This window comes from Eretmochelys imbricata, chromosome 3, assembly GCF_965152235.1.
Source record: "Eretmochelys imbricata isolate rEreImb1 chromosome 3, rEreImb1.hap1, whole genome shotgun sequence".
Lineage (NCBI taxonomy): Eukaryota > Metazoa > Chordata > Testudines > Cheloniidae > Eretmochelys > Eretmochelys imbricata.
Genome location: NC_135574.1, coordinates 4,453,855 through 4,522,654, shown reverse-complemented (window position 1 = coordinate 4,522,654; position 68,800 = coordinate 4,453,855). Strand labels below are relative to the sequence as shown.

The 68,800-nt window shown below is 54.9% G+C and overlaps 3 protein-coding genes across 3 annotated transcripts; 1 reads left to right on the top strand and 2 right to left on the bottom strand.

Annotated features, from left to right (window-relative positions):
* The first annotated feature begins 13,545 nt into the window (after positions 1-13,545).
* Positions 13,546-34,657, top strand: CLU (clusterin). The gene is made up of 9 exons (XM_077812305.1): positions 13,546-13,610; positions 18,913-19,037; positions 20,391-20,539; positions 20,901-21,071; positions 21,606-22,059; positions 31,146-31,259; positions 32,161-32,387; positions 33,320-33,501; positions 34,438-34,657. Exons 2-9 carry the CDS (start codon positions 18,953-18,955, stop codon positions 34,442-34,444), a joined length of 1,389 nt encoding a protein of 462 aa, XP_077668431.1. The 5' UTR covers positions 13,546-13,610; positions 18,913-18,952; the 3' UTR covers positions 34,445-34,657.
* A 5-nt stretch (positions 34,658-34,662) lies between these two features.
* Positions 34,663-42,677, bottom strand: LOC144261877 (uncharacterized). The gene is made up of 5 exons (XM_077811449.1): positions 42,150-42,677; positions 39,601-39,684; positions 37,972-38,209; positions 36,956-37,162; positions 34,663-36,241 (listed from the first exon to the last, which is right to left on the bottom strand). Exons 1-5 carry the CDS (start codon positions 42,675-42,677, stop codon positions 36,024-36,026), a joined length of 1,275 nt encoding a protein of 424 aa, XP_077667575.1. The 3' UTR covers positions 34,663-36,023.
* Positions 42,678-43,936: 1,259 nt separating this feature from the next.
* SLC35F6 (solute carrier family 35 member F6) lies at positions 43,937-65,194 on the bottom strand. Its single transcript, XM_077812304.1, has 6 exons — positions 65,089-65,194; positions 53,200-53,272; positions 52,510-52,681; positions 50,555-50,767; positions 50,210-50,320; positions 43,937-49,441 (listed from the first exon to the last, which is right to left on the bottom strand). The coding sequence occupies exons 1-6, from the start codon at positions 65,163-65,165 to the stop codon at positions 48,960-48,962; spliced, it is 1,128 nt and encodes a 375-aa protein (XP_077668430.1). The 5' UTR covers positions 65,166-65,194; the 3' UTR covers positions 43,937-48,959.
* Between the last annotated feature and the right edge of the window lie 3,606 nt (positions 65,195-68,800).

The window sequence follows — 68,800 nt, the reverse complement described above, 5'->3', positions numbered from 1 at the left end:
GAGAAGGCGGGTGGTGGTGGTCGGGGACTCTCTCCTCCGGGGGACTGAGTCATCTATCTGCCGCCCTGACCGGGAAAACCGAGAAGTCTGCTGCTTGCCGGGGGCTAAGATTCGCGATGTGACGGAGAGACTACCGAGACTCATCAAGCCCTCGGATCGCTACCCCTTCCTGCTTCTCCACGTGGGCACCAATGATACTGCCAAGAATGACCTTGAGCGGATCACTGCGGACTACGTGGCTCTGGGAAGAAGGATAAAGGAGTTTGAGGCGCAAGTGGTGTTCTCGTCCATCCTCCCTGTGGAAGGAAAAGGCCTGGGTAGGGACCGTCGAATCGTGGAAGTCAACGAATGGCTACGCAGGTGGTGTCGGAGAGAAGGCTTTGGATTCTTTGACCATGGGATGGTGTTCCATGAAGGAGGAGTGCTGGGCAGAGACGGGCTCCATCTTACGAAGAGAGGGAAGAGCATCTTTGCCAGCAGGCTGGCTAACCTAGTGAGGAGGGCTTTAAACTAGGTTCACCGGGGGAAGGAGACCAAAGCCCTGAGGTAAGTGGGAAAGCGGGATACCGGGAGGAAGCACAGGCAGAAATGTCTGTGAGGGGAGGGCTCCTGCCTCATACTGGGAATGAGGGGCGATCAACAGGTTATCTCAAGTGCTTATATACGAATGCACAAAGCCTTGGAAACAAGCAGGGAGAACTGGAGGTCCTGGTGATGTCAAGGAACTATGACGTGATTGGAATCACAGAGACTTGGTGGGATAACTCACATGACTGGAGTACTGTCATGGATGGTTATAAACTGTTCAGGAAGTACAGGCAGGGCAGAAAAGGTGGGGGAGTAGCACTGTATGTAAGGGAGCAGTATGACTGCTCAGAGCTCCGGTACGAAACTGTAGAAAAACCTGAGTGTCTCTGGATTAAGTTTAGAAGTGTGTGCAACAAGAGTGAGGTAGTGGTGGGAGTCTGCTATAGACCACCGGACCAGGGGGATGAGGTAGATGAGGCTTTCTTCCGGCAGCTCACGGAAGCTACTAGATCGCATGCCCTGATTCTCATGGGTGACTTTAATTTTCCTGATATCTGCTGGGAGAGCAATACTGTGGTGCATAGACAATCCAGGAAGTTTTTGGAAGGCGTAGGGGACAATTTCCTGGCGCAAGTGCTAGAGGAGCCAACTAGGGGGGGCGCTTTTCTTGACCTGCTGCTCACAAACCGGGTAGAATTAGTGGGGGAAGCAAAAGTGGATGGGAATCTGGGAGGCAGTGACCATGAGTTGGTTGAGTTCAGGATCCTGATGCAGGGAAGAAAGGTAAGCAGCAGGATACGGACCCTGGACTTCAGGAAAGCAGACTTCGACTCCCTCAGGGAACGGATGGCCAGGATCCCCTGGGGGACTAACTTGAAGGGGAAAGGAGTCCAGGAGAGCTGGCTGTATTTCAAGGAATCCCTGTTGAGATTACAGGGGCAAACCATCCCAATGAGTCGAAAGAATAGTAAATATGGCAGGCGACCAGCTTGGCTTAACGGTGAAATCCTAGCGGATCTTAAACATAAAAAAGAAGCTTACAAGAAGTGGAAGGTTGGACATATGACCAGGGAAGAGTATAAAAATATTGCTCGGGCATGTAGGAATGAAATCAGGAGGGCCAAATCGCACCTGGAGCTGCAGCTAGCGAGAGATGTCAAGAGTAACAAGAAGGGTTTCTTCAGGTATGTTGGCAACAAGAAGAAAGCCAAGGAAAGTGTGGGCCCCTTACTGAATGAGGGAGGCAACCTAGTGACAGAGGATGTGGAAAAAGCTAATGTACTCAATGCTTTTTTTGCCTCTGTTTTCACTAACAAGGTCAGCTCCCAGACTGCTGCGCTGGGCATCACAAAATGGGGAAGAGATGGCCAGCCCTCTGTGGAGATAGAGGTGGTTAGGGACTATTTAGAAAAGCTGGACGTGCACAAGTCCATGGGGCCGGACGAGTTGCATCCGAGAGTGCTGAAGGAATTGGCGGCTGTGATTGCAGAGCCATTGGCCATTATCTTTGAAAACTCGTGGCGAACGGGGGAAGTCCCGGATGACTGGAAAAAGGCTAATGTAGTGCCAATCTTTAAAAAAGGGAAGAAGGAGGATCCTGGGAACTACAGGCCAGTCAGCCTCACCTCAGTCCCTGGAAAAATCATGGAGCAGGTCCTCAAAGAATCAATCTTGAAGTACTTGCATGAGAGGAAAGTGATCAGGAACAGCCAGCATGGATTCACCAAGGGAAGGTCATGCCTGACTAATCTAATCGCCTTTTATCATGAGATTACTGGTTCTGTGGATGAAGGGAAAGCAGTGGATGTATTGTTTCTTGACTTTAGCAAAGCTTTTGACACGGTCTCCCACAGTATTCTTGTCAGCAAGTTAAGGAAGTATGGGCTGGATGAATGTACTATAGGGTGGGTAGAAAGCCGGCTAGATTGTCGGGCTCAACGGGTAGTGATCAATGGCTCCATGTCTAGTTGGCAGCCGGTGTCAAGTGGAGTGCCCCAGGGGTCAGTCCTGGGGCCGGTTTTGTTCAATATCTTCATAAATGATCTGGAGGATGGTGTGGATTGCACTCTCAGCAAATTTGCGGACGATACTAAACTGGGAGGAGTGGTAGATACGCTGGAGGGGAGGGATAGGATACAGAAGGACCTAGACAAATTGGAGGATTGGGCCAAAAGAAATCTGATGAGGTTCAATAAGGATAAGTGCAGGGTCCTGCACTTAGGACAGAAGAATCCAATGCACCGCTACAGACTAGGGACCGAATGGCTAGGCAGCAGTTCTGCGGAAAAGGACCTAGGGGTGACAGTGGACGAGAAGCTGGATATGAGTCAGCAGTGTGCCCTTGTTGCCAAGAAGGCCAATGGCATTTTGGGGTGTATAAGTAGGGGCATAGCGAGCAGATCGAGGGACGTGATCGTCCCCCTCTATTCGACATTGGTGAGGCCTCATCTGGAGTACTGTGTCCAGTTTTGGGCCCCACACTACAAGAAGGATGTGGATAAATTGGAGAGAGTCCAGCGAAGGGCAACAAAAATGATTAGGGGTCTAGAACACATGACTTATGAGGAGAGGCTGAGGGAACTGGGATTGTTTAGCCTGCAGAAGAGAAGAATGAGGGGGGATTTGATAGCTGCTTTCAACTACCTGAAAGGGGGTTCCAAAGAGGATGGCTCTAGACTGTTCTCAATGGTAGCAGATGACAGAACGAGGAGTAATGGTCTCAAGTTGCAGTGGGGGAGGTTTAGATTGGATATTAGGAAAAACTTTTTCACTAAGAGGGTGGTGAAACACTGGAATGCGTTGCCTAGGGAGGTGGTGGAATCTCCTTCCTTGGAAGTTTTTAAGGTCAGGCTTGACAAAGCCCTGGCTGGGATGATTTAACTGGGAATTGGTCCTGCTTCGAGCAGGGGGTTGGACTAGATGACCTTCAGGGGTCCCTTCCAACCCTGATATTCTATGATTCTATGATCAGAACTCAGATTACAGGCCCCTGCCTGGGACTGATGCCCTTGGGCTTCAGATTTGTCCATCCGTCTGTCCCCCCTCAACTTGGGGCTCAGGCTGGCTCAGGCTTCGGTTCCCCCCTCCCGGGGCGATGTCATAATTTTTATTGTCAAAAGGGGGTCAAGATGCAATGAAGTTTGAGAACCTCTGGTCTAGATAATACTTAGTCCTGCCTCAGGCAGAGCACTGGACTAGATGACCTCCCGAGGTCCTTTCCAGTCCCAAATTTCTATGATTCTGTGAATGCACTACCAACCCTTGGTAAATCGTTCCAAAGGTTAATTATCCTTAAATTCGCTTTAACTTCGACCCCTAGTCATTAGACTTTGTTCTGCCTTTGCCAGTAGCTTGAAGGGCCCCCTAATATCAAAGATCTTCTCCCTGAGTAGGAACATACAGACCCTGACTCGGTCACCTCTGAGCCTTCCCTTCCATGAACTAAACAGAGCAAGCTCCTGAATCCTTTCATTGTAAGGCAGGTTTTCCAGACCTGTGCTCCTGATTCCTAGTTAATGCTTGCAGTGTTCTGAGCAAATGCTCTCGAGCGCTAAATTAACCCAGGTTTCCATGTGTGACTCCACAGACTTTGCAAACAGATATTCAACGGGGCTTGAATTTCAGCCTCTGACAGGGTTGCATTTAGCACCAGTTTAAAAAACTCCCTCTCCTTTACACAGGGGCTGTCGGAGCCCGGCCATGCGTGTCATTTGCCAAGGCAGGAAAGCTGCCCTCTGACTCGCCATCACACACGCACCATTGTGGCGAGCGGCTCAAATATTTGCCATCTGATGGAGTGCACCGGGCAGCAAGTTTACAGTTTAGCTGGAACTCTCAGCCCTCGGATGGTTATTTCTGGGCGGCCAGTTTGGAACGTGCCCATGCTGCCCCCCAGCACCTGGGGCACGGCATTTCTCCGTGGCCGGCATTATAGTTGCAGGGTGGTGGGGGAATGGCTGGACCCGCTCCGATGAGAATCAGCCACCGTCATCATCCTAAACTCTGCCTTTGACCCTAGCGAGCTTTACACATTGTATGCAGGCAGTGCAGCCCGCTCTGGGGTGGAGGGATCGTGCTGCATGGAACTCAGTTTATCTGCCTTGAAAAGACAAAAGGCGGAGCCAACCCTCCCATGTGGCTGTCGGGTCCTTACCCGGCCCCCATTATCACGGCATCCGAGCATGTTACCATCGCAAACCCTTTCTCCTGTATTAACCTTCCTGGGCAGGGAAACTGCGGCTTTAGGACCTTGCAAACCCGCCACCTAGCCCCCTAAGCACCCCCCCCCCCCGGGGTCGCAATGCTCTCCAGTGTCTCTGAGCAGGGGCGAAGATACTGCAGTGCCATCAGAGGATACAAGGCGGCAGGGGGCTGCCAGGCGGGCACTCAGAAATCCCTGTGAGCTAAGATGCAATCGGAGAAGCTTCCATCCTCCCAGGCCCGGAACAAACTCACTCCCAAGCCCCGTCCCGGAGCTGGCAGCCTGCCATATGCTCTCCTGCGCACCAGGAAGGATGAATCCCTCTAGGCAGCGTGGATGGTGTGCAGTACCAGAGCACAGCATCCTTGCTCACCACTGCTCGGTGGCACACAGGCAGGGCTGGCAGGGGTGGGGAGGGCAGCGGCTGGCCCTGGGGGAAGGGAAGGCAGCTCCTCGCATGGCTGATCTTGCACCAGTCCCCATGGACACACACAGCACTGAAGGGATGACGTCCTTGGCACAGGGATGGGGGACGTCCTTGGCACAGGGATCCTCCCTCTTCAGGATCCTGCCACAGGCAGATGGAGCAGGGGGGTTGGGACAGTGAGGGGCTGGTCGAAGGGGATTTCTCAGCTCCTGACCCCAGTGTCTCAGCCCCTTCCCCACCTTATACCACAAAACTATCCCTTGTCCCCTCCCCTCTCTGCTCCCAAACGCTCTCTCCCCGACCCCTGTCTGCCCCCCTTGCTGTCCCCAATTCTGTATCTGAATTCAATGCAATGTCTATACCGAGGAAGGTTCTCTGGCCTGTGTTAGACAGGGAGGCTCAGAGCAGGGGGTCCCTTCCGGCCTTGGGATCTGTGAATCTGTTTCTCCTCAGCCACCCCACTTTCAGCACCCCCAATTCACTGGGTCCATTCCCGGTCAGCTGCCTGCCCGGTCCCCTTAACCCTGGGCTGGATACTCCCACCTCGCCCGGGGCAGCCAGGAGACAAAAGGGCACCTTGTGCCTTGCAGGAGCTGCTGTACCCGGGCGCAGAACTCACCTTTCATGGTCCTCTCGTCAGGGGCACGGAGGGGCCGGGAGCTGCTGCTCCGTCCAAGCAAGCGGGTTCTGGGGAGAGAAACGCCCAGGAAGGGAGGCTGGTCAGCCCCTGTATGGGAAAGGCCCCACAGCCGCCTCCCTGCCGACACGTACCCCCCTTAGTGCTCTGAGCCGGGGTCGCCTCTCCTCGTGGGCATCCCCATCTGGCCTGCTTGGCTTCAACGAGCCGAGTGCATGATCCTGGCTCCTCCTGGCTCCCCCTTTCCTCTCTCTCTCGCTCTTGCTCCTTGGTCAGCAGCCCAGATCAACTTCCTCGCTATTTCAAAACCACCCCGAGCAGCGGGTCCGTGCCCCGCCGTCTCCCCCGGCAGCCTCCACTCCTCCCATGGCCGCGGCCTGGGGGGCTGGCTGGGGCGAGCCAGCGTCGGAGTTCTCTCCGCCCGAGCTCGCCCACCGGAATACGACACACAAAGTATGTGCTGGAGAAGACAGGCTGCTCCCCGCTCCCTCCCGCCAGTCCTAATTGCTAACAAATGTCCAGGCTCCAGCAAAGAGCGGGGACTCTGCTGTGTGGGAGGAACGGGGCGGGGGCAGCTGGGGTGGGGACTGGGGTGGGGAACGGGCCTCCCCAGAGCTGGGGTTTAGCTAGCTGCAAAGTTCGGTCGGCTCTGAGCCTCTACAAAACTGCAGGAGCGTTTGGAGCCAGGGGGTTGGGTCTGCCCGTTTACAGAAATCGGGGACAGCTGGGATCCAGTTCAGACCCAAACTCAGGGGGGAGGGAGCTGGTCAGTGATGCTGGTCCTGCCAACCCTAGGGGCCAGATCCTAAACGGAGCCGGCACCTGGCTCGGGGAGGGCACGCTTCCCGATCTGGGGTCCTGCGTCAGTCCATTTAGAGAAATAGGGGCCAACGGGGCATTTGGGGGAACGACGTTCAGCTCTGGGGTGCTGGGTCTGTCGGTCGCAGAGACGGGGAAAGTGGAGCCGCATTAACCCTTTCGCGGCTGCTGCCATGTTGGGTTAGCAAGTGAGCGGAGGGGCTGGTACGCAGAGAACGGGCAGCTTCAGTTCCTCACCTGAGGAGCAGCTCCCACATCTGCTGCTCTCGAGGGTGTAGCACGGTCACCAACGTTTAGCAACGGCTTTTCGGGAACGGGCAGCTTGCACCCAAACCAGTTTGGAAGTGAGTCCCAGCGTCTTGTAGACAACAAATCCTGCATCTCGGCAGGGGGGTTGACTACATGACCCTTGCGGTCCCTTCTAACCCTGTGGTTTCAGGTTTCTAGGATTCCCTGCTCTGAGCAGTCCCCCGCCTGGAGTGTCTCACCAAGGCCCTGCCAATACTTGCTGGGGGTGGCGACGGAATCCAAGGGTGCGTCTAAAAACAGGCCCTTCTGGTTGGGAAGGGACCCCCCAGGAATTAGAGTCTCTGGGTCTGTAGCAAGTCATGGCAAGTGCACAAGCACAGGAAGAAGAACGCAGGGCAATGGCGTTATTTCCTGGGGGTCTAAGTTAAGTCCCAGTGCACTTCACGAGGCAGAGCCGGTCTGACCCCTCCGTCGATGACAGCTCGGGCCAGCGAGTGCACCGGGGACACGGGAAACGGTCGGATTTGGAGGCACTCTGGCGGGGACTTTGACCCCAGATGGCCCACCCACCAAGGCTCCTGGTGTATTGCAGCAACACCAAGGGCTCCTGGGCAGGGGCCCACAGAATTCTGAACAATGGGGTCCTGGGCAGCTTGGGGGACGTGGTGGGACCAGGCTGAGAACTCCGGGTGGTGTTGCAGATAGCAGCCCCCATGGCGGTGAAGAGCTGGGGCTGGGCTGTAATGACTCTACCAGGGGTGCAGGGCACAGGGAGACTTGGTGACTCTCTCCGACTCATGATTCGTGCTGCCTGGTGTCACCACGCAGGGTCTTTCTAAGCCCTGGCCTGGGCTCCACATTCAGGGAATCCTAAACTTCCTATTTGGGGTGCTGGTGTCTCTGAGCCGGCACCTTGGGCACAGCAAGCCCTCCTTGCTCTGGGCAGGGTCCCAGTGGATGCCTGACCCCATTTGCAAGTGAGGAACGCCACAGTAGCGGGGTCGATGGGAGCCAGGCAAAGAGGCCGATGCTGCCTCTGCATGCTTCTCTCTAGCCTTGGAGCCAGACCTGAGAAGGGCTGCGTGACCCCTTGCTGCCCTCTGCTGCGGGAAAGGGAAGCGAGAGCACAGAACGCAGCCTTTCAAATCCAGCGCTCGCTTGATGGCCCTACAGGCTGAAGGCCCCTGACACAGCATGGGCAGCACGGGCTTCCCCACCGGAGGAACCCTGCTCTAGGGCTGAGCATGCTCCATGCCTGCGATGGTGCAAGGGGCTGGGCAGTTCCACTCTGATCTTCAACGGTATTTAGGCACTTAACGTCCATTGATTTAGATAATGGCATAGAGAGAACACTTATAAAGTTTGTAGACGATGCCAAGCTGGGCAGGGTTGCAAGTGCTTTAGAGGACAGGATTAAAATTCAAAGTGATCTGGACAAACTGGAGAAATGGTGTTAAGTAAATAGGATGAAATTCAATAAGAACAAATGCAAAATACTCCACTTAGGAAGAAACAATCAGTTGCACACATACAAAATGTCTAGGAAGGAGAACTGTGGAAAGGGATCTGGGGGTCACAGTGGACCACGAGCTAAATATGGGTCAACAGTGTAACACTGTTGAAAAAAAAGTGAACATCATTCTGGGATGTATTAGCAGGAGTGTTGTAAGCAAGACAGGAGAAGTAATTCTGCTGCTCTACTCAGCGCTGATTAGGCCTCAGCTGGAGTATCGTGTTTAGTTCTGGGCCCCACATTTCAGGAAGAATGTGGACAAATTGGAGAAAGGCCAGAGAAGAGCAACAAAAATGATGAAAGGTCTAGAAAACATGACCTGTGAGGGAAGATTAAAAAAAACTGGGTTTGTTTAGTCTGGAGAAGAGAAGACTGAGAGGGGACATGAGAGCAGTTTTCAAGTACATAAAAGGTTGTTACAAGGAGGAGAGAGAAAAATTGGTCTTCTTAACCTCTGAGGAGAGGACAAGAAGCAATGGGCTTAAACTGCAGCAAGGCAGGGTTAGGTTGGATTTTAGGAAAAACTTCCTAACTGTCAGGGTGGTTAAGCACTGGAATAAATTACCTAGGCGGGTTGTGGAATCTCCATCACTGGAAATTTTTAAGAGCTGGTTGGACAAACACCTGTCAGGGATGGTCTAATACTTAGTCCTGTCATGAGTGCAGGGGACTGGACTAGATGATCTCTCGAGGTCCCTTCTAATCCCAAGACTCAGGCACCTAAATCTGCTGAAGTTATAGGCCTCAGACACCTCTCTCCTTGGGCCTAAACAAGACTCCACTAATTTTGCCTGATCAGTAGCTGCTGCATGATGCCAAAGCTGGGTTAGATTTGAACCCATGACTTAGGGGCATGCTACCCCTAACAGCCCAGGGAGCCATCTCCCAAGAGATGCACGCTTAGCCAACCCCATGACCGAGATCCAGATGCAGCCCAAGCTCCCGCAGGAGCCAGGGGAGGAGAGCTGCACTGGGGGAATCAATCCAGTTCTAGGTCATTATAGACCAAAGCCTGAGCTGGGGAGTTTACCGGCAGAGTCTCATCCAAGTGTTCCCAGATCCCTGCAGTGTTTGGCCAGAATGTGCTGACTTGATCCCGTACCGTAAAGCACCATTATACACCACAAGCCTATACACAGGTACCATCAGGCCCCACTCACATGTGGTATTTATGCTTATTAAGGATGGCATTAGGCCCTATATATTCCCTTGGCTCAGTCGCTTCACTGCCAGGTTATAACCCAGTTCAGCTAGCCCCAGGGCCAGGGCAATTTATAGGCCCCCTAATGCCACACTCTAGTTAAAATAAACCTATATGTGGGTTACATTATGAAATTTACCAACAGCCTCAACCACACCTAGCCCTCCCGGTCTGGGAAACTGCCGGAAGCAGGCTGGGCAAAGGGTGGGGCAGGAGAAAGGGCAGCAAGACTGGAAAAATAAGTTGTGCAGCAGAGAGATGGGAAGGGTTAAAAAGCCACGTGTAGCCTCCGAACACCTGCCAAGCGTCCCCTGTCCGCAGTCCTGCCCGGAGTGACAGAAGGGACAGTTTCCTGCAATCTGCTTGGAAAACCTTATTGAATGATGTTTAAATCTCTTTGGAGTCCATTGTGCTAAATACAAAGGGTTTGTTTTATTGTGGGCGAGGATCGTGGGTAACCTTTCTGCAGGGGATCAATGGGACATGAACTCTGGGAAGTGTTCTGAACTTCAAAGGATTCGACAGTGACAAGAGGGACTTTGGAGACAAAGAGTATGAAGTGCCTGGGGAAAGTCTAGCGGGAGGCGAATGGAAATGCAAATTCCCAACTCCAGTTACGCAAAAACTCAGGCTTTGAAGCTACCCCCTGATGAGGGCGATTGTCTGCGGATTACCTGTTCCTAAATATCAACGGTCCAGGTGATATAAAGAAACAGGCCAAGTGGCCCAACTAATCTGAGTTGAGGCTGTTGCAAACTTGCAGCCACAGCAAAACCCTGTGGTGGGGCTGGAAGGACTGACTCTTCCCAGAGCCCTTGTTGGAATCGGGGTGATCTTTGGTAAGCCCGTTAGCACTTGTGTAGGTTCTTTGAGTCTTTTTACTATGTTCTCTTGGTAATGCTTTCACCTTAAGAATAAAGGCACTTGCTTAGAAAGGGCGGGGTGGTCACTTCTAACTGGGGGCAATTATGCTCTTTATGGCCTCCGAAGAGAGAGTAAAGTGTAGACACTGGGCTGTTTAGGCAGTCTGGCTTGCTGGGGATATCACAGTGTAGGCAGGGAACTGTGCAGCCTGGAAATACCCCGGTCAGGAGGGAGAGAGATGTGGGTCTCCACCAATGTTCCCTCTAATTTTTGACAGGCCGTGCGAGCAAAAAATTTCTTCTGTGCAAATTTTTGATGGGCCGTGTGCGCAAAAATTTTCTTCTGTGCAAATTTTTGTGCTTCTGTGCAAATGTTTGTGTGCGCGGTGTTTCGCCGTGTGCACAGGCTTTAGGATCTGTGAGCACGCACATACACACAGCTTAACGGGAACAGTGGTCTCCGCCCAAGAGAGGTGCTGGCTAGGAATCAGAAGCCCAACAGTGGGTGCCTATAAGTGTGAAGTACAGATGCAGTTACCCTGAACTGTGACTCAGATTCAAATGTTAAGGCCAGAAGGGACCATCATGATCATCTGGTCTGACCTCCTGCACATGGCAGGCCAGAAAACCTCACCCACCCCCTCCTACAATAGACCCACAAACTCTGGCTGAGTCACTGAAGTCCTCAAATCGTGATGTCAAGACTTCAAGTTACAGAGAATCCAACATTTACATTAATTTAAACCTGCAAGTGAGCCCACATGCAGAGGAAAGAAAAAACAAACAATCTCTGCCAACCTGACTCCAAATACAGTGATCAGTTAAAAGAAAAGGAGTACTTGTGGCACCTTAGAGACTAACCAATTTATTTGAGCATGAGCTTTCGTGAGCTACAGCTCACTTCATCAGATGCATACCGTGGAAACTGCAGCAGACTTTATATATACACAGAGAATATGAAACAATACCTCCTCCCACCCCACTGTCCTGCTGGTAATAGCTTATCTAAAAGCCATTTCCAGCACAAATCCAGGTTTTCTCACCCTCCACCCCCCCACACAAATTCACTCTCCTGCTGGTGATAGCCCATCCAAAGTGACAACTCTTTACACACATGTAAAGAGAAAAGGAGTACTTGTGGCACCTTAGAGACTAACCAATTTATTTGAGCATGAGCTTTCGTGAGCTACAGCTCACTTCATCAGAAGTGAGCTGTAGCTCACGAAAGCTCATGCTCAAATAAATTGGTTAGTCTCTAAGGTGCCACAAGTACTCCTTTTCTTTTTGCGAATACAGACTAACACGGCTGTTACTCTGACACATGTAAAGAGTTGTCACTTTGGATGGGCTATCACCAGCAGGAGAGTGAATTTGTGTGGGGGGGTGGAGGGTGAGAAAACCTGGATTTGTGCTGGAAATGGCTTTTAGATAAGCTATTACCAGCAGGACAGTGGCGTGGGAGGAGGTATTGTTTCATATTCTCTGTGTATATATAAAGTCTGCTGCAGTTTCCACGGTATGCATCTGATGAAGTGAGCTGTAGCTCACGAAAGCTCATGCTCAAATAAATTGGTTAGTCTCTAAGGTGCCACAAGTACTCCTTTTCTTTTTGCGAATACAGACTAACACGGCTGTTACTCTGAAAAGTGATCAGTTAGACCCTGGGCATGTCTGCAAGCCCCACCAGCCAGATACCTAGGAAAGAATTCTCTGTAGTAACTAAGAGCCCTCCACATACAGTGACCTATCTCTGGCCACTGGGGATATTTGCTACTAGCTGTCGCTGACGGGCCACATGCCGTTGTAGGCCATCTCATCATCCCATCCCCTCCATCAGCTTATCAAGCTGAGTCTTGAAGCCAGTTAGGCTTTTGCCCCCATTGCTCACCTTGGAAGGCTGTTCCAGGACTTCATTCACCTGGGAATGAGCCACCCACCTCCTAAGGGCTGCTGTGCCATTCCGCCCCCAACCTCCCCGCCCCCCATTGTGCCTCTCATTACAGAAGGGCAGGCAGCTGGGAAGGAGGAGCACAACTTATCTGCTAGCCCCCAACGGAGCCAGGATCTGGCTGGACAAGCTGTGAGGAGGGAGACAGGCCTCGGGAGGTGATGCACACAGCAAAGAGACTGGTGGGGGTCCCATTGGGGACATTATGTGGAGACGGCTGGTGGCCATGGGAGGGTGGAGGAGAAGGGAGGAGGCTGTGGGTAGAGAAAGAAGGGAGGAGGAGGGAGAAGAGAAGATGTAGTTGGTAGAGAGAGGCCTGAATGGGTTTGCGGTTAATGGGGGGAGGGGGAGGGCAGGACTCCTGGGTTCTATTTCCAGCCCTACCACTAACTCTGGGCCTTAGTTTTCCCCTTCCCAAAGGGGGACGCTCTTCCGGGGGGAAAAGGGGGCAGGAAGAAGGAGCACAGCGTAGCATCATCCCTGGTAACATATCCCTAGATGGCCAGACAGGCCGACTCACTGCCTGAGGCCCCAGAGCTAGCCGGAGACAGGGAAGGGGCAGGCAAACCTGAGCTCTGCAGCTCTCACCAGCTTCACCCCCTGCAGGGGGGCAGGATAGGACCCTTTAATCTCTCCTAAGGCACCTGCGGCAGAAGGGGGCAACCTGGGCTCCTAGCGAGGGGCAGGGGGGAAAGGAAAGGGGCAGTGAAGTGCCTGGTGTTTCCCAAACCAGGGTATGGGGCGGGGCTGCAAACAGACCCAGCACCGGTCACCGTCGGGGCCTTGAGCCCCCCATGGTCGCTGCTGGCCTGAGTGACCCCCAGGGGGCTGGGCAGGGCTGACTGAATGGGGCAGGGCCTCAGGGGCACCCAGTAGCTGGAGCAGCCCAAGGCACCAGCCTGGACCGGGGGGACCCAGGCAGGAGCGCATTTACGGCCCTGCCAGAGAGCGGGGCGGCCGGGCGCCCCTCACCGCAGCCTCGCTCCAGCGGCCCCCTTCAGCCGGGGAGCCCGCGGCTGGGCAGGGAGGCGGCCGCCCGGCCGTGCGCGGTGCGAGGGCGCCCACTGGCGGCCGCCGCGGCGGGAGGCGGGGGCCGGCGGGGCCCCCTTCCAGGCCGTTCTGCGGGCGTGACTCAGAGCGCGGCGGCGGGGGAGCCGGGGCTATAAATACGGTGCCCAGCGCCGCAGTCCCCGCTTGCGCAGCGCAGGACGCGGAGCCGCAGAGGTGAGCCCCGCAGGGCCGCGGGGGGCGAGCTCGCGGGGGGCGGGCTGGCTGGCTGGGGGATTGTTTGACCCCCGCCGCCTTCGTCGCGCAAACTCCGCGGACCGCCGGCAGCTGCCCGTGCGCCCTGCCGGGGTGAGGGTCTGCGGCCAGGCGTGTGCTCGCCACAGGCTCCGCAGGGGGCGGCCCTCGCCGCTGGGCAAAGCTGCCGCAGGGCACGAAGCTGGCGCTGGGCGCAAGGGCTGGAGCTGGAGGCTGCGGGGAAGGGGCGCTCTCCGCTTCCCCAGCGTCCGGGGCTGTGCGCGCCCTGGGGAGGGCAGAGAGACGGGTGGGGGGGGCTCCTGATCCGTCCTGGGTGGGAGGGGGATGGATCCATGCAGCGATCTCTAGGGAAAGAGGGAGCTGGGTTAGGTTGGCTAGTGGCCCTAGCTCACCCTGCCTGTCTGGGGAAAGGACCTGCACACCCCTTTTGCACCTCAGAGAAGGGATGGGCTTGCAAGGGCTTTCTCTGACAGATTGGTGGGTGTAACTAAGGGCTGTGCACTGCTTGGCCCAATGGGGTGGGGGCATTTAACTGTCTGTCCCCCCGCCAGCTCTCAGCAGCATCCCCCGTGTTTCCACCTTCCCTGCAGGTATGTAACCCAGGAGAATTCTTTAATGGTTCTGAATCCTCATGCTTCAAGGCTCCCCTCCTGGCGTCAGGAGGGAATTCCTACATCTTGGCCAGTTCTGGGGCCTCGAGTGGGAATGGGCTGCTCTTGGACATGTCATACTGGGCTACAGGCCCTATGATTTGCCATGTCATGGCCATTTCTAGCTTTTCGCTGGCATGTCTTGCTTACGGTGACATGAAAGTGGGGTGCTAATAATAATCAATGTATGAGAGAGAAGGCCTGAGTGTGAAAGAGTGATACGGTTAGTGGATCTTGGCATTCACGGTTGGTTCTCGTGATCAGACCATTGGCCTGGCAAACCTGGGAACTTGGCCTCTAGGATTTCCCAGTGCCAGACGCTTCAAAGGAAGGAGAAATTCGCCTGGTGCAATGCAGTGAGCAACAGTGTTGCTGCCAGGGACTATTTTATTGCAGGTCTTGTGATAGTTGCTGTTTTCTTTCAAAACCCCAGGAAGTCACATCCTGGCTTTCTTGTTAAAAAGTAACCTTCCAGCCCTGCTAGGGGCAGAGAGGCTTGAAAATGGGACCTCTGCTCGAGGCCCAGAAGGCCAATTAAAAAAAAAAAATCCAGCTTTTGTTTTTAATCTCCAGATTGTTTTAAAACAAAAAGAATCTCTTGGGGCTCTGACTCATAGTATTTAAACATTGGGAAAATAACCATAATGCACCTCACCAGTTGAGCAATGCGGGGTGGGGGGGGATAACCACAATGCACCTGGCTAGCTGCCTAGTGTGGGGGTGGGGAATGCATGGATGTTTGGGGGGGGGATTTGTCAAAACCAGGAGTAGTTTCATAGCAGCGCCTGGTTCAGGGAGCCTGCGCTGGTGGGGAGGGGGAGTTCAAGGTAAAGGCACAATGCTCTCCAACCACAACACCGTACAGCTACGCCACTGTCCTTGAAGCAATTGCTCTGTAGGGAGGGGGGCCCCACAGGCCATATTGTTCCCCCTCCTAAACCACATTGAAGAGATTTACGTGGGACCCATGGAATGCCGGGGTAATGCCCAGGGCTGCAGTCAGGTTGTGCTCCGGGCTTCCATCACAAGCGAGATGAGTCTCCAATCTTATCCTAACTCCAACTAGATGCTGGACAACTTTAGATGAAAACAACCCCCCAATTCAGCAGGGTTGTCGATCTCTGTTTCACTCAGGACTGCCGCATCAGAGCTGTGTGTGCGAAGGCCGGGCCTGGAGGAGTAGGGAGGCTGTGGGGTCAGGATTGGGATGGGGGGCATCTATGGAGCTGTCTCAGGGAGCTGGGGAATAGCAGGGGGCTGTGGGTCAGGATTGGGGGACATCTGCAGCACAGGGGAGTGCAGGCTGGATTAATGGAGTAGCTTCGTTCCTTCACTTCCTACAGCTCTAAATAACCCTGGAGCCCATGGCATTGGACCAGTTCTGATCTCCCTGGCTTGCCTTGTGTTTCTTTCCTTGTCCTCCTGTCCAGTCCCCCCTCCCTGTGAGAGGTGCTACTTTCCAGCTCACCCCCCCCCCACCGCCCCGGACTCCTACACTTCCCTCTACCCCCCTCTCCATTGCCGTGCAGCTCCTGCTGCTCAGCCCCCTCTGGGCCAGCTCTGATCGATCCTGCTGGCTCTGGCCCTGAGGGATCTGGTGTTTCTGGCAAGGTCGTTCAGTATCTTATCACTTTAGTGTCATTCGCTTGGGCTGGGTCCAGCCCCACCGCAGAGCTGGAGCTAAACCCAGTCTGGGTGCCGCCCCACTTCCCCAGTGCTGCTGGCAAATGGGGCCACCTGTGCAGAATCCCGCTAGATGCGGGACTCTGCATTGATTCCTGCTGTCTCCAGATGTGAAAATCCCCAGTGACCACCCTGTCCCCTATAAAAGCCCCCTATGCCAAAGGCTTAATTCAAAGCATCCCCCGCTGCCTAGGACTGAAAGGGAAGCCCAGGAAGCAATGAGCATGCAGTGAAGTGCGTGCTACCTGCTGATCTGCGAGGCAGTGTCGTTCAGTGGCTACAGCATGGAGCTAGGAGACAGGAGGGTCTGTGTGGCCTGTGCCTTGCTGTACTTCAGTTTCCCCAGCTGTTGCATGGGGATCGTGCTACGAGCCCATCTTTGAAATCTGCTGATCAGAGGTCCTGATCATTAACTTTATTTCTGCTGATCTCCACTCTCCTGGTGTCTGACGCACTTGCCCCCATTGTAACCGGCTGTAGGCGCTACGCTTGAAGGCAAACCTGTCCGGCATCTGGTTCTGACAAACAGGCAAGCTGGGCTCTCGCCGGTGGAGGAAAACCTTTCATGGTCTTTCCTGGCTGGAAAGTGCAGGAAGCTTTGCTCAGCCTCGGGGGCTCCGTGTTTTGTTACGCATCCTCCAGCTGGATTTGGGGTGTGCGAAAGCGAGGGCTGAGCGCTGCTCTGTCCCATTTGCTACAGCTGTGCGGGACGCAGGCAGACAGCAGAGATGGGCTTCTGCTGGTTAGTTTTTTCTCCTCCTTTAGTCTCTAGCTTCCGTCAGGATTCGATGGAGCTGCTCGCTAACACTGCGGGCGAGAAATCTGAGGCAGCCTGGCCCCAGACTCCCCCAAGCCCATGCCAATTGTGTTGTGATTCACTAACCTGTCGGAAAGAGCCTCCCCAAGCAGGGCTGGAACTGGTTGTCCTCCAGCTGCTCACAACATCGGTTGGGGGCTCTTATGTAAGATCTTCCGATTGCTGCACAATAGAGACGTTCCCAGACATCAGGTTTTGGCATCTGCTCCCGGACTGAGTTCATGGCTGCAGTAGCTCCCCCGGCCAGAAATTCGTGGGCATTTGGGTCACAGCAGGGACACCAGGGCCTTGTGCTTGTATAAATAAGCAGATACCCCTGGGTGTGGGGGGTTGAGTCATTAGAATGAGTCATAGCTCATTTTTCTCCTGTGGTTTTTTGTTTTGGTTCTCAGGGCAAAGCTTGGCTAAGCCATCGTAATTCTGAGCGACAGCCTGGCTTGCTCATGGTTGGAGCAGTCACTCTTCAGTCCTCCTTTATTCAATCCTCTTGCTTTGAAATCTGTGGGTTCATGCGAATTGGGGACTCCTAGGGTGCAGACCCTCCTCTGCCTGTGGCCAAAGAGCCATCTCCCCTGAGCCGAGAACAGCCCTGCTCCCCCCATGAGCATTGCTCCGTGTCCCCGGTCCAGACATCCACCCCAGCAAGTCTCTGATGTGGCTGGGATAGAGTTGGAGCTGGATCCAAATGCCCCAGACCACTGAGCACTCAGAATCCAGATCCTATTTTTCCAGCTTGCTGATATCAAAATCCCTCCCTAAAGGGTCATTAGCAGGATAGAACCTGGGACCTTCAGCACAAAAAACATGGACCGTGATCTAAATGAGTAACTCCATAAGCTGGTAGCAGTAGTTGGCTCTTATCCTCTGTGTGGACCAGCCCTTGAGGTATTGGAGATGCTGAACCGGTGGGTTAAACAGTCACTTCAATACAAGCACTTATCCAGGGTCTATGCTGAGCATAGCTATGGTGCTAGAGGGATAAACAGGCTGCTGTAATATGTAGCACTTAGGAAAGACCTGATGATTTCATGGTGCTTCCCAAACACCTGTGTGAGGTAACCTCTCTGCCTTCCACTGTAGTGTGGGGATAAGTGACATGCCCATGGCCATGACGGGAGCCTGGGTCAGAGCAGAAGTTAGAGCTTAGTTCTTCCTGGCTCCCAGGCCTCTGGTCAGGCTGGTGGAGTTTGGCTCTCTTGTTAAATCCCAGACAATTTTTAGCCCCGTATCTTGAATGTGCTTCTGTCTCTCGGGCATCTGGGCTGGAGCAGCCTGTTGTATTCATTTAGATGCAGAGCAGGGGCTAAAGCTGTCAACGTCACTAGTCACCGTCCAGTGTTAAACAAGGCTGGGGGTTAGCACCATGGCAAACCTACCTTTTCAAATGGTTTGTAAAACCTATGAAAGATCTAGAAAAGCCGTTGGAGTATTTGAAATGTAAAGTATCGAGTCAGGCTTTTGTTTGAACAACATCCCTTGTTCCTTTTACCTGGAGACCATTTTTAGAAGGAAAAGCCCCCAGTTTGGCCGTCTCTTAGATGGCGTCAAAGATGGCAGGTAGTGGTTGAGACACATCTGGAGGCGGCAATCTCATCTGGGTTGCTCTCTCTGGCCTGTTCTGGCCAGGACATCTCTCAGGGGGAGGCTGAAGAAGGTCCAGGGGAAGGTGGGGCCCCAGTTGGGATGGGGAAGCTTGCTGGAGTAGCCTGTCCGTTTTTATTTTTCTTGGTTTGTTTTGTACTTTTTCCCCATTCAGTTATTTTTTCTTCTATGGATCCCAAAAGCAAGTGATGGGCAGAATAGCCCATCCCCTCGTTATTTTGTCCATGAATTAGGCCTAAACTCTGACATGCTTATTTCTGGCTCCAGGTCCTGTGTGTTGTCATGAGCATAATTGCAACACTGTCCTTGAATCAGATCAACTGGCCTTTTTGTTTAGATTCATTCAGTCGCTCTGTCTCCTTGTACCTTGTCCTGGCACGATTTGTCCTCCTAGGTTATTGTAACATCCTATGAGTGTTCACAGACTTGTGACCGCTTGAGCTCCTGTTTGGGTAAATATGTAGGCCCTCGGCCTGGGGAGCCTGCCCAAGTTCTCCTCCCTGTCTTTCAGGCCTGCACAGGACCTTGGAGTTTGCTCGGGGGTGAGGAAGATGAGGCTGCTGCTGCTCTCGCTGCTGGGGCTTCTGCTGTCCCGGGAGGAAGGCCAGGCCCTGGTTCCACCCAATGAATTGCAACGTAAGTGGCATTGGTGAGGCTCCGTGCGCCAGGGCGGAAACTCCCCAGGTGGCTGGGGCTGGTGGGATCGGCACATGCGGAGTAATTCAGGACACACAGCACCACCAACTGCATGAAGCTCAGGTGCAGGGCCAGGCAGGCTGTTACAGGGATCAGTTTCTCTGATTTGTGCCCCATGCTTCAGCTGACAGGTGCCCTGCCAGCCACTGACCACGGCTGTTACTTGGGCTTTCCTGCTAGGGCTTGCCTCTAGGACCCCCAAAAAGCGGCTCTATTTATCTATGGCGCCCATCACCATTGTACTGATTGCCTGTAAGAGTCAGGGGAGCAGCGTGTGCATGGGGGGTTAAACTGGGGTGTGGGACCCCAGTGTTTATATGGAACGCTCAGGGGAGGGGGCTAGGCTGATGTGGGTTTAGATCTGAAACGTGGCAAACCTCCAGGAGTTTGGCTGAGTTTCTCTTCGGATAAGGCTGGAAAGAACCAGAAACTGGGTGCAAGAGCCCCCAGAAACCAAAACAAAAGATCAGGGATGAACCTGGTCAATTTACTGAGGGCAATGGTGGATTCACCATCAATGATGTATTTATTTTTTTTTTTATTTTTAAATCAAAACTGGATGCTTTTCTTAAAGCTCTGCTCTAGGAATTGAGGGGTAGTCTCTGGCCTGTGCTGTACAGGAGATCACAATGGTCCCTTCTGGCCTGGGAATCTAGGAATCTGTGGTCCAAACCCCTGAGGCCAGGACCCCAAGCTCTGGGGAAATCTGGATCTGGGCGGTGTGGATCAGGACCATCTAAACAAACTTCTCCCCCAAGTCCCTGGCATCAGGAGTGTCTTGGGTCCAAGCCAGGTGCTTGCATCATGAGATCATTTCTCCCACAGCTTCCTGCTAGGTAACACCGCACAAGTATCAACTCTTCAGGGTTTGCTAGGTTGGGTCCTGTGGACAACGATGTACCCGAGTAGCAGACCTGAGAGCGGGCTGTTGCGGCTCTGAGAGAGGAGTGGGCTCAGGGGGACTGGGTGGGATCAGTCTTTACTCTAGATCTTTGGCACCAAAATTCAGTTGTTCTTGGCTACCTCCCTCTGGCACGGTCCCAGCCAAATCTAAGCAAGGTTAAAATGGAGCTGGGCAAATAAGAAGTTTGTGTGAAATTTCAGCTGAATTGGATTTGACCCTTTTGGGGGCAAATAGGCTTTGGAGATGCAAATATTTGGGTGGGAAAGATGTTATGTCAAATCTGGGCAGCCATCTTAGAAGAGGTGTCCTCAGCAGAAGGCCATCTTAGCATAGCTCTCCTGAGGCAATTAACTTCGTCTCCCCTTTCCCCCCCCCCCCGCCCCTTTCAGAAATGTCTGTAGCAGGGAGCAAATACATAGACACCCAGATCGAGAATGCCATCAACGGGGTGAAGCAGATGAAAAGCCTCATGGACAAAACCAGCAAAGACCACCAGGAGATCCTGACCACGCTGGAGGAGACCAAGCAGAAGAAAGAGGTGAGCAAGTGGCAGGCAGGGAAACCAATGGGAGAATATCCCTGCAAAGCTTGCCACTGAATCTCACCACGATTCGGGCCACGGGGGTCCGATGGTTGGATGGAACGTGGCTGCGTCACTTATCCTCTCTGCATTGGGAGCTTGGGGGACAATCTCTAGTGAATCCACAGCCCCCCTGAGGTTCCCTGGGTGGTGGTGGTGGGCTTCCCATGCTAGTCAGCAGCAGCTTCCTGGCAAGAGTGGGGCTAGAACTATGATTCTCCTGCACTAAAGACCCAGGCTCCTGCCTCTTGAGCTAAGGGAGAATCCCTGTTAGCTGCCCAGCCCCTCACAGTCGGGGCTTTAACCCATTCACTTCCAGCAAGCCATGCAACTAGCCAAGGAAACGGAGAAGAAGCTGACCGAGAAGCCGGATGTGTGCAATGAGACCATGCTGGCCCTGTGGGAGGAATGTAAGCCTTGCCTGAAGCAGACCTGCATGAGGTTCTATTCCAGGACGTGCAGGAGCGGCTCGGGCCTGGTTGGCCGGCAGGTGAGCGAGCTGTTCGGTCTAGGCCCTTCTCTAGTGCTTGGCATCATGCTATAGAAGAGCCTGGACCTCTTTCCACCAGGATGTGGGACACAGTGGAAGATCAGCAGGGCTTGTACGGGAGAGGAGTAGCATGTGAATTAGGTGATGTGGCTGAGGATGGAGCCTTTAGGGCTCCTTGGCACCAGGAGACCCATGAGCCTGTGCTTTCTTGGTAGACAACATCAATCGCTCCAACTCTGAGATGGACAGAATGCACTGTGGGGGCTCTAGCCTTGATTATCTCCCGGCCGCTGGAGAGCCAACAGGAGTTAAATGATGGCCATTGTCCACCCCACCTTCCATATGGATGTGGGTCCGCAGCACCTGTTCCCTGTGGTCCATAGCAGTCACTGACTTGGCCCAGTTGAGGCTGGTAGGGAGCAGGTCTCCCTGTGATGCAGCGGTGTGGGCCCCAGCTCTGTGTAGGGTGGGTGGCGGGTGGGTCTGCAGAGGCCTGCCAGCTCACTGCATCCTGTCCCTGCCTTGCTCTGGTAGCTGGAGGAGTTCCTGAACCGCTCCTCCCCCATCTCCATCTGGGTGAACGGCGAGCGCATTGACTCCCTGCTAGAGGAGGACCAGCAGCAGGGCCGCTGGCTGGAGGACCTGGAGGAGCGCTACAGCATGGTGGAGGACAGTGTGGACGACCTGTTCCAGGAGAGCACGCGGGCCTACGGCCGCATGGCCCCATTCTTCCACTCGCCCTTCGCGGGGAGCTCCCGCAGGGCCATGCATGCCCCCTTCCGCTTCCGCTTCCCCTTCGCACACGCCAGGGTGGTCCGTGATACACACCCCTTCTTCTCCCCACTCCGGCACCATGGCTTCCACCGCCTCTTCGAGCCGCTCTTTGAGATGACCCAGCGCATGTTCGAGGGAGCCCAGAAGGCCATGGAGCAGGACGGCCAGTGGTTCGAAGGCAGCCAGGACCCCCTGCTGGGAGGGTCCACCACAGGTGGGGGATATTCAAGGGCCTAGGGGCAGATCCAGCAGAGCTGGGGGGCGGGGGGGTAATGACCAGGACTGGAGAACCTGCCCCCAGGCACACACTAGTCACCAGGGGCGAGTCCAGAAGGAATTGGGATTCCCTTATCTAGCACTAGCCTTGTGCCAAAGACACTGTTTTAAACAGTGAGTGTGGTTAACCCTTGGAACAACTTATCTAGGGATGGGGGGCAGGGGAGGTTCTCCATCACTGGCCGTCTTAAAATCAAGATTGGATATTCTAGTTCAGAGAGGAACTAACTCAGGGCAGTCCTATGGCCTGTGTATACAGGAGGCCAGAGTAGGTGATCAGTGGTTCCTTCTGGCCTTAATCTGTGGGGTCCCCACCCCAAGAAGGCCTCCACTCTGGGGACAAATGGTCTGGTTTGCATAGCTGGCCCCACAGCTGGGCACCTTGGCAGAGCCCAAGGTAGAGCTAATGGGGAAACTTTTCCAACCAAATGTTTGGGTTCAGCAAAAGGGGTGTGTGTGTAGGGGGGGTTGTTTTTAAGAAAATCAAAAAATGTTGAAATCCTGGAATTTCCCACAACATGGAATGTCTGGTTTCCGCCCAGCTCCAGTCCTGCCCTGAGCAAGCCCCACACTGAGTCGTCCCACCCCCTCCCCCCCATGACCCTGTTATACTTTCAGCAATGGTCAGAGCAGACGGCAACAGCAGTCCAAGTCCCATCTGCTGCTCACAAAGGAGGGGGAGCGGTCTCCCGCCCCCACACGTGCTCCGATCCCTGGGTTTATTTTGCGAGGCAGCCGCTCTCATGGAATGAGCAGGCTGCAGGAGAAGGGCACTGGTCAGCTCCCTGCTGAGCAGGGGTTGGCCTTTCTAGTTCAAATAGCCACTTGGGGAAACGGCACGAGGCGCCCCCAGATCCCATGACAGGGGTTTGCTCCCGTGAGCTGAGCACAAGGCGGTGAGCGGGGAGAACGCTGACTTCCGCTCCAGCATGGGGCGAGTCGCTTCATGTCTCTGCCTCATGTTCCCTAGCCATCGAGTGGGTCTGACTCTGACAAATCCATGGGTACCTAGGGCTCAGAGATTGTCTCTATGCTGCACTCGGGCCACTGGGAAGTTTGCAGCAAAGCTAGACCCTGTAACCTCCCACTCCAGATAACAGCACAGGCCCTGGCCATTTGAGCTAAAGGGGACGCTCTGTGGGCTCATAGCAGCACAAGGCCTATGACACACAGATGAGCAGCTCTGATTCTGTCCAGTAGAGGGCAGTGCTGGTTGCCTCACCTCCCTTACCCGGGTGGGCAAGACTTGATTAACTAATGTATTAATAGTCTGAGGATGAAAGGTGCTAACAATACCACTGGAATTACTCCAGGAGACAGGAGGTGATGTATTGCCTCCTCTTGGCTTGGCTTGAAAGCAATCGCAGAGCATTTTCAAGCCCTCTTGTAGAATAAATAAATGTCAGAGCCAGGGAATTATGGCAAAAGCAATCTGAAGCTTATTTACACTCCTAAGTAGGTAATTCACAAGTTCATAAATCATTTGCCAGACTTAATAGGAATAACAGGACAGACTATATAAACCTTCAATTCTTGTGTGGGTGTCTTAGGGATAGCAGTTACTGAAAAGACTCCAGGGTCTGGTTAATTGCTATATTTCCCTGCTTCTGAATGGCTGCAGTATTCTCTGTTTCCCATCCTGAGCTGCTATGCAGAGTTGCTGTGCTCTAAACAGCTGCCACACTCCACCCCAGAAGCAGCTGCATTTTAGTGGGGCAGGAAGGCCTTACTGTCTACATGACTAGTACTTTGTAAAGAGCTGTCATAAATATAAGGGGAAGGGTAAACCCCTTTGAAATCCCTCCTGGCCAGGGGAAAGCTCCTCTCACCTGTAAAGGGTTAAGAAGCTAAAGGTAACCTCGCTGGCACCTGACCAAAATGACCAATGAGGGGACAAGATACTTTCAAAAGCTGGGAGGAGGGAGAGAAACAAAGGGTCTGTGTCTGTCTGTATGCTGCTTTTGCCAGGGACAGAACAGGAATGGAGTCTTAGAACTTTTAGTAAGTAATCTAGCTAGGTATGTGTTAGATTATGATTTCTTTAAATGGCTGAGAAAAGAATTGTGCTGAATAGAATAACTATTTCTGTCTGTGTATCTTTTTGTAACTTAAGGTTTTGCCTAGAGGGGTTCTCTATGTTTTTGAATCTAATTACCCTGTAAGATATCTACCATCCTGATTTTACAGGGGGGATTTCTTCATTTCTATTTACTTCTATTTTCTATTAAGAGTCTTCTTGTAAAAAACTGAATGTTTTTTCATTGTTCTCAGATCCAAGGGTTTGGGTCTGTGGTCACCTATGCAAATTGGTGAGGCTTTTTATCCAACATTTCCCAGGAAAGGGGGGGGTGCAAGTGTTGGGAGGATTGTTCATTGTTCTTAAGATCCAAGGGTCTGGGTCTGTAGTCACCTAGGCAAATTGGTGAGGCTTTTTACCAAACCTTGTCCAGGAAGTGGGGTGCAGGGTTTTGGGAAGTATTTTGGGGGGAAAGACGCGTCCAAACAGCTCTTCCCCAGTAACCAGTATTAGTTTGGTGGTGGTAGCGGCCATTCCAAGGACCACGGGTGGAATACTTTGTACCTTGGGGAAGTTTTGACCTAAGCTGGTAAAGATAAGCTTAGGAGGTTTTTCATGCAGGTCCCCACATCTGTACCCTAGAGTTCAGAGTGGGGGAGGAACCTTGACATGGTGGCAGCGGTGGGATTAACCTGAAATCATTTTGAGATCCAGTTGAGATTTTTTGAACTAGAAATACAGATTTTAAAAAGAAATTATTTTTTCCTTTGGAAAGGAAGTCCAGAAAGCAGTTGAAACTGAAAGCAGATTGTTTTGCCTGCTTTGTGGCCAAGCAGAGACAAAAGGGGATTATCTTGTGAATTGCAGGTTTTCTTTGCCTGGAGGCAGGGTACTTAACTCCTGCAGGGAAATTCACAGTCTTCCAACCCAGAGGTTTTTTTTTTTCTTTTCTTCCTAAAAGTAAATAGGGGGTGTGTGTTCTACCCATTTGCTTTTTCTTTGGGCTGGGTAAGCAGGTTTCCAAGTAGTTTGGAGGTTTTTTGCTTTAAGTTGGGCCCAGAACAGAGACAAGGGAATTGTCTTTTTCTGTAGGCTGACAATCACTATCAGAGAATAGGTATTCTATTCCAGCACAACAAAATTTTACAGCCAAGTTTTGTTTGTTTATTTCTAAACCTCGGGTGTAAAGTTAGTTAAAAACAGAGAGGTTAGAATGACCAAATCCTCAGCTCGACTACAGCTGGAATTAGCCAAATTTCAGGCTGAGGAAAGACAAAGGGAACATGAAAGACAGATAGAACTCATGCGGCTGAAGAAGGAACAAGAAAGGGAGGCAGAACAACACCAAGCGGCTGCTCACAGGAGAGCTATGGAAGCGAGGGACAAAGAACTGGAGGAGAAGGAAAAAGAGAGGAAGTATGTGGAGGAGATGGAGAAGATAAAGGCTCAGCAGAATATCCCAACAAACCCTAGTAATCCTTCTCCAAGTACCACTTCCCATCCCAGAAAGTTCCCCACCTACAAGGCAGGCGATGATACTGAGGCCTTCCTAGAAAACTTCGAAAGGGCCTGCCTTGGATACAACCTCTCTACTGACCAGTACATGGTAGAGCTGAGGCCGCAGCTCAGTGGACCCTTAGCTGAGGTGGCAGCTGAAATGCCTAAAGAACACATGAACAAGTATGAACTGTTTAAATCCAAGGCGAGAGTCAGAATGGGGATAACACCCGAGCAGTCTCGTCGGAGGTTCAGAGCCCTAAGGTGGAAACCAGACATGTCATTTACCCGACATGCCTACCACATTGTGAAACATTGGGATGCCTGGATATCAGGAGCAAGTGTTGAATCTCCAGTAAATTTGCCCTTCCTAATGCAAATGGAACAGTTCTTAGAGGGTGTTCCTGAGGAAATAGAAAGATACATCCTAGATGGGAAACCCAAAACTGTAATCGAGGCAGGAGAGATTGGAGCCAGATGGGTGGAGGTGGCAGAGAAGAAGAAAACTGGTCGCAGTTGGAGCGGAGACCAGAAGGGACCACCCCAGACCACACCCTATTACCGGGGGCCGCCCAAGGCCCCACCTACCTCCCAAAGAACCCTCCAGACCCCTTATCGTCCTGCCACCCCGTTCTCCAGCAACCCTCCTCGCCCCAGTGACCCGTCAGCTGGACGATGTTTTAAATGTAACGAGCTGGGGCATGTAAAGGCCAACTGCCCCAAGAACCCCAACAGATTACAGTTCATTGCACCGGAATCACACCAGAGGTCCACAGGCCCAGATACTTCCCAGATACCCTTAGAGCGGAGGGAAACTGTGAGTGTGGGCGGGAAGAAGGTCACCGCGTGGAGGGACACCGGAGCACAAGTGTCAGCTATCCATGCTTCCTTAGTGGACCCCAATTTAATCAACCCAGAGATCCAAGTGACGATTCAACCCTTCAAGTCCAACTCTTTCAATTTGCCTACAGCCAAGTTGCCTGTCCAGTACAAGGGCTGGTCAGGAATGTGGACTTTTGCAGTCTATGATGATTATCCCATCCCCATGCTGTTGGGGGAAGACTTGGCCAATCATGTGAAGCAGGCCAAGAGGGTGGGAATGGTCACCCGCAGCCAGGCTAAACAAGCCGTGAGGCCTAGCTCTGTTCCGGAAACTTCTATCAGGACCCAGTCAGAGGTGATGGACCCGGACCCCAGGCCAATGTCTGCAACAGCAGTAGTGGATCCAGTCCCAGAGACCCAGACGGAACCAGTCCCAGAACCGGAACCAGCCGAACAACCAACACCAGACCCCGTGCCAGCACTGAATCCAGTACTTGCAACCTCAACACCAGAGGGCCCCACCGAACCTGAACTGGCAGCAGCCGATAACCCTACACAAGAGGCTCAGCCGGAGCCTGAATCCCAACCTAGTGCACCAGCGGAGAGCGGTTCACAGTCAACAGAAACAGCTCCATCCCCTATATCGCTTCCAGAGGGACCAAGCCTAGGTCCACAATCCAATGAGGAACTGATGTCCCCAGCATCAAGGGAACAGTTCCAGACCGAACAGGAAGCAGATGAAAGCCTCCAGAGAGCTTGGACGGCGGCACGGAGCAACCCACCGCCTCTCAGTTCTTCTAATCGATCCAGGTTTGTTGTAGAAAGAGGACTTTTATACAAGGAAACTCTTTCTGGTGGACACCAGGAAGACTGGCATCCTCAGAGACAGTTGGTAGTTCCAACTCAATACCGGGCCAAGCTCTTGAGCTTAGCCCACGATCACCCTAGTGGCCATGCTGGGGTGAACAGGACCAAAGACCGTTTGGGGGGGTCATTCCACTGGGAGGGAATGGGCAAGGATGTTTCTACCTATGTCCAGTCTTGTGAGGTGTGCCAAAGAGTGGGAAAACCCCAAGACCAGGTCAAAGCCCCTCTACAACCACTCCCCATCATTGAAGTTCCATTTCAGCGAGTAGCTGTGGATATTCTGGGTCCTTTTCCGAAAAAGACAGCCAGAGGAAAGCAGTACATACTGACTTTCATGGATTTTGCCACCCGATGGCCGGAAGCAGTAGCTCTAAGCAACACCAGGGCTAAAAGTGTATGCCAGGCACTAGCAGACATTTTGGCCAGGGTAGGTTGGCCCTCCGACATCCTCACAGATGCAGGGACTAATTTCCTGGCAGGAACTATGAAAAACCTTTGGGAAGCTCATGGGGTAAATCACTTGGTTGCCACTCCTTACCACCATCAAACAAATGGCATGGTGGAGAAGTTTAATGGAACTTTGGGGGCCATGATACGTAAATTCGTAAATGAGCACTCCAATGATTGGGACCTAGTGTTGCAGCAGTTGCTCTTTGCCTACAGAGCTGTACCACATCCCAGTTTAGGGTTTTCCCCATTTGAACTTGTATATGGCCGTGAGGTTAAGGGGCCATTGCAGTTGGTGAAGCAGCAATGGGAGGGATTTACACCTTCTCCAGGAACTAACATTCTGGACTTTGTAACCAACCTACAAAACACCCTCCGAACCTCTTTAGCCCTTGCTAAAGAAAACTTACAGGATGCTCAAAAAGAGCAAAAAGCCTGGTATGATAAACATGCCAGAGAGCGTTCCTTCAAAGTAGGAGACCAGGTCATGGTCTTAAGGGCGCTCCAGGCCCATAAAATGGAAGCATCGTGGGAAGGGCCATTCACGGTCCAGGAGCGCCTGGGAGCTGCTAATTATCTCATAGCATTCCCCACCTCCAACCGAAAGCCTAAGGTGTACCATATTAATTCTCTAAAGCCCTTTTATTCCAGAGAATTAAAGGTTTGTCAGTTTACAGCCCAGGGAGAAGATGATGCTGAGTGGCCTGAAGGTGTCTACTACGAAGGGAAATGTGCTGGTGGTGTGGAAGAGGTGAACCTCTCCATGACCCTTGGGCGTATGCAGCGACAGCAGATCCAGGAGCTGTGCACTAGCTACGCGCCAACGTTCTCAGCCACCCCAGGACTGACTGAACGGGCATACCACTCCATTGACACAGGTAATGCTCACCCAATTAGGGTCCAACCTTACCGGGTGTCTCCTCAAGCTAAAACTGCTATAGAACGGGAGATCCAGGATATGTTACAGATGGGTGTAATCCGCCCCTCTGAAAGTGCATGGGCATCTCCAGTGGTTCTAGTTCCCAAACCAGATGGGGAAATACGTTTTTGCGTGGACTACCGTAAGCTGAATGCTGTAACTCGCCCAGACAACTATCCAATGCCACGCACAGATGAACTGTTAGAGAAACTGGGATGGGCCCAGTTCATCTCTACCTTGGACTTAACAAAGGGGTACTGGCAGGTACCGCTAGATGAATCTGCCAAGGAAAGGTCAGCCTTCATCACACATCTCGGGCTGTATGAATTTAATGTACTCCCTTTCGGGCTGCGAAATGCACCCGCCACTTTCCAAAGACTTGTAGATGGTCTCCTAGCGGGATTAGGAGAATATGCAGTCGCCTACCTTGACGATGTGGCCATATTTTCGGATTCCTGGGCAGACCACCTGGAACATCTACAAAAAGTCCTTGAGCGCATAAGGGAGGCAGGACTAACTGTTAAGGCTAAGAAGTGTCAAATAGGCCTAAACAGAGTGACTTACCTTGGACACCAGGTGGGTCAAGGAACTATCAGCCCCCTACAGGCCAAAGTGGATGCTATCCAAAAGTGGCCTGTCCCAAAGTCAAAGAAACAGGTTCAATCCTTCTTAGGCTTGGCTGGTTATTACAGACGATTTGTACCGCACTACAGCCAAATCGCTGCCCCACTGACAGACCTAACCAAAAAGAAACAGCCAAATGCTGTTCAGTGGACCGGAAAGTGTCAGAAGGCCTTTAACAAGCTTAAAGCGACACTCATGTCTGACCCTGTACTAAGGGCCCCAGACTTTGACAAACCGTTCCTAGTAACCACAGATGCATCCGAGCGTGGTGTGGGAGCAGTTTTAATGCAGAAAGGACCTGATCAAGAATTCCACCCTGTAGTGTTTCTCAGCAAAAAACTGTCTGAGAGGGAAAGCAACTGGTCAGTCACTGAAAAAGAATGTTATGCCATTGTCTACGCTCTGGAAAAGCTACGCCCATATGTTTGGGGACGGCGTTTCCACCTGCAAACCGACCATGCTGCACTGAAGTGGCTTCACACCGTCAAAGAAACTAACAAAAAACTTCTTCGGTGGAGTTTAGCTCTCCAAGATTTTGATTTCGACATCCAACACATCTCAGGAGCTTCTAACAAAGTGGCTGATGCACTCTCCCGTGAAAGTTTCCCAGAATCAACTGGTTAAAATCGTCCTTAAGATGTGGAAAATATTGTTAGTCTTTATGTACTTGGTAGTATATTTAGAGATGCATGTGTCTTATTAACTCTGTTTTTCCTAGAGCTCCAGGAAGAAATCCCAGCCAGTGTTTCACCCTAGCTGAGATTTGGGGGGCGTGTCATAAATATAAGGGGAAGGGTAAACCCCTTTGAAATCCCTCCTGGCCAGGGGAAAGCTCCTCTCACCTGTAAAGGGTTAAGAAGCTAAAGGTAACCTCGCTGGCACCTGACCAAAATGACCAATGAGGGGACAAGATACTTTCAAAAGCTGGGAGGAGGGAGAGAAACAAAGGGTCTGTGTCTGTCTGTATGCTGCTTTTGCCAGGGACAGAACAGGAATGGAGTCTTAGAACTTTTAGTAAGTAATCTAGCTAGGTATGTGTTAGATTATGATTTCTTTAAATGGCTGAGAAAAGAATTGTGCTGAATAGAATAACTATTTCTGTCTGTGTATCTTTTTGTAACTTAAGGTTTTGCCTAGAGGGGTTCTCTATGTTTTTGAATCTAATTACCCTGTAAGATATCTACCATCCTGATTTTACAGGGGGGATTTCTTCATTTCTATTTACTTCTATTTTCTATTAAGAGTCTTCTTGTAAAAAACTGAATGTTTTTTCATTGTTCTCAGATCCAAGGGTTTGGGTCTGTGGTCACCTATGCAAATTGGTGAGGCTTTTTATCCAACATTTCCCAGGAAAGGGGGGGGTGCAAGTGTTGGGAGGATTGTTCATTGTTCTTAAGATCCAAGGGTCTGGGTCTGTAGTCACCTAGGCAAATTGGTGAGGCTTTTTACCAAACCTTGTCCAGGAAGTGGGGTGCAGGGTTTTGGGAAGTATTTTGGGGGGAAAGACGCGTCCAAACAGCTCTTCCCCAGTAACCAGTATTAGTTTGGTGGTGGTAGCGGCCATTCCAAGGACCACGGGTGGAATACTTTGTACCTTGGGGAAGTTTTGACCTAAGCTGGTAAAGATAAGCTTAGGAGGTTTTTCATGCAGGTCCCCACATCTGTACCCTAGAGTTCAGAGTGGGGGAGGAACCTTGACAAGAGCATTGGAGTGCAAGGTGCTGTACGAATGCATGAGAGCTGGTGCATCTGGCAGTGTCAGGCGGTTTTGCCCGTGCTGAGAAGTAAAGCTATACCGCTGTGGTGTCTCCTCCCTCCCGCACCCCTTCAGAGACTCTCAACTCCAGCGACAACCGCATGGTGTGCCGGGAAATCCGCCGCAATTCTGCTGGCTGCCTGAAGATGAAGGACAAGTGTGAAAAATGCCAGGAAATTCTGTCTGTAGGTGAGCAAAGGAGACCCAGTATAACCAGGGGCTGGTAACTGTCTGTGGCTTCATAGATAAACACACCACAGGGGGAGTAGAACCTGCTTCCTCTAGTTCCATCCCTGCCTGGTCAGCACCTTTCACCGGCTCTGGGGCGTCTCACCCTTCTTGGGTGAGATAAATGGGCTCTTCTTCAGATGTGATTTCCCCCCCCCCCCCCCCAACGTATTTTGTGTTTCTAGATTGGGCAGGTTGGGTGCAGAATATTGCAGATTTCAGTACCGGTCCAATATCTTAGACGCCGATGTGTAACCAGCATTTAGGCCCCCACAGGTCCAGCACCGGGTTCTCAGTGGTGTAAACTGACACAGCTGCAGCGGAGTCACACCAATCGACACCTCCTCAGAGCTGCTGTAGACCTCGGTCACCAGCCCACATGTAACATGGAGGGGAACGGAAGGGGAGGCCTTCTGCACCAGACCCCCCAGGCCTCAATCAACCGAGCAGCCGGTGGTTCTGAGCGCCAAGTGGCGGCTGGCCGGCTCCAGGTTTGGTGATGGGGTGCAAGTGGACTCGGGTGCTGTTAACCTCCCCGCCCTGCATTAGCCAGCAGGGGAGCCGGGCTGGAGGGCATGGTGCTGTTAGGGGAGATGCGATCATGTCCTAACACATCAGCGGCGCTGGTCGGTTGGCTTTGCTGGTGGAGCAACCAAGGGCCGACAAAGCCATGGAGCCAGAGTCCCGCACTGATCCCTTGGCGGGGGTCTCGACAGGGCTTAGACCCACTGTCAGGGCAGTAGGCAGGGAGCCAGGTGTCCTGCTGCCCTCCTGCTTTCAGGGATCCTGGCAAGTCTGTCTTTGACCCCTTCTTGTGTTTGTAATGCCCTCTTCTCCCCTCCCCCCCCACCCCGGGTTGAAGACTGCTCCCAGACGGACCCAGCCCAGAGCCAGCTGCGGGAGCAGTTTGAGGACGCCCTGCGCCTGGCGGAGCGCTTCACCCGCAAGTATGACGAGCTGCTGAGGACCTTCCAGGAGGAGATGCTCAACACCTCCAGCCTCCTGGACCAGCTCAACAAGCAGTTCGGCTGGGTGTCCCGCCTGGCCAACCTCACCCAGAACGGCGACGGCATGCTGCAGGTCACCACGGTGGGTCCCCGCTGCCCTTCCTGCGCTGCTTGGGGGGGCCCTCCGAAGGGGTGGGGGGTGCCATGGGCTGCTAAGATCAGTGGACAGCATGGGAACCATAGATTTCCCTCCCTCGTCCTGTCCCCCCGCTGGCCCATGGGGCACTCCCTGTGGTCTCCGGAGAACTGGTGGGTATGTGACCCTCCCTCTTCACCACAAAGAGCCTGGACTAGAGGCAGCTGACTGCAAGGAGGGACCAGCTGAGGGGCAGAGCAGGGGACTAGGGGGCATGGAGGAGCAGGGTGGCCCATTGGAGCCTGGCATTGGGTGCTACTTGGTTGGCACCAGCTGGTGCCACCCAAATGAATGAGGCATCAAGGCCAGTTGGGAAACCAACTTTCCGAGGGGCTCTACGCTGCCAGGACTGACCCGTTCCCCACGGCCCCCTCCCCAGCTATATCCCTCCCACCCCGGGGATCCTGCATCACGCTGCCCGTGTGCCCAGCTGGGTGTGGTGCTCCTGAGTTCGGCTCAGCTGCAAGCACTGGCTCCCATGGCCCCCTGTCCCCTCCCCTGAATAGCAGAGAGCTGGGAAGAGGCAAAGTGGGTCAGGAGTGGGATGCATATAATCAGGCAACTGTCTCCAGGGCAAAAGTGCTTCTCTCCCCAGACAGCCTGACACAAGCCTTTGAGCTGTACAGGGCCAGCTGCGGGCAGGGCCACGCGGGGCTGCTGCCACTGGCATCTGCCCATGCTTCAGGGGCCCCAGGCTGGACTAGAAGCAGGGGGGCTACAGGTCAGCAGTGAGGGGTCCCGGTGGATCTGAGGGCTGGACTGGCAGGGACGGGATTGAAGGGCACCAGCGGAGCTCTCCACTTTCCCCCGTCCCCTGGTGCTGGATGCCTAAAGCCCTGGGCCTGTGCTAACGGGCTCCTTCCCGCTTCCTCTCCTAGGTGCTTTCCAAGATCCCCAACCGCAAGGATTCCCCCAGGCCTTCTGACACCCAGGTGACCGTGCAGCTCTTCGACTCGGATCCTCTGTCCCTGACAGTGCCGGGCGAGATCCCCTGGGACGACCCCAAGTTCATGGAGGTGGTAGCGGACGAGGCTCTGAAGCACTACAAGCAGAATGCCATGTGAGTTCGCAGCCCCGGCACGTAGGCTCCCAGCCCGGAGCAGCTGCTGAGCTCAGCCGAGAGCAGAAAAGCCTTGCTTAGGCCAGAGTGCTCTGGGGTGTTAGCTCGTCAGGGCTCATAAGCTAAGTAGGGTCAGGCCAGGTCAGACTTCCCCTCCCCTTAAAATCCTTCCCCCAGTCTCAACAGCGATAAGCAGCTGCTTCTCCCATTCCCATCCTATGTTGTATAGTACTGCTGTGTTCCACTCCAGAAATGGCTGCATTTCAGTGGTGGGTGGGCAGAGGTTTGCAACCGTGAGAGTCATAAATGACCTTGGGATGGAAAGGGCCAGAGAAATGACCAGTCACCATCAAAAGGAACCCTGCTCCAACCTCTCCAAACCCCCATCACTCATTTGTACTGGGCTGCGTTATATGATTTGTATTCTAGCAACACACTATTAGGTGCTGCACAAACCCACGAAGACCATCCCTGCCCTAAAGAGCTCATGCTCTAAACAGACAAGACCGACAAAAGATGGGGGGAAGGCAGGAAATAGTCTCTGCTTTGCAGCTGGGTATACTGAGGCAGACTCCATGACTTGCCCATAGAATCGAGGGACCTTGAGAGGTCTGGTCCAGTCCCCTGCACTCATGGCAGGACTAAGCTTTATCAGACCATCCCTGACAGGTGTCTGTCCAACCTGCTCTTAAAACCCCCCAATGACAGATTCTAGAATTTATTCCTGGGCAATTTATTCCACTGCTTAGCTACAAAGCCTGCAGCAGAACTGGGAGCTGAGCCCCAGACTAGGCCTTTAGCACCAGGCCAACTCTTCTCTGAGGAGGATCTGATTTCCTTAACCCTCTCCTGGCCCCATGCCACCCTACACCCCACTCCGCCACCCCATAACCTGTGCTGTGCTAAACTCAGTGCACCATCTCTTCTTTCCAACAGCGAGTGACCCCGTCGTCTGCCCTGATCTTCAGTCTCGTCTTCGGAAGAGATAAGCCATAGCCTTCAGCGATGCCCTTCTCCATGCTGCATAGACCCCCTAGAGCTGCGGAGGAGCCCTCGGCCTGGCACGCAGCCCTGATTCTCGCTCTGCACTAGTAGGTTAAACACTGTACTTTGCTGCTGGGTTGTAGGGACCCAAAACGAGAAATAAAATTTTAGATCTGACACGGAGAACCTGCCTGGCTTGGTGTAGTTTATTGGCTTGGCCTCTGCGACCAAAAAGGCACAAGAAGCAGGGGGGTGAGGGAAATGCGGTGGTTCTTTAGTGGCTGAAGGAGGGCGCAGGTGAGGTGGGCTTTAGAGGGCATTCCAACCCACTGGTCCAGATCAGTGTAGTCATTATTCCACCATATGACTCATGCTCTCAGCCCAGATCTACCGCACCTTCCACCTGCAGCACTCCCTGGAGGTGGGTCGCAGGCAGGAACCCAGCACGGGGCTTGTGCATTTGAAAAGCACAAGCCTGCAGCTAATGGTGCAGCTCCACCAACCGCAGGCAGCAGCCTCAGACGTGGGCCCTAGCCTCTACGGCCAAGCTAGGAGCCCCACTGTGGCACAAAGGAGAAGCCCTCAGGTAGCATATTCATGGGTGCCATAGCAGCCCTGCTGCCAGGGCGGGGGGGATGTGCAGAGTGCTGGTTAGGACAGCTCTCTAAAATGCCCCACCCTTAACCACATGAACAGCCCCTGGGGCTCGCTCCAGCCAGGGGCTGTCAACCCACAAGTGGAAAATCAAAGAACTATCCACATCCACCCCAAGCTGCAGCCAATCTGGCTCTACAACACCCTTTCCTCCAGCCTGTTGGGGCCCAGGCAGCTAGCTCAGGTTGGAGTTTGAAATACCAGGAAGGGCCCATGGGCAAGAACAGGCCAAGAGAGAACCTTGGCCAGAGCACAACGCTCATTAGGTGGGCCGCAGAGCCTCCCTTGGTCTCCTCCTGCAGCCAGTGGACACTCTGGCCCTGACTGCGCTGGGAGGGACGTGTGCCCAGTGCCGGGGAGACAGCTGGTCCCAGAGTCCAGCCCAAAGCGCTTCCACGCTCACCAGGCCCCAGCCCAGAACCCAAGAGAGCCAGAGCTTGTCTCATCACACTGCTCGCATGAGATCCCTGCAGGGACTGATCCATGTTCACAGGGGGCTAGGGGCAGCTTGAGGGGGTGAGCAAACTGGGGGGCATGCCCAGACAACACCCATAGCACAGGGAGGGGGCTAGCTGTGTAACGTGGCAGGATCTAATACATCTGCACAGCTCTGAGGCCAAGCGTGATGTGGGAGGGGATGGACTGACCCAAGGGTAGTTGGGGGGCAAAGGTTTGTAGGAACAGTGCCAGGCCAGAGAAGGGCATTCCCCCAGGTAACAGTCCACTATGCTCCAGTGCTGGCCTGGCCCAGGCAGGGGTGGGGGTCCCCCATGCCATCCCCACTAGGACTTGTCAGGGCAGCGCAGTCACCAGGGCTTAGCCCAGCCCCACAGGCACTCCACATCCCAGCTCGCAGATCCTGGTGCCCCCTCGGGGGGTGCCCCCTACTGACCACCCATGGCCAGTTGCTGGAGGGCGGCAGCCACAGAGGCGACGGCGGCGGTGTTGGCCTGGCAGTGGTAGAAGCCGGAATGGGTGGAGAAGCAGCCGTCCACGGTGTGCAGGAGGCCCGGGTGCTGGGCCTCCCGCTTGCTGCTGGCATAGAGCTCGGCCCGCTCCTTGGGCTGGTGATGCAGCACCACCAGGATCGTCTTCCTCGCCGCTGGGCCGGAGAGGAGAGAACAGGAGTGAGGGGCAGATTAAGGTTTCCTGGGGCCTTAGGACGCAGCAAGTAGGAGGGAGAAGTCCTTCCCCACCCCTTCCGCCTGTGACCCCACCCTCATTCCACCCCTTCTGCCTGCAGCCCCTTCCCCAGGCCTGCCCCCATTCCATGCAGGGTCCCCCGCAGCCACAAGACCAGAGAATCTCCATCCCTGCACCACAGCCCCAGGCCACAGTGGGGGTCTGGGTGATGAGGCTTCCCCTGACTCTGCCCAGTGCTTTGGAGCACTGGGGCTTCTGGTGGGGGCCTCCTCCTCCCAGCAGCTGTGGCCACTGGAGGGGGCTTCCCCCAACCCCATCTGGCAGCTGCTGCTGCAGAGTCGGGTCAGGGTGTGGGGACTTTCCCAGCCCTGGCAGCTGGGGCTCCAGGCGTCTGCCAGGAGCAGTGGATTTTTTCCAGAGGCCCCCAGGCATGGGCCCGGGGGCTAATCTGCCACTGTAAGTTAGGGGGCAGAGCACAAAGGGGAGGGCAGGGTCAAGGAGTGATGGCTGGGGTGGGGAGTGAGGTGCACCAGCCAGGCCAGTCCCTGGCCATTCAATGCCTGCACCAGGGTCCACCCATTTAATGGGCTCTGCTCTTAGTCACCTAGTTTAAGGGAAGTTGGGGGTGACTGCTGGAGAACGGCTCAGCCCATGCAGGGGAAAGGCCACTCACCGGAGATCCCCTCCAGGGCATTGCTGATGTCTGTGCCCAAGCGGGACGAGATGGGGCAGAAGAGCAGCAGCGGGCAGCTGGAGTGCAGCTCGTACTCCCCTGCCTGCAGGGAGATGCCCTGGGCCGCAAGGAGCTGAGCCACCTGGTCCAAGAACTGCCTCTCGCAGCCAGCCGTCTTACCGCTCGTGCAGACCTGCAGGGGCAAGGCTGGCAAGGACCAGGGTGGGTTAGAGACCAGTCTCCCCTCGGTCCTTGGCTCAGCCAGCTCCAATGAGAGCTAGCGCGATGGAGCGGCGGGGCCATGTGCCCAGCTGTACGCTAGGCCCAGCTCTGTTCCTGTGCTGGGCAGTCTGCCCCCAGTGGCTGCAAACCCAAAGGGGTATAAGCCCTAACCCTACTATAGGTAAGGGCAAATCCCTGATGCCACAGAAGACTGGTACTCAAGGGGGCTGGAGAAGCCTGTCTCTTTTAACCCTGCCAAATTGATCCAGCTGTTCTCAAGTATCAATTTGGTTCAGGAGGGAAAGCTGGGGCTCTGGTATGAGTTTGCTGGCACTCGTTCCCCCACTTATCCAGCAGCACAAAATATGCCCTTCCCCCCACACCCCAATCAGCACAGCCCCCCATACACACCCAGCAGCGCTAGCTCCCCCCGCCCACCTCCCCATACGCGCCCAGCAGCACCAACCCCCCCCACACCCAGCAGTGCCAATCCTCCTCTGCAGCTCCTGCAGCCTCAATCCCATAGGATTGTGGGTGAAGACGGTCATGGGGGGAAGAGGGGCTGCAGGAGGGTCTTTCAGCTGTTTCAGGGGCCGCAGTTCAATCAGGGTGGAGCACGGCTGCCCGAATCAATCGAGGTGACCCCAGCCCCACTGCTCCCTCGGCTTGCCTGGCTTTAGGTCTCTGGTCCCTGCTCCTCACAGGGGAAAGGAACCCCCATTCCAGCCCTACCCAGGCTCCCCGATGTTAACCCGGTCAGGCGAAGTGCCTGCCCACGGCATGCCAGTGCCTACCTGTGCTCCGGGTGGCCAGGGAAGGCGATGTCTGGGAGGTCCAGGGGGACGATGCCCAGCAAGCTGGAGGCTGGCTGGCTGGTTTCAGGGGTGGTGGGGCTGCCAACCTGCCCTTCAACTCCTCCACCTCCTGCCGTAGTCTCTGGTTCTCAACGAGCACGCGGCTGGCGATTCTGACGGGCGCGTCTAGTGCCTGCAGGAATTCCAGTGTCTCGGGGTCCGAGGAGCCTTTCAGAGCCTGCGGGGAGTGGAAGGGGCTCAGGGCTATTCAACATCCCAGCACAGGGGACAGGCACCAGCCAGGGAGACGGTGCAAGATCCCGGTCTCACCAGGGACCAGGACTCCTGGGTTCTCTCCCTGACTCGCTGCGTGACCTTGGGCAAGTCACTCAGGCAGGCCCAGATCCTCCAAGGCGTTTAGGCGCCTAACTCCCAGTGCTGCGGTGTCTCTGTGCCTCAGTTTCCCCAGCTGTACAATGTGGATAATAGCACGTCCCAATCGCTGGGTGTTGTGAGGATGAATACATCAAACCCTGTGAGGAGCTCAGGCAGATGGAGCCTGGGAGGCAGCAGGTACTGTCTAAACCCAGAGAGGGCCATGGGTCAACCAACGTGACAAAGGAGCGGCTGAGGGCTGCCCTACAGACGGGTTTTGTACCAGTAGAACTATGGGGGACAGAAAGCTGATTCTTTACTGAGTCATGCTGATCAAAGCCCCAGTGTGGACACAGTTAACCGGGAAAGAGGTGCCAGATATCAGGAGAGCTTAGTCCCTGGGATTTTTAAGTCAAGGTCAGTCAAACACCCGTCAGGGCTGGTCCAGACAACACTTAGTCCTGCCTCAGTGCAGAGGACTGGACTAGACGATCTGTCGAGGGCCTTTCCAGCCCTACGTTTCTAGGAGCCTACGTGTTTCGCAAAGCAATGCTCCAGTCCAAACAGGAATTCATCCGAGGAAGTCCTGCAGCCTGCGGTAGGACAGACTAGATGACCACAGTGGTCCCTTCTGGCCTTGGAACGTACGAACCCCCTTCTTGAACAGAGCTAGCTATACCCATATAAGCACCTTTATTCAGTCCTGGCATAACTGTGTCCACACTAGGGGGCGTTGTACCACTCGAACCAGACCGGACTAGCTAATGCGGTACGACTCCTATATGCTGCAGACAAGGCATGAGATGCAGAAACGCTTCCTGAGCCGAGCGTCCCAAGCGCAGGGAAGCAGGAGAAAGAGATCCCACAAATCGTCGGGAATCGTCAGCCAGCGATGAGGAAAGAAATGGGATCTCACTCTACCCAGCAACCTGGTCCTTCGATCACCAGCTCTTTGGGGTAGGGACCGCCGTTTTGTACAGCACCTAGCACCATCCTGGACCAGGACTGGGGTGCCAGGCTCTATCATATTAGAAATAAACGATAGATGTATTTACTAGTTATTACTCGTCCTTGTCAGTAGATCAGTGACAAATGGATGCAGGATCGAGCCCCAGAGACAGCGTGTAGCTTTACCCTGGGTGTCTCTTACTCTGAGAGGTACACAGTAGTTTGTCTCTAATATGAGCCGTCGTGTGTAGATTTGATCATGTTGACAAAGTCTCAGTGAATCTGAATGGTCAGAAAGTCCCTCACCTCCAGCTGAGCCTGCAGCCTCTCTGCTGTCTTCCGGAGCTCTTGTGCTGTTCCAGCTGCTCCCCGGGCTCTGTTAGCACCGAGCTTAAAGACAAAGAGACAATCGAACAATAATGCCCAGTGTTTTGGCCTGGTTTCAATCTCTTTGTCCTTTGCCATCACTTGAGTTTCAGGGGACATCAGAGGATCGCTTCAAATCAAGGGCTCAATCAACACACAGGTTCTGGAACTAGGGTGCTGGGGGGCTGCCGCAACCCCTGGCTTGAAGCGGCTTCTATCATATCCAGGGTTTACAGTTTGGTTCAATGGCTCTCAGCACCCCCACGATACAAACTGTTCAGCTCCAGTGAATCAAACTGTGGAACAGTCTCCCACTGGGCATATATCTGAACTACCCACAGCCCTGGAACACGGCTGCAGTGACGGGGGGTGGGGAGTGCTGTGTGTAAGAGGGACCTAAAGTGCCTTTTCTGTCTCTAACTTTTGTGACTATCAACTGGTTAAGGAACAGGGCTGGGAGTCACGCCTCCTGGGTCCTGTTCCTGGTTCTACCACTGGTAGACAGCCCTTCTTTCTGCCTCAGTTTCCCCATCTATAACAGGGGACTATGGTACTTCCCTTGCCTCCTGGCAATCCTCAGTGAATTCACATGCCTAAACATGCAGCTAAGCCAAAAATTGGGGGAGTGGTAAATAACGAAGAGGACAGGCGCAAGCAAACAATATGCAGTTTAATAGGGCTCAGTGTAAAGGTATACATTTGGAAACAAAGAATGCAGGCCACAGTTATAGGCTGGGGAATTCTATCCTAGGAAGCAGCGACTCTGACAAAGATTTGGGGCTCGTGGTGGATACTTGGCTCAACATGAACTCCCAGTGTGATGCTGTGACCAAACTAACAAGGCTGTTACTCTGAAAAGAGGTAATGTGATCCTGGGATGTATAAATGGGGAATCTCTAGCAGGAGCAGAGAGGTTATTCGACCTCTGTATTTGGCCCTGGTGCAACCACTGCTGGAATTCTGTGTCCAGTGCTGGTGCCCACAATTCAAGAAGGATGTTGATAAATTGGAGAGGGGTCAGAGAAGAGCCATGAGAACGATTAAAGGATTAGAAACCTGCCTTCTAGTGACAGACACAAAGAGCCGAATCCATTTAGCTTAGCAAAGAAAACATAAGAACAGCCACGCTGGGTCAGACCAAGGGTCCATCGAGCCCAGTATCCGGTCTTCCAACAGTGGCCAATGCCAGGTGCTTCAGAGGGAATGAACAGAACAGGGAATCATCCAGTGATCCATCCCCTGTCTCCCATTCCTAACTTCTGGCAAACAGAGGCTAGGGACACCATCCCTGCCCATCCTGCCTAATAGCCATTGATGGACCTACCCTCCATGCATTTATCTAGTTCTTTTTTGACCCCTGTTATAGTCTTGGCCTTCACAACATCCTCTGGCAAGGAGTTCCACAGGCTGACTGTGCGTTGTGTGAAGAAATACTGCCTTTTGTTTGTTTTCAACCTGCTGCCTGTTAATTTCATTGGGTGGCCCCGAGTTCTTGTGTAATAAGGAGTAAATAACACTTCCTTATTTACTTTCTTCACACCAGTCATGATTTTACAGACCTCTATCATATCTCCCCTTAGTTGTCTCTTTTCCAAGCTGAAAAGTCCCAGTTTTATTAATCTCTCCTCATCTGGAAGCTGTTCCATACCCTTAATCCTTTTTGCTGCCCTTTTCTGTACCCTTTCCAATTCCAATGTATCTTTTGTGAGATGGGTGACTTGATCTCAGTCTATAAGTATCTACATTGGGAACAAATGTTTACTAATGGGCTCTTCAATCTAGCAGAGAAAGGTCTAACATGATCCAATGCCTGGAAATTGAAACTAGACAAATTCGCACTGGAAATAAGACATCAGTTTTTAATGGTAAGAGTAATTAGCAACCATTTCCCAAGGGTTGTGGCCAACTCTCCATCACTGCCAATGTTTAAATCAAGATTGGATGTTTTCCTAAAAGCTCTGCTCTGGGAATTAATTATTCTGGGGCAGTTCTGTGGCCTGTGCCATAGAGGGGGTCAGAGTAGATCATCACAGCGGTCCCTTCCTGGGCTTTGAGATTCCTGGATGTCAAGGGAATTAGGCTCAAATCCTCAAAGGTATTTAGGCTCCTCCCTTCCATCAAAAATCAACAGAAGGGAGGAGCCTAAATATCTTCCAGGATCTGGGCCTTAGCATCGAAACTTGGCTATTTTTTTAAAGTCCTAGTTAACTAGGGAGAAAGCCAGGGAGGGGGGAGCCCATTCTAGAGTTATTCCCGTCCCCCAGCTCATACCCGGCACCTCTCAAATAACAGCCCCCCCCCCCCCAGTTGCTATTGCTCGGGCTGTCGCCCCAGGGCTGCACCCAAAGCATCTTCCAGCGCCGCTGGCCTAGGCTGGCCCCCTAACTGTGCCTTCCCAGCCCGCCCTGCAATGCACCCAGCTCTGGGGTGGAGCGCCGCCGCAGCCCCACAACCAGGGCCTGAGGCAGGGCCGCGCTGGGCGTCCTCACCTGGGGCATCGGGGTGTCCGGCTCCCCGTCCGGCCGGTCCCTGCGGCTGGACGCCTCGGGGCCCTTCGCAAATAAGGAGAGGAGCCAGGCCATCAGGACGGGTCCCCTCCACTCGGCGGGGCTGGGGTCAGCGCCTCCCCCCGGCGCCGCAGAGCCGAGCTCCGGCCCGCGGGCGGTGCAAGCGGCCGGGCAGCTCCCGGGCTCGGCTCCTGCGCGCTGGCCAGGCTCGGGGCTCGCCCCGCCGCCGGGAGACTCCCCTGCGCCCGCCTGCCCCTCCGTGCGGCTGCAGCGCGCCCCTTGGCCGCTCTCGGCCATTTCCTGCCAGGCGAAAGCGAAAGCAGCCCGGCCCGGGAGCCGGCGCGCCCAGCCCCGCTCCGCGCAGCCCGCCGGCTCCTCCCGCGGCCGGGGATTTCCGCCCCCCCTGCGCCCTGCAGACTCCCCGGTGCAAAGCCTCAGCTGGACACAAGCAGGCGCCCGCTCCTGCCAGCCCGGAGGCGTGGTTGACTCTGAGCTTCCGCCCTGTGACATTAACCCTTGTGGCCTTTAGCAGGCGATGATGCTTTAGCTTCTTGTTATGTCACCATCGAGCTCTTCACACCCCCCTCCCCCCGCATAGTTAACCTGTGGAACTCATTGCCAGGGGACGTTGCGAAGGCCAAAAGTATAACGGGCTTCAGAAAAGAACTAGAGAAGTTCCTGGAGGACAGGTCCAGCAATGGCTGTTAGCCAAGACGGTCAGAGACGCAACCCCCTGCTCTGGGTGTCCCTAGCCTCTGATTGTGAGAAGCTGGGCTGGACGACAGAGGGTGGATCATTTGAAATTGCCCTGTTCTGTTCATTCCCTCTGAAACATCTTTGGGCACCGGCCACTGGCAGAAGACTGGGCTAGATGGATATTGGACTGACCCTATATGGCCATTATGTTCAGAACTGGGGAAGGTACCCAGATCTTAACACCCTAACCCTCAATTGTCCACTTAATTTTGTTTTCTCCTACAGCAGGGGTTCTCATCCTTTTTGTGTCTGAGACCCTCCCAACATGCTATGAAAACTCCAGGACCCAGTGAGGGCTCCTGGCTTCAGCTACAGAGCGGGTGGGGGTCTCGGGGCTTTAGCCCTGCATGACTGGAGGCTCAGGGCTTCAGCTGCTGACAGTAGGGGGGCACCTCCAGGCTTCCTCCTTGCAGAGCACCAGGGCTCTGGGCTCCCCGGCTTTAGCCCCTTGAGGCACGGAGGCTCAGGGCTTCCGCCCCTTGAGGTCACAGGAGCTTGTGAATCTGGGTTTCGGCCCCACGCTTGAGATCCATGGGGGGCACCAGGGCTCAGGGCTTCTGCCCCATGGGGGATTCCAGGGCTCGTGGCTTCAGCTCAGCAGCTCCACACTTCAGCCCTGCGGGGGGCACCAAGACTCTGGGTTTCACGCCACGGCTCCTGGCTTCAGCTCCTTGGGGGTGCTGGGGCTCAGGCTTCAGCTGCAGGTCCCCATGGAATCTCATACAACCCCCCCAGCCCCAGGGGCTCCTGGTTGAGAACCGCTGTCCTACAGCACGTGTGAACCAATAATCTGACCCAATTTGTATTTAGTGCCGACACGCCGGTTACCTTCCCCAGACCAGTACAAGAGCTCTGTGAAGCTCAAAAGCTTCTACTTCCCAACAGATGGTCCAACAAAAGACTTTCTCTCACCTACCTTCTCTCTTTCCTATCCTGGGACCAACACAGCGGCATCGACGCCACAAACAGTCTTAGGCTTGGCAGAATTTAATTTTTTTTTATATAGTGTCCGGGGCTAATCTCTCTGTTTTATTCTGAAGCATTTTTTGATGTTTATCAATGTAAATGTTCACAATTGTGGGAAATCACGGTGGGGAGAGGCCCGCACTTATTTAATGGTGGTCGACATTCATAATTCAAGAAGTGAAAGCTTGATAAACGGTTCAAAGACAAATTGTCAATGTCACATGTCAAAATACACATCGAAATGACCCTTGAATCAACAAAGCAAATCTGGTTTGATGGTTCATTGATGCGGCCATTTGTAACCAGCCTAATTCCAAGCTCTAAATCACTGGATTTTCACTCTAAGTGCAAGTTTTCAAGCAGCGTTTTTCTTACTTTGACGGTGTGTAAATTTTCATTGTTATTGATGAAAACATGGTTCGCTCAGTTTGTGAAATCGACGTTTGCTGACATAAATCCAACCCTTCCAAACCTGCATATTTTATAAGGCTCCCATCACCATGGCAGCTGAGTCCCTCATGATCTTTCAACCGAAACACATATGCACAATCTTTGTGGTCCTGAAATGTGAAGTAGGGCAGAGTGCTGTCACTCCTATTTTAGGGAGAGGAAACTGAGGCACAGAAAGGCTAAGTCTACAGCTCAAGTGCCTGCAGGGAATCTAGGTTGGAGTAGACTTGAACTCCTGTCTTCCAAACCCTAAGCCATCCGTCCTCTCATAATTAGCTTATGGTTTCCTTGCTCATCCTGATCACTGTATTCGCCTGCTGCCTCCTACCTTATACTTCAGGCCAGGGGCTCTCTCTCTCTAAGGATCTGTACAGCACCTAGCGTAACAGGGCCACAATCCTGATAGATGCTCCAAGCACCACCCCAGTAAGCTGCACATATGCAGCAAGCCTGCATGCAAATTGTTGAGAGTTACAGACACCGCAGAGGGAGTTCCTAAGAGGAGTCTATGCGGCATGGTAGCCCAGAGAACCGCCCCCTTCACCTAGCGACAGGGGTTCCTCAGTGGGGAAGGGGAGGAATTCAGCCCTGGGTCGAGGGCCAGTGCAATGCCAAGGCAGCCCCCAAGTCCCACTTCAGCCCCATAAGCAGGACTTAATTTGTGCCTCTGCCTTCCTTTGCCCCTCTCCTCAGAGCCAAATTCCCCCCCCCCCCCCCCCCCCGTGAGCCATTGACCAGGGGTGCATTCTCCCACAGCTCTGCAAGGAAGCCCAACCCCCAGCTCCCTGTCATGGCCTCCTCATGCTTCTTACTGAGAGGAAAGAGGTGTCAGATTGGTAGCACCGCCTGCAGGAAATGGGGGTCCCTGATCCAGGGAAAGGGCCCCAGACACTGCTGTGCAGAGCATTGCATTGCAAGGGACACCCAGGACCCTCTGCTGCAGCCTCCTCTCAGGGTTTAGCTGATCACCCTATTTGGGGTCGGGAAGGAATTTTCCTCCAGGGCAGCTTGGAAGAGGCCCTGGAGGTTTTTCACCTTCCTCTGTAGCATGGGGCATGGGTCACTTGCTGGAGGATTCTGTGCTCCTTGAAGTCTTTAAACCATGATTTGAGGACTTCAATAGCTCAGACATAGGTGAGAGGTTTATTGCAGGAGGGAGTGGGTGAAATTCTGTGGCCTGCGTTGAGCAGGAGGTCAGACCGGACGATCATAATGGTCCCTTCTGACCTTAGTATCTATGAATCTACGAATCCCAGGCTCTTCAAGAGCCGCCCATCACCCGGACATCGCAGCGCCTGCTGCAGGCTGTGCCCAGTGCCCCCAGGTGGCGGAGTGGGTCCGCAGCAGCAGTGACCTGTCCAGCCAAGACACACAGGGCAGAGCCTGCAGAGGTGACATGCCAACGGGGGGCATCTCTGCCAACCCAGCCAGAAGGTGCTTTGCCCCAGCATCAGCTCCAAGGATGCTAGTTTCCCCAGGCTGCACTTCCACATCATAGGAGCCAGCAGGCCCCGCACGCAGCTTCTCTACCCCTCTCGGCCCAAGTAACTCGCCCCCTCCTCTCCCCGGGGATGGGCTGGAAGTGAGCATTTCCACAAAGCTGGAAGGTTTGGGGGATGTAACATCCATCTTAGCAGCCCCAAACATGGGCATGGCCCCCTATGTACCAGTGCCCGCCATGCTGCCGACATGCGGGCGGTGGAAGATGTACGTAGGGGATTGCACACAGCTGGCTACCAGGAAGGAAATCAGCTTCCAGAGCTGACTGGGGCCTAGGGAGGGAGGATCCCACCTGGCATGCACTGCACCAGGGCAGATCAGCTCCTGGCCTGAGCCCCGCAAACCGAACAGGAAAGCAGGTGGACAGAGGGAGAGCAATGGGGCTGCTTTTACTCCATTGTGTAAGGGAGAAAGGTTTTGAATTTTATTGGCAGTTGGGAGGGTGCGGGGGAAGGAGGGAATGAATGAGCTGGGGAGGAGAAATGCAGAGGAGAGTGAAGAGAGAGAACCCAGGCTCCCCGGCCGTTCAGCCGGACCCTGTTCTGCAGGGTCCTGGACAAGCCTTGGGGAATTCAGAGTCACGCTACTGAAGTGAGTTAAACGTTCGTGAAGGAGGGTTAATACCACGGGGTCCATTGTGTTAAACATGCAAAAGTGTGCTCCTGGAGGGGGGGACACGACCCTAGTTCCTCCGGTTATCAGCCCTTTGAAGCCAGCCCCTGGGGAGAAACGCAATACAAGTCCAAACTCCATGCTCCAGGGGCCAAAGAAAAGATTTCTGGATAAATACCCTGATTTTAAACCCACGCAGGGCCTTCCTCCTGAGCCAGCACAGACAGGACCTCTGGTCCATAGCAGGTCCCAAGCCTCAGGGCAGGGGTGGGAGGACCAGGCCCCATAAGCCGGGGTGCTTGGTGTGAGCTGAAGCTGTGATGAGCTAGAACCCACACGGAAACCCCTGGAGCGTGGCAGTGAAGGACCCAGAGCCCATGGCGGGTGGGGGGGGGGGGAGGGGACGACATGGGGGGGAAGCTGTGCACGCAAGTTCCTGTGATGGTTTCTCTGCAGTGCCTTTACCTTAACCCTAACACAGGCCAGCAGAGGAAGTGCTCTACGATCGCTGTAACGCCGGCAGGCCCCAGGAACCAGCTCAGAGGGGAAAGCAAGCAGGCCTGCCCGGGCAGCCTGGCCGTGCTGGGCACAACCCAGGGAAGGCAGGGAACCCTGGTCAGAAGGGAGAGAGAGGGGGCTCCACCCCGGAGCAGTAGCAGCCTGGGGGCTGAGAGCAGGTGTCCTCGCTGAAGGGGGAATACAGGCGGGGGGCTCTGAAATGTGACCACCTCCCTCCTGCGCCGGAAGGGGCAGGGAAAGCAATGAGGACGGGCACGGGGAGGTACCTCGGGGCGAGGCCCTGGGCCAGTTCAAGGACATTGAGGGACAGCGGAGCCCCGGTAAGGGCTCAGCTCTGCATGGGAGGAGGCAGGAGGGGGAAGCTGGCCAGCAGGCCCAGGCACCGCTGGGAACAGAGAACAACCCTGGATGCAGCAGGCAGAGGAAGCCCCAGCAGGAGGGTGAGCGATTCCGGTAAAAGGGAGACAAGGCCCAGACTTCTCCCCCGACCCCAGGCAGCTGCTGCAGAGGGGGCTCCCTGGTCTGTGCTTTACTGGTTACAGAGACACTGTTCAGTGCTCCAAGGCAAGATGGGCATCATGTCCCTCCCCGGCCAGGCCACGCCTGTATCGCCCCCGCTGCAGGGCTGGTCAGGCTGCGAGCGCCCTGGCTGGGGTGAGTCCAGCAGCTTCGATCGCTCCCTGCCTGGCGTGACAACCTTCCCCTCAACAGAGGGAGCAGGGCAGGAACCAGCCCGCAGGGGCGTGGTGCCTATGTACACACTGCATGCCCCAGCCCTACAGCCGATTCCAGCCAGCCCCTGCAGGGAGGACGCCATTTTGTAGAACAAAATGGCCCCCTCCGCCCAGTGTGACCTTGCACACGCTGTCTGCACAAGGTCACACCCTGCACGCATGCGCGGAATGGCACATCTTTCTGCACATGGCAAGGCGCGCCCCTGCCAGCCACCTGTGCTCCACTGGCCCCCGGCAGCCCAGCTCCTAGGGGCCAGCGGGCAGCATTAAAGTCCCCCAACACCACCCTGGGTGCAGCCAACAGAGCCCCACCCTGCAGAGGGCTTCAGCTCTGTGCCAGGAGATGGCTGAAGCAGAGAGCTTCCAGGGGAGGGGAATAGAGACCTCCATGCATGGGAGAGTAGGCACTTGCTGGGAGATGAAAGCACCACCCCCTCCTTCCCAGCTAGACAAGGCAGAAGGGCGATCCCCCGCAGACCAGGGCCCCGCCATCAACCTGGGCTTGGGGCACCGTGGAACCAACAAGCCCCCGGCCTGCGTTCCACTCTTACGCCTCCAGGCAGGGCTGGCGTGTGTGGCTAACACAGAGCGGGCGTTGCAGAGAAGCGTTTGCCCTCCACAGCTGCTCTCACGGGGCCTCCCAGGCCAGTCCATGAGTCTAGTGCTCCTCCAGGCTCCATCTGCAAGCGGGACAGAATAGGGGCCATGGGCCTGTCCCACTAGCCTGGCGTAACGGTTTCCTCCAGTCACACCGTCAGACGCTGCAGGTGGGTAGAGCAAGTCCTCCTCCTTGGGGGGCAGGGGAGGAGGTGAAGGTGCCCCCGATGAAGGTCGCCAACAAGGGCACGCATGGCCCTTGCTGGTCCATCAACCCATCCTGGCACAGCCCTGGGTCGTGCAGCCAGGCAGGCAGCAGAGGTCGGGGAGAAGGAAGGGGACCCACAGAACAGGATGTCACTGCGACCCCCTGGGAGGAAGGGGCGCATAACCCGTGTTCACCATTGGTAGGGCAGGGCCTCCGCTGGGGATGGGCAGAGGCATTTTAATCGGGAGGGGGAGCACCTCTAGTGACCTTCACTCTCCGAATCCCGGAGGAGCCGGATCGAGCCCCAGAGGAGCCGTGCCCAGAATGCCTGGAGGCCCAGTAGAGCCAACAGAGCACAGAGAGGCAGGCTCGGTGTCCCAGACCGTGCCAGGGGGCTGGGGGGGGGGGGAGGCGGGGATCTGGCATCCACGCCCCATGGGGTCCGGCTCCTCAGCTGTCCCCGTTGATGGGTGCCCTCTCCCCTCCCAGCAGATTCTCCCTCTCGGCCTCAGAGCCCACGGCACCCGCTGGGGGCCGGCGCCAGGGCAGCCTGGCGAGCAGGGGCTGGTGCAGGCCGTTGTAGAGGGCGGCGCCGGCCAGGAGGATGAGGAAACCCAGGATCTCCAGGCCGTGGAAGGTCTCCCAGCCCACGGCCAGGCTGGCGGCCCAGATGACCACGGTGCGCAGGCTGTCCAGCACCATGCGGGCGGTGGCGCTGGTCTCCTTGGTGACGCTGATGCCGGCAAAGTTGAAGAAGGCGATGCTGCTGATGTTGCCCACCAGGGCCAGGGCGATGAGGGGTTGGCGGCCGATCTGGCAGAAGGCATCCAGCGTGTCCTCCAGCACCTGCCGCGGGCTGCCGCTGAAGCTGCCCGCCGGGATGTAGTACATGGGGATCAACAGCAGGGACAGGATGACGAAGCCAAAGAAACCTGGGAGGGAGCAAGGCAGGGGGTGGTGATGGGGGGGCAGAAAAGCCAGGCGCTGCTGGTTGGGGCTCATTCCCCAAGAGTCCCCCCCACCCCCCTTAACATGGGCCTTTCCTTCCCCGGGAATCCATCTGGGGCCCCTGAACGCTGGATCTGGGTTTTGCGGTGGGATGGATTTCGGGAGAAAGATGCAGTTTTTCAGAGGCTGTCCTGAGTCACGCAGGATCCAGTCACCCCCCCGCCAGGCACAAGTGAGCTGCAGGGGCGGGAAATGAACCAGAGTTTTAAGGAGACCTCCCCTAGACCCACCCTATATTCCTCCCCCTTGCTGCAGTATCCACCCCCGACGCTGTTTCAGTCACATGGAAAGCAGCCTAGCTAAAGACAGCTCTTCCAAGCACCCCCAGCGCCATTTACTGTGACTGGAGTGGTGGGTGGCAACAAAGAGACCCTTGCTCCCCTCCCGCCAGCTGCCAGTTTGCCCTTGCTGCCTGGGTGCAGACCCCGGACCCCATGTTTTCAGTGGACAGGGACACTTCAGGTGCCCCCCATAAACGCTTCAGTCCCCACAGCCTAGCGCCAGCCTCGGAGGCTGCGATGCAGGATGCCGCCTGCTGCGTCTCCCAGTGCGAGCGGCAAGGGGGCTCGGCCGCAGGCTCCCTGCTCGGAGTCAGTAGCCCAGAGCGGCCCACAGGTCACCAGAGCTCCTCCACTTAGCACCCGGTATGGGGCTCCCGCCACCCAGCCCCCCCCCCACCCGCTGCCACCTACCCTCCGTGCCGACGGCCCGCAGCGGGTGCACGTCGTGTTTGTAGATGAACTTCTCCTCCAGCACCATCTGAATGGCGACGATCACCTGGGCCATGATGATGAGCAGGTCACCTGGAGGGGGGCGGGGAAGAGAGAACGTGGGGGGGTCTCCAGACACAGCGACGCCCCACCCGCCGGGCGGAGTAACCGCAGCAGGGATCTATTGCATTCAGGACCCGCATTCCCGCAGCCAGTCCCACCCAGCGCTGCAGTCCCACTCGGAAAAAATCTATCCCCAGTGACGACCCCCTCTCAGATTCCTTCGTGGCCCTCCCAGGCTGTCTCCCCCCCCCCCCCCCCACATACCTGTGATGACCTCGCTCAGCTTGTGCGTCTCGTCGCGGCTGTCGAGCATGTCCGCCAGCCCCACCACCACCAGCCCGGCCATGGTGACCAAGATCCCCAGCCACTGGCTCGGCACCAGCTTGCGGCCCAGGAAGGCCACCGAGAGCAGCCCGGTGAAGATGATCACGGCCCCGCGCAGCATCTGGAAGCTGGAGGCGCTGGTCATGTTCAGGGCTACGGCGAAGGAACGTGCTTGTGAGTGGAGCTGCCGGACCAGACGCGCCTCAATCCTGACCCCCAGCTAGGCCATTCCTCCCCTCACCCCTAGATGCACCGCAGCCCCACTGCTATTCCTGTCCTGCCAGCTGTCTCCACACCAGGCCATTACAGGAGCCCATTAAGCAAGGGACTCATTGTTCCCCTGCAGAGTAGCATGCGGGTGGGTGACTACGTCGCCTTCTGGTGGCGGGAAGCCCAGAGGATAAATGCCTTTATACCAGTACAGCTTGCAGAGCATCTCCTCCAACTCAAACGCTAGAGCTCTGGTTTATCACAGCCAAGGATCCCGGTTCTAGCCCCCCAAAAGGCAGCACGATGAGGCCTTTTAAATCCGGGAGGCACGGAGGGAGCGATTGTGCCCAGCAGAATGTTTCAGCCGCGGCATCCTTCCCAGCCTGCAGTCAAAGCTTCCCCCGCTCCCCGTCCCTCCAACGGCTCCAGCCTGCGGGAGAATGCGGCTCGAGAACACAACCAGCGGACGTTAAATAGGATTTAATCAGCATCAGTCTGAGCGACGTCTCCTTTGACATGCTCGCAATTAATTGTGCTTCATCCATCGCGCGTGGGAGGGTCACCGGCTCAATGCCGCTCCCAGCGAGGGAGTTTTTGGGGTGACTTTCATTGGAGCTGTGAGCTCTGTGCTGAGACCTTGTGGAAAGGGCCCCTCCCCCTCTGCTCAAGGGCAGGACAGCTTGCGTTTTGTGGTGGATGGTTTTATTTCCTGATTTTAACGTGACCGAGCCAGCTGAGCAAGAACCCCTTTCCGAGCCTTCTCTCACGGCCAGAACTCCTCACACCACTAGGTCTAGGAGCAGCCAGAATGAGATTTGTGCCCCTGGTTTTAAAGCCCGTTTCCCCCCCAACCTTGCCCCTTGTGTTATTTATAGCTGGCAAAGTGCCCGCAACTCACAACATTTCCCACCCACTCTGCACAGGGGTGAATGAGGATGACCCAAGCATCAGGGCGGTGGGGAATCGGGCCCTGAGTTTCTAGGGGGGGTTATTAAAACTGATTATTTTCATAAAGGACATCGGAACATAAGAGCTTCTTAGCCATTTGCGGACACAAGGCTTCCGTCCTCACCTTGATTGGCTGGAGGAAGGAAGTGGTCAAAGCAGATGATTTGGGGGATGGCTAGCTTAGAGGAAGGACTGTGCCAAAGTTAGGACGCTACCTTGGGAATCAGGAGGCCAGGGTTCAAATCCTAGCTCCGCCAGATTCCCTGTGCGACTGTGGGCAAGTCGCTGCCCGTCTGTGCCTCAGTTTCCCCTCTGTACACTAGAGCTAATAGCTCTGCCTCACAGAGGGGTCGCACGGAAAGCTGCACTCCAGAGTGTGAGGTGCTCAGACGCGACAGTAACGGGGCCAGATAAGTACTTAAGATAACTTCAGTTTCTGCCCACCTAGGAGAGGGCACCCCCTACAGGAAGCGGGCCTCATTCCGAGAGAAGGTGCAATCTCCGGAGAGCTGACCGGGGAACACACATTGCTCGGTGGCCTGTTGGTTTGGTCTCTCTGCAAAACAGATGAGCAATGCAGTGCTCCGGGGGGATTAACTGTGGGGCGTTAACCCCCCCAGGAAGGACCACCTGCAAAAAGGCATGACGTTCCACAGGGTTTTAAAGACAACTCCACTTGCCCCTTGCTTATCAGGTGCCCCCTTCCGCCCCCCAGGCCCGGAGCACCCAGCACTTACCCACATACATGATGCTGGTCCCGGTCATGTCGCACAGCGCCGGGGGCAGGAAGAGCAGCGGGTTGAAGGGCTGCGCGGGGGCCAGGCTGGGCTCTGCTCGCCGCCGGTCCCTGCAGACCAGGAGGTAGAAGGCAGCCAGGCAGGAGAATTCGCCCAGGAACATTCCCACGGCCTGAAACACGGACACGGCAGCTCTGTGGGGAGGCGGCTCGGCAGAGACGGGGCGCTGGTATCTCAGGGGCAGCCGCAGCTCCGCACCCAGTGACTGCTCCCTGGAGCGAGGCAGACCCAGGAAGCTCTGCCGCCCCACAGCTCCAGCCTCCCCTTCAGCTGTGCCAGTGGATCCCGCAGGCCCTGGATGGCGGGACAGGCCAGAGCTTAAAACATTATACCATCAGCTGCGCAAACCTGCTGATCCGGGAAGGGGTGGAGAGACGGGGAGGTGGGGGGAGGACATGACACCCCCCCCCCAGAATAACCCCCTCTGCTCCCCGAAAGGCGCTGCCATCAGGGCGGGCCAGGGAGGAAGCATGGTCAACAGCTGGCCTGAACCCAGCTCTGCTGAGCCCCATCTCCCCTCCCCCCGCCAGGGGGGCTGGGAGGAGAGATCTGCCACGAGCGGGGCGTGCGTGCGCCCTCCGAGTCCGCACGCCTGGTGAAAGCCACGGCCCCGCGGGGCGCCGGCCGTACCTGGAGGAAGGGATGCTGGAAGCTGTGCTCTGCAGTCCCACCGCAGCCCCCCGCGTTGAAGTTGTCAGCCCATCTGAAACCGAGACGGGATGGGGGGGAGGGTTGCCGTTAGAATAGGAAACCTGCAGAGCGTAAATCCCGGCCCTTCCCCTTTCACCGAACCGGGGACCTGCTTCAGTGACCCCAGCTACCGCTAAACCAGGGTCCCCAAACGTTTTACCTCACGCCCCCCCCCCCGTGTCCCCCCAAACCGGGGCCAGGAGCAGGGCCACGGCTCTGGGAGGGGGGACACAGACAGGGGTAAGGGGGCTGGGGTCATAGCTAGAGGCTGAGGCCGGCAGCCAGTGCCAGCAGCCGGGACCTCGGACATGGGGCCGGCAGCAGGGACTGGCTCCAGGAGCGGAGCTGGGGGTGCTCCCTCCCTGCCCCCTGTGGGGGCTGGCCCAGGCCCCAGCTGCACCCTCCCGAATGCTCCTCCATAGGGGCGCATGCCTCCCCAGACTGGGGACCTCTGCGCTAAGTCCTGCTGGAAAACACCAGCGTTCTGAGGGTCAACAGCCGGGGCCGGAGACCCTTGCATGCAGCTACAACCGGGAGACAGCCCCTTCTGACCGACCAGATCCGCTCCGGGTCGAGCAAGACCCACTCCCACCAGCCCAGCGCAGCGCTGGCAGAGCGAGCTGGATTCTCCTCCGGCTCACGCATCCCCAAGAGCGGCGCTACCCAACGGACACTTTTCAGAGCAGACGGGCAGCCCCCTTCCTTTAGCCTGCGGGGGAAACCAGTGCGCAGCCGTAACGGGGCAAGGTTCTTCCACAGCCGGCGAGGAAAAGTAGTCTCTAAGTATCGCACTAGGTAGCGGAGGGATCTCTGGTATTTACCGAGGAACATGGCTCGGCTGAGGACACTTCCCCACCGGGCAGGTGGAGAGCAAACTGCACCAAGGGAGTGCTGCGTTTTACAAATGAACAGCTCTCTGCACAGCTGCATCGCCTCGGCCCGCTTCTTACTGGGAGCATGGTCCAGCTATTAGAGCAGGGGCCCGAGGCCCAGGACTCCTGGGTTCCAGCTTGCTCCATCAGCCCAAGTCATTATTCGCTGTTTCATGGCTGGTTGGGGAATATTTGCCTCCCAGGATGCTGGGAGGGGAGGTTATCCATCTGGAGATCTTTGGATGACAGGCGCTAAGGAGAGGACAGACTGATCTCTGCTTCAATCATGTCTTAGCCCTGTACCAGCCCACTGAGGATTACTTAGGGCTGGCTGAAAGACAGAAGGAATTCTTTGCCCCCCACCCCCTTTTCTCATCCAATGAAATCTGTAAAGGTCTGGACAAGCTCTTGGGTTACCCCCAACCCACCGCCCTTTAGGAAAGTGCTTGAGGTCACGGAGCGGCTCACAGCATTTCATAAACAAATGAGCTTTACTCAATACCCCCCCACAGATCACGGTATATCCAGGACGGGGAAAGCGCCGTCTTCCTGTCACACAACCTGGCCTCTGCCCTGGGCAGCCTGCACGACAGAACTGAGAGGTGGAAAGTGTTTCAGGTCAAGTCCAGCTCCCTGCAAATGCAAAATCATGGCCGACCATCAAGGCCCCGGGCCCAGCACCTGGCAGTCTGGTGTCAGCAAGTTCTCTAGCAGCGTTTTTGGACTGAATTTAAAGGGATTCATCCAATCTGGGCTGTGTCCTTTGCACTATGTGTTTTGACATTATGTGTTTTAAGCTGCACCCAAGTTCTTCATGTGTTACGTGTTCTGACAACATAAACCTCACATTGCTGAAGATTAGATTGCAAGGCGGAAGGTGAGGGGTTTTTGAGGGAACAGCTGGGGCTTTTAACGGTTTGAGAGGGTAGGAGAAACCCACCAGCTGGATGGCTTTTAAGCGATCAGCAGTGAGACAGTTGGCAATTTAAGCAGAGTTAACACATCAACCTGAAGGGGGCACTCCACCCTCCCTTAGCGGGCGTTTCAGCCTGGCTGCCACCCCAGAAAGACTACACTGCATCTGTTTGCATTTGGAAGGCTTACCTGACAGCCATAAATACCAGACCCTTGCAATTCTGGAGCAAAGGATAGATTTTGCAACTAAGAAGCATGCTGCAGAATACACAGGGCCTGGCCTACTGGACACATACTGCTGCTTTATCTAGCCTAATATGTCACCAGGACTAGACGGACAATGAATCAGAACAGAAGGGGACTGCATTTGTCTCACTCCAGTCACCTTGGCTGCCCAGATTTCTGTTCCTAGAGAATAAGTCCAACTTTTCAGGCGGGATCACTAGGCTGGAGCTGTTCCAGTTAGTCTGGGCCAGTGACGCTCAGGGCTCTCTTTGATGAGAGCCGTTGGGCGTGCTTCACAGGCTTGCAGATTTGGGGAAGCGGTTAAGAGCAGCAGTGTGCACAGTCCAGCCGGGGAACAAAGGGAAGAGCCTTGCTTTGAGAAGCTGTCAGAGCTCTAGCTGCGTAGGCAAGCCACAGAACACTGTCTGAGCAGAGTCAGGGGTTCAAGTCCCCCATGGCCATGACACCCACCCAGAATGACAGTGCAGTATCAGGGACACCTCCCAGCAGTGGGCAACACAGTGCCCCAGGCACCCACACTGCTGTCGGTGATTTGGAGACTGACTGCAGCTGGGCCGCCCTCTCCAGCCCTCACTTCTGGGGCAGGTTGGCAGAGGGGCCATTGCCTCAGGGGACCTACGTCTCTGCAGTTCACACTCAGCGGGGAACGCTTGCCCCGTCCCGGGAATATTTTCAAGAGTTTTGAATTTTTTACCATCCCGAACTGGAACCGCAACAAAAATCTTGACGTCTGTGGCCGAACGAGCTGTCAGAAGATTTTGTTTGGGTCAAGCCAAGTGTTTCATTTTGATCGTCTCTCTTTTTTCTTTTCAGCCTAGTGAGCTTACGTTCTGAAAAGAAGTCACTTTGAACTGGAAAACTTGCCACATTTCTCCCAAGTTGGGAGATTCGTCCAAACCAGCCCCATCTTGTGAACCCTTTCTGCTTTGACAAATTAGCATTTTTGGGGGACAAAAAGGGATTTGTCAGGGATTTGTCAAAGAGTTCCCAGCCAGTGTTACAGTTTACAAAACTCCTGACATGCAGCCAAGGTAAAGCGCTCTTTGGAGACCACCCCAGCAGCAGATACTTCCCAGGAGGGAAAAGGTTGCTTTCAAAGGGGCCTGCAGACACAAGGGCTGTCACGTGGCGTTGTACAGACTCGCCTGCAAGCCCAGTGGTGAGCACAAAGCTTTAAGTTTCCTGGCACCAATTCCAGCCCCACCCTGGCCGGGAGTGACAGTGAGGCGAACCGGACACCTCTATGTAACAGACAGAGTAAGAGAGCCCTGGCCCCTGGGAATCAGATGTCAGCTCCGCATTAATCTTCACTAGATCAGCCATGGTTGCGGGGAAAGAGAGATGCCTAGTGAGAGCCGGGGATCCCTCCAACCAGGGAGCAGCACCCCCTTTGCAGACAGGTGATCCTGTGCATGCGGAGATAGGAATGGCGGGGCAGCCCTTGGGGAGGTGAAGGCTGAGCCAGCTGTCCAGCTGCCTCCCATCCCCTTCCCCCGCAACATTAACCCATCTGGAGGCAGGTTTCTGCATCCAGCAGCAACAGGCTAGCAAAAGAGAGGAGCCCCTCCTCTGCCCCAGTGTGTCCAAGCCATGGGGCCAGTCCCAGCCCAGCACTGCTTGCCCAAGGGCAGCTTTCAGAACAGCACCATCGGCTGCCCGGAGGGTTTGCATCAGCTGCTGGCAGGGGACAGGAAGTGGAGAGCGTTCTACCCCTACGAACGGCACTGCCTTTGCCCCGGATGCGAGACGGGCGGAGGCTGATCCTGGGCCCAATTCCCCCTGCCCTGCCCCTTCACACCCATGTTACGCAGACGCCAGGCAGGGAGAGACAAGGGCCCGTGATTAGCTTCCTTCCCCAATCACGCTCGTTCTATGCCACATCCTCGCTCAGCTGCCAGCAGGCGCGCTGCTCAGCGGGAGCTGCCGGCCCAGCATCCAGTTCCGCCAAACCAGAGAGGGAACAGCGACGGGGTCTAGGCACCAGCTCTGGATGCCAGCCACTCCCCACGTGACAGATCAGAATCCTGGCCGCAGCGACTTCTCTGCCTTGGAAAGACGCAGGGCTGAGCCGGTCTTACGTTCGAGGCTCCACCGGCTCCGTGCTTCAAGCCGATGGGCTCCCTTGCCCCTCCAACACTGACACAACCACCTCCACCCCAGAGGTGGCTGCAATTCAGACCCAAGGTCTCACCAACCAGCTTCCTATCCTCTGATCAGACGTGCTTTCGGGTCTGCCTCTGCGGGACTCCTAGTTTGTTCCTAGACGATGACGGCCAGGGGAGGTGGGTGACCGGTCTAGGGATGGATCTGTCTCGCCAGCAGTTTAACTAGTTCCCATGTGCGCCTAACACCCCACCCTCACCCCCCAGACACCCACACATCAGAGAGCCAACATGAACCCGGCTAGCTTAGCTGAGGAATTCACAAGGTCAGTCCCCAGGTAATTACACAGAGGTGAGGGCTCCAGGGGAGGTTCAGGGATGGATAGCCTGTTCTCAGACGTGCGGAGCAGAACGGGGATGCAAAGTGCTACCTGGGAAAGGGAAGTTTGATATGTGGGGAAAGGGGGTGTTTCCAGGGCTTTGTTCTCAGACCCCCGAGCTGCTGAGAAGCGCTGAGTTTGAAGCCTGAGAAGCCAAGGCCCCCGTTTCCACAAAACAAGGGGAGTAACCAGTGGCAGGGCAAACACACTGCACCAGGCTTCCAGCCTCCCCATCTTCTCCGCCCCCTTCCCCGATCTTTAAGCGCCCATGATTTGCCACACACGTGTCCACCCTTCATAGGGGCAGAGCTGCTCACAAAGTGCCCGTGGAACACACACACACGCCGTCTGCTGTAGTGGATGCCGGTTACTCGCTGTCGTGCTGCCTGGAGCGGCTCGCGACCGTGAGTGCCCCTCCGGGCAGACTGTCAGAAAAGAGGGCAGACACCCCAAACGGGTGGGGTGGTCTATAATCAGATTTCCCCAAGAGAATGTGAACTCCTGGGTCACTAGACCAGTCTTATCACGGAGTCACAGACACTCCCCTTGGCCTCTCCAGTCTCTCTCGCCACCCAGACAAACTGGTCTTCGTGATCAGTGGTCGCTTACGTCAAAAAGCGCACCGCATCAGGTTGCTCCCAGTCCCAAGAGACCAGTCATTTACCCCCATCAATTGGTACCACAGATCTTACACCAAAGACTACTCGAGAACTGGCTACCAGGGTTAACTAACTAATGATTTATTAGCAAAGAAAAAGTGAGTTATTGAGGGGCTAAAGCAGGTAAAATATATGCACAGGTGAGTCAGAGTCTATCATTCCAAATGGTAGCGGAGATGTAGCAATCTGCCAGTTTCCCCAAAGTCTCTCAGAGCTACCCAGAATAACCCTGGGGATCTCCCTCGTCTGGTGCACCGTTAGAATCCAGACAGCCCAGAGACAAGGATCTTTCCCTGAATCCACACTTCTGTCTTCTTCTCCCAGAAAACAAGCTGCCAGGGTCACTATCCACGGGTGGGCTCTGAGGACAGAGAGTGAGAAATGCATCTAGAGTCTTCTCTCCGATCACCACACACAATGGCCACTTGCTTTGCATTTGCATTCTCGAGGCTCTCTCTCCCCGTCGAGGGGTTATTAAGGCTGCGTCTACACTACACAGCGTTTAGTGACATGGCTGTGTCCGAGCCGCTAAAAGCCACGCAGTGTAGCCACTGTTTGTCGGCTCTCCTGCCGACAAAACTCTTCCACCCGCCATGAGCAGCGTTTGCACTCTCCTGCCGACCACGCGCTGTTCACACTGGCACTGTGGCGGCAAAACTTGTGTCTTTTTGGGGGGGAGGGGAGGTGTTGGGTTTAACTCCTCTGAAAGACCACCGTTTTGTCGTTCAATTGCCAGTGTAGACACAGCCTCAGTGACGGGGTACACGCAGTGGAAACGTTCGCTGCTCCATTATAGCGGGAGACAGACAAGTGAAAACACTGCAGGCATAGCAACCGACTCCACGGATACTCCAGGGCTGGAGCACCTGTAACCCACACACCTCTGGGCGTGGTGTTCTGTCCCATCTAGTGGCACCGAGACCACTTCGAGATTAATGAGTCTGCTTTACAGCTTTAGCGAAGAGCCACATGGCTTTCAGCTCATGCAGGAGAGACTCACACATTTAGTTCCTGAGGTCCCAGGCTCAATCCCTCCTGCCTGCCAATGACCGAGGTCTGTCGGTGTTACACACACATGGAAAGGCAGCCTCGTTTCCCCCCCCAGCGCCTGCTGCAATCAGCTGTTCCATGGTGCGTGTGAGGGAGGGAAGGAGCAGGGATGGGGCATACTCAGGGGAGGTGGTGGGAAGAGGCAGGGTGGGGCCTGGGGCAGGGGTGGGAAGAGGTGGGGCTGGGCAGGGCCGAGCACCCTCCGGGTTAGGTTAGAGAGGAAATCAGCACCTATGAACGCAGGTAACATCCCACTAGTTTTCAGGAAGTTTAAACACCAAACACAAGCACTTTGAGCTCATAGACAAGTGACTCGACCTGGCTTCCACCTATGCATCTGTCAGCACCCAGCGAGGCCGGGGCTTCGGCATGAGCGGGCACCTAGTCTGCCAGCGTCACACTGGCAATGCTGATGAAGACAGCTTTCGAGTATTAGCAACGGTCCCCTGAGCACCGATCCCGTCGCACGGACTTTAACAGGAGTTAGCTATTAGCAGGGTGGATAAAAATCAATGATTTTTTTAAAAAAAATCTGTTTTTTATTTAAATCGGATTTTTTTGATAAAAAGGTTTTTTCCTCAAAAGTCAATCTAAAGATAGTTTTAATTAAGATACATTATAGCTCAAAGATCTCATCATGGAATAGGGATTATACATTCTAATTCTATAGTATGAGACAATATATTCATGTCACGTTTAAGAAAAGTTTTGTAAATGAGTTCCAAAACTTTGTGGATTAGGGACCCAATCTTATGGGATTCCAGGGGCTTCTGTAGAGATTATTTAGGTTAATTTTTCTATCTACCCAATGGGAGTCAGTGCTCAGTCTAGAAAATACCACCAGAGATGCTTAGTTTTGCAGTTCTCAAACTGTGGATTTGTGTCTCCAGAGATAAGATACTTGTTAACAGCAAAAATTCTTTTAAATAAATAAATAATATATAGAGGTGAGAAATTGTTAAATAAAACAATTGAAATGTCTGTCTGGTGATGTTCCCCTCCTAATACAGCCTGGCAAGAAAGTCCTCCAAATATTAAAGATTAACCTTTTGAATTGGAGATAGTTCACCTCCCAATGACTTCCTCAATATCTGCTTCAATTATCTTTGGTAAATGAAATAACCAAACAATCATTTTCTGATATAGCTGTAAAACTCATCTGAAAAGTTTTCAAAATAAAACATCAAAATTAAAAGTGTGTAGTGTGTCCCTTCTAAAAATGAAACCTACATCTATCTCTGAGTTGTGAAGAATATGTATTGAGGTTATAACAACCAACAAGAAGGCACTTTTATGTAGAAATCCATGATTAAATCGAGTCTTTCTGACTAGTGATTTAAATCAAATCCACCCTGGATATTAGCAACGTTTTTGAGCAGGGAGAGGTACCGTGCTGGCCCACAGGCCCCCCTTCCCCATTGAAAGCCCCAGCTGCAGGCAGATTTGTAGGGCTGCAAAGGAAGGAAGCCCTGGGACATGTCAAGCCCAGGCCCCTAAGCTGCGGCCAGGGTTTTCCATGGGGAGCAGGATGCTGGGAGTTCATGGGGCTGCAAGGAACCCCTCCCTGGACTCTACCCTGGATCCTGCTTCCCGTGGCCCTGGCTGCAGGCAGGTTTGTAGGGCTGCAGCCAGGGAAGGAAGCCCTGGGACATGCCAAGCCCAAGAGGCCAGGTGCCAGGGCAGGACACAACCCAGAGAAAACAAGAAGAGGTACCATGCAGTCCCACGTTCCCCAGTACTCCGTCCCCAGTGGAAAGCCCCAGTATCCAGGCTGTAGGGCCCCCTCCCTGCTGCCCGACCCACTGGCCTCCCGTCCCACGCCACAGGGACGGGACTCCTGTGTTACCTCCTGTGCAGGTGGCGGGCCCCTTGCCACCCCAATCTGCTGTCCCAGGCATGGGCCTCTCACTCCTCAGCAACTTCCGGCTAACACACTTCCCGGGGAACAGAGAGTTTGAGACTAACCGGCACCCACCGTATGTCACAGAAACAAGGGGATTTCGACGCAGTTTCCCAAACAGGAAAAAGTCAAAACCGTTGTATATGAAAGTGAAAGGGCTCAAAAGCGGGTTTGACTGCTCCCAAGAGGAAATATTTTGGAATTTCCATCGTGGGGGAACATTTTTCTTTTGTTCCGACTCCAAAGTTTTTTTTTTGTTCCAAATATCACAACATCCCCAGGCGTGGCCATTCCGGTTCCAACCTGTGCAACATATGGGGGGCTACTGCCACGTACAGAGGCCACCTTAAGTCTCCCAGCCTCAGTCAGTCCAACGCACTCTGGATGTAAGTACAACCCCTATCAGATCAGCAACTGTGACGAAGCGGGACTGTTCTTAACGTTTCCTCTGAATAGCATGGGGGTGCCTCAGTTTCCCCTAGGCAGTTCTTAAGTATCTAGGGGGTGGGATAAGGGTGTATGATCATTGCAGAGCCCTAGAGGGCAGGTGTGTGCAGGGGTCTGGACACAGAGAATGGCCCACACCCTGTTTCCTGGCAACTGATGGCCTGGCCCTTCCCCCCTTGCAAGGTGAGAGCTAAAGGGCTGGAGAACAAAGGAATCAGGTGACCTCCTGGCCCGGGAAAGGGAAAAAGCCCAGAGGAGGAGGGGCTGGAGAGAGTTTCAGTTTGGGGCTGGCTGGGGACATGGAGTGAAGTGCAGACATGGTTGTCTGGCTCACTGCCCCCCAAAATGGACCCAGCTGAGGGGTCCTGTTCTCTGCACCTACAAGCTCTGTTTTAGACCAGGTTCCTGTTGTCTAATAAACCTCTGTTTTACTGGCTGGCTAAGAGTCATGTCTGACTGCGGAGTTGGGGGGCAAGACCCTCTGGCTTCCCCCGGAACCCGCCTGGGCGGACTCACTGTGGGAAGCGCACAGAGGGGCAGAGGATGCTGAATGCTCCGAGGTCAGACCCAGGAAGGTGGAAGCCGTGTGAGCTGTGTGTCCTGAAGACAGGCTGCTCCCCGAGAGGAGACTTCCCCAGAGTCCTGACTGGCTTCGTAGGGAGCAGCTCCAGAGCATCGCCCGGGGACTCCGTGACAGCAACGGCCTTGAGCCACTTGTGCCACCGGCCTGAATTTAAAAATCGACCACGCAAATTAAATTGCCCGTGGATTCAAGGTCACTTCTAACCGGGGTGGGGAAATCAGGAGAGGCAAAGCTGAGTTTTGTTGGAGAAGCAGAGAGCATGGGTTGCATCTTGCACCACGAGTGTAGGTAGCATCTGTGCCATCCTTTGAGCACCAGGAAGGATGTGTTAAAATGCGGCCTCAATGCTCAGCAGGAAAAGCTAGAGGGACCGGAGGTCACAACCCAGACAGTCACGAAGTAGGGCAGGGGGCGTGTGACGGAAGGCGCCCCGGTATGTCACAGAGTGGAAGCCGCTTTCTTGACTTTGCTCGCGTCTTTCACGCTACGTCAGCAGAATTTCTGCACAAGTCAGGGCAGAGCCTGACCTCACCTGCCACATGACCAGACACCCAACAACCCCACCAGCTGACCACCACACTGACTCAGCTCTGCATTTCGCAAGAGGCATACAAAACGGCTAATCAGAGGTTTCTGTTGAGACGCTTGCCAAGGCAGGGGCTCAGGAGATGTGGGGTTGCTTCCTGGGCCACCTTGGGCAAGTTGCTTTAATTTCCCCGTGACTCAGTTTCCGCATCTGCGATTTCATTCATTGCGGCAAAGCGCTCGGATACAACAAAGACGGGGTAGACAACGCTCGGAGCTAGCGCTCCGCCCCCCTACTCGCCTGAGGGCGCAAGAAGCCGGGAGATCAGAGCTGGCTTCCTATCCCTCTCCCCATGCAGGCTTTGCAGGAAGGGAAGTGGGCAAATCCCCACTCTCAGCTCTTTCACTGGCTGCAGAGGGAAAGGAAGCCCCATTTCTAACCAACTGCATGTCCTTGGCTTTATAGCACTGCAACCTTTGCAAGGCCTAGAAACCAGAAGCAACTTAACAGCGAGTTTACACACAGCCCCACGGCAGGAATTAGCTCCAGCTTGGTGAAGAGTCAAGTCCCATAGGCGGGACCAGCCCATGGACAGATGCATAAGTTGTAGCTGTCGGGCCGAACAGGTGCAGCTGTGTGGGCCGGGCTAGGAGATCTCAGTGCATACCTGATTGGCAGTGGCCTGGCATTTTGGGGGCAGGCAGAGAAATGGGTAGAAGAAATCTCCCCTCCCCATATGGTGCAGCGCTGCCCAGCAAGGGATATTACGACTTCCCTTGCAGAGCGGGGCATTGCCACCCTCAGAGGAGGGACTGTTCCATTTCCGGGCGCTATTCCTCACGCTGAGCCACCTTATGAAAGGAGAACCCCAACCCAGTCAGGATTCGACCTCGGCAACAGGTTAACTCACTTTGCTGTGCCTGGCGGGGGGCTGTTCCCGGCTGACCTTCAGAGCATTAGCTCCGCATCAAAGGCCCGTGGCTACGTGCCCCTTCGGAGCAGGCACGTTTCTCCAGGGCCAGTGCCGGGCTCCCCGCCGAGGTGGAGCCGAAAGCAGGGGACACACACATGCCAGTGGGTTAAGCGCCGGCCACACACGGCGCAGCAGGTGGAGAACTGAGGCACGGAACGGGCCGTGTCCACACGCACAGCAGCAGGACCTTAACCCCACCGGGGTAGTGACAGGGTCACAACCCCCCCTCAACATGGAGCGAAGGGCCCATCCCACCGCAGCTCCCCCCTATGGGAAGGGAGGGCCATTCCCCCAGCTCCCCCAACCCTGGTCCCAGGAGAAATAGGGTCCCTTCAACACCCAGCCTCTCCCCCATTTACTGAGGGCTGGAGGGAGACCGAGGGCCCCACCAGTGGAGCCCCGATCACCCAGATCAGAGCCTATCTCCTACCCTCCCCACCAGACAGACCAGGGGGGGAGCCCACAGAAAACACCCCCTATCTCTTTGCACTCCACGTTGCTCCCCCGGACCCGGGGGCAGGGCCCCCCCCAGCAGCGCCCCCCGCGTTGCTCCCCGGGACCCGGGGGCAGCCCCCCCCCCGCCAGCAGCGCCCCCCGCGTTGCTCCCCGGGACCCGGGGGCAGGGCCCCCCCCCTCCAGCAGCGCCCCCCGCGTTGCTCCCCGGGACCCGGGGGCAGGGCCCCCCCCCTCCAGCAGCGCCCCCCGCGTTGCTCCCCGGGACCCGGGGGCGGGACCCGGGGGCAGGGCCCCCCCCCCTCCAGCAGCGCCCCCCGCGTTGCTCCCCGGGACCCGGGGGCGGGACCCGGGGGCAGGGCCCCCCCCCCCCTCCAGCAGCGCCCCCCGCGTTGCTCCCCGGGACCCGGGGGCAGGGCCCCCCCCCGCCAGCAGCGCCCCCCGCGTTGCTCCCCGGGACCCGGGGGCAGGGCCCCCCCCGCCAGCAGCGCCCCCCGCGTTGCTCCCCGGGACCCGGGGGCAGGGCCCCCCCCCTCCAGCAGCGCCCCCCGCGTTGCTCCCCGGGACCCGGGGGCAGGGCCCCCCCCCTCCAGCAGCGCCCCCCGCGTTGCTCCCCGGGACCCGGGGGCAGGGCCCCCCCCGCCAGCAGCGCCCCCCGCGTTGCTCCCCGGGACCCGGGGGCAGGGCCCCCCCAAGCTACGCTCCCGCTCCGCGGCGACTCACTTGGCCGAGAGGGTGTTGATGGAGCCGGTGGCCAGCATCAGCCCGGCCAGGAAGAGCTGGTACCGGGTCCAGGCCATGCTGCGGGGCCGGGCTCGCTCCCCCCGCCGCCCGGGCCCGCCGCGGCAGCTCCAGGGGCGGAGCGAGCCCCGGGCGGGGGGAAGAGGAGTCGGAGGAAGGGAGGTCACATGACCGCAGTCAGCTGAGAGAACCAGCCCAGGCCCCTTTTTGCAACCTGACCCCCCCACCCGTGGGGGGGGAGCCCGATCCTCGCCCGGCCCCACCGAGCAGCGGGGCTGGGGCTGCCCGGCCGCAAGCCCTGGGATGGACTGGAGCAGGCTCGGGCCCCCCCGGCTGCTCCCCGTGGGGCAGGGCAGCAGGCAGAGCTTGGGGGGCTCTGAGCCAAGGAGCCGTGCCCCATGGCCGGGGGGCGCAAACCTGCCAGGGCTCAGGTGGAAGGGGTGGGGGGTTGGCAGGCAAGGCTGTGCCAAGGAGAGACGGAGCCAAGGCAAGATCCAGGAAACAGGCCTCGCCTTGCCGGACCCGCCCTGGCTGCGTTTTCTGGTGGCTTCCTGGCAAGGGGTGACAGTAACTTCTGTGCAGATGGTTGTTGACCCAACAGAGCAAATCTCACCCCGTCACGGCTCTACCCAGCCCAGTAACGTGGATAGATTCCGAGGCCAGACCACTGTGATCATATAGCCTGACTCCCTGGGTAACCCAGGCCAGAGACCTGCCCCACAATAATCCCTAGAGCAGCTGATCTTTTAGAAAAACAGCTGGTCTTGATTCTAAAAGTTGCCAGTGATGGAGACTCCACCAGGCCCTGGGGTAAATTGTTCCAATGGTTAATTACTCTCACTCTGACAAATGTACGCCTTACAGTGTTTCCCTCTGAATTTGTCCATCTGCAGCCATTGGATCGTGTTAGATCTTTCTCCGCTAGATTGAAGAGCCCTTTCTTAACACAAATATTTGTTCCCCATGTAGGTAAATAGAGACTGCCAGCGAGTCATGCTGTAACCTCTTTGTTAAGCTAAATAGATTGAGCTCCTTGATGCTGTCATTACAAGGCAGGTTTTCCAGTCCTTTAATCATTGTCAGGGCTGTTCTCTGAACTGTCTCCAATTAATAAACCTCCTTCTTGAACTGTGGACACCCAGAACTGGACACAGGATTCCAGCAGCGGTCGCCCCAGTCCCAAACCCAGAGACAAAATGACCTCTCTGTTCAAGATCCCCCGTTTATGCATTAGCTCTTTTGCACTGGAAACTCATGTTTAGCTGATTATCCATGACCCCCCAAATCTTTTTCAGTCCCTGCTTCCCAGGAGTGAGTCCCCCATCCTGTAAGTGCAGCGTGCACTCTTTGTTCCCAGACGTACATGTTTACATTTAGCAGCTTACTACGTGATCCAGATCTCTCTGTATCAGTGACCTGTCCTCTTAAGTATTTACCACTCTCGCAATCTTTGTGTCATCTGCAGACTTTACAGTGATGATTTCATGTTTTCTTTCCGTTCATTGATAAAAATGCTAAATATAGGGCCAAGAACTGATCCCTGTGGGACCCCTCTAGAAACACACCCAGTCAGTGATGATTGCCTATTTACAATTATATTTTGACACCTATCACTTAGCCAGTTTTAATCCATGTAGTGTGTGCCATGTTAATTTGGTATCATTCTAGTTTTATAATCAAAATGTGATGTGGTACCAAGTCAAATGCCTTACAGAAGTCCAAGTATATTACATCAGCCTTATTACCCTTATCAATTCAACTTGTAATCTCATAAAAAAGATCTCACATTAGTTTGACAGGATCTATTTTCCATAAACCCATATTGATTGTCATTAATTACATCCTCCTCCTTTAATTCTTTAGCAACTGAGTTCCATACCCGTTGGTCCATTGTCTTGCCTGGGATCCGTGTCAGGCTGACATGCCTATAACTACCTCAGGCATCCTATTTACCCTTGTAAAATAGTGGCACAATGCTAGCTTTCTCGCAATCTTCTGGCACTTTCCCAATGTTCCAGGACTCATTGAATATCAGCAGTCATGGCCTAGCAAGCTCAACAGCCAGCTCTTTGAAAACTCTTGAAAGCAATTTATCTGGACCATATCTTCCAGAAAGGCATTCAGTCTTGATATGAAGACATCAGACTTACTTTGTTTGTTCCAGGGACCATCACAGTCCTGTAACCTGGCTGCCATCTTTGGCTCAGACCTCTCTGTAGGCCCTCACATCCAGACTATCTCTAAATCTTGCTGGTTTTTTTCTGCATCACATCTCTACGGTTTGGCCTTTCCTATCCATGCCCACAGCTGCACTTCTCATCCCAGCTCATCCTCTGGCACCTTGGTTGCTGCAACAGCCTCCTCTCTGGTCTTGACAGACGCAAGCTTGCCCTGCTCTGGTCCATTCAGAATACTGCTGCCAAAATCATTTCCCCGGCCCATCGCTTTGCAGCCCTCCATTGGCTCCCCTTTCTCTAGCATACCTTCCTGGCCAATCCTCACCTACCTCTCATCTCATTCACTACTGAGATATTGACTACCAGCTAGGTTCAGAAAAGGGCCACACAAATGTTGAGGGGGATGGAACAGCTTCCACCTGAGGAGAGATTAATAAGACTGGGACTTTTCAGCTTGGAAAAGAGACGACTAAGATGGGATGATTGAGGTCTATAAAATCATGAGTGGTGTGGAGAAAGTGAATAGGGAAGTGTTATTTACTCCTTCTCATAACACAAGAACTAGAGGTCACCCAATGAAATGAATAGGCAGCAGGTTGAAAACAAACAAAAGGAAGTATTTCTTCACGCAACGCACAGTCAACCTGTGGAACTCCTTGCCTGGTGATGCTGTGAAGGCCAAGACTATAACAGAGTTAAAAAAAAGAACTAGATAAGTTCATGGAGGATAGGACCATCAATGGCTATTAACCAGAATGGGCAGGGATGCAACCCCATACTCTGAGTGTCCTGAGCCTCTGTTCGCCTGAAGCTGGGACTGGACGACAGGGGATGGATCACTTGATGACTGTCTGTTCTGTTAATTCCCTCTGAAGCACCTGGCATTGGCCGCTGTTGGAAGACAGGATACTGAGCTGGATGGACCACTGGCATGGCCGTTCTTATGCTCTTACCTCCGATTCGCCCATGATGCCAAGGTCCACCACCCACTTGTTCAGTTTTCATATAAGCACCTTTGTGTGCTCCCCCTGCCGCTCCTCGCCTTTGGGACAAGTTCGTCACAAACACCCACAAAACGACCTCATTATCCTCCTCCACTGCAAAACTCTGCTGGGCTGTGATGCCTGCAGAAAACTTCATGACAGGGTGCTGCTGGGCCCAGACCACTGCCTGTCGTGGGATCGATAGTGTCTCATCGCTTCCTTGTACTCCCCCATCTTCTGTTTCCACCTGATGCCTCTTGTCTTATACTTCCACTGCCAGCTCTCTGGGGCCAGGGACTGTCTTTTCGTCCTGTGCTTGTGCAGTGCCGAGCACACTGGGGTCCTAATCTGCCACTAGAGCTCCAAGACACCGTACGGACGAGGCCTTTGCCTGTGGCCATGTTGTAAGGCCTTAGGCCTTTGCCTGTAGCCATATTAGGAAAGCAGCAGCCATTAGGCAAGAAGCAGAAAGTCACATCCTCATATTCCATCTAAATTACATTAAAACAATGTAATATCGGGCCGTGACAGAGA

Excerpts from the sequence above, each read along its gene's own strand:
- CLU (XM_077812305.1), top strand. The coding sequence starts at position 18,953 with ATGAGGCTGCTGCTGCTCTCGCTGCTGGGGCTTCTGCTGTCCCGGGAG. Across the intron at positions 20,540-20,900 it reads AGACCAAGCAGAAGAAAGAG|CAAGCCATGCAACTAGCCAA; the intron begins GTGAGCAAGTGG and ends ATTCACTTCCAG. Across the intron at positions 31,260-32,160 it reads CCAGGAAATTCTGTCTGTAG|ACTGCTCCCAGACGGACCCA; the intron begins GTGAGCAAAGGA and ends CCCGGGTTGAAG.
- LOC144261877 (XM_077811449.1), bottom strand. The coding sequence starts at position 42,677 with ATGTCACAGGGCGGAAGCTCAGAGTCAACCACGCCTCCGGGCTGGCAG. Across the intron at positions 39,685-42,149 it reads CGGACACCCCGATGCCCCAG|CTCGGTGCTAACAGAGCCCG; the intron begins GTGAGGACGCCC and ends TTTGTCTTTAAG. Across the intron at positions 38,210-39,600 it reads GGCTGCAGGCTCAGCTGGAG|GCTCTGAAAGGCTCCTCGGA; the intron begins GTGAGGGACTTT and ends CACTCCCCGCAG.
- SLC35F6 (XM_077812304.1), bottom strand. The coding sequence starts at position 65,165 with ATGGCCTGGACCCGGTACCAGCTCTTCCTGGCCGGGCTGATGCTGGCC. Across the intron at positions 50,321-50,554 it reads GCTGAGCGAGGTCATCACAG|GTGACCTGCTCATCATCATG; the intron begins GTATGTGGGGGG and ends GCCCCCCTCCAG. Across the intron at positions 49,442-50,209 it reads GCGGGCCGTCGGCACGGAGG|GTTTCTTTGGCTTCGTCATC; the intron begins GTAGGTGGCAGC and ends GCTCCCTCCCAG.